This window comes from Procambarus clarkii, chromosome 91 (assembly GCF_040958095.1).
Source record: "Procambarus clarkii isolate CNS0578487 chromosome 91, FALCON_Pclarkii_2.0, whole genome shotgun sequence".
In the NCBI taxonomy this organism is placed as follows: Eukaryota; Metazoa; Arthropoda; class Malacostraca; order Decapoda; family Cambaridae; genus Procambarus; species Procambarus clarkii.
This window is the reverse complement of record NC_091240.1, coordinates 13,365,398-13,426,631: the sequence shown is the minus strand read 5'-3', so window position 1 is coordinate 13,426,631 and position 61,234 is coordinate 13,365,398. Positions and strand designations below refer to the sequence as shown.

Genomic DNA, 61,234 nt, shown 5'->3' with positions numbered 1-61,234 from the left:
CCTATGTATCTTTGAGATATCAGTGCTAAAAAATCACTGGCTTAACTAATCCTGGCGGCACAAACATTAGAGAGAATTTATATGTGATTTTAGTAGAGTTGAGGCTTGTCAGTAAATAATAGTACAGGTGTGAACAGCAAGAATTGTTCATATAAATTAAGTAAATGGATCATTGAGAGATGGTCAACAGCCAGGACAGTATAAAAGTATGTGCATGCTAAAGGGATGAGTGGAGTATAAATAAAAGGCACCCAGATGGGAAGACTATGTAGCAACAGCATGAGAGGAATGGATCGGGTTAGAAAGCTATATTTTGACAATCTGGTGCCCATTAAAATTAAGCACACTGCATCTTGACAATTTTTGTAATCAATTAACACTACTATATTGCTATTCTGATATTTTTCCAATGAAGTGTTTTCCTGTGAATGTGTTGCATTATACCATTTTCTTGCTTTAATATATACTTAATAGCTAGAAATTAATCAATAAAACATGGTCTAAATTTAATTGTGATTCTTTAGTCTTTTGTATCTTCACTTCATATATCTACATCTCCATTGACATGGGCTCTAGGAGACTCCAACCGTGGACCCCACACGTGAGGCTTATCTACATCTCCTTTTTAAATACAGTACTTTATTTTTTCATAGTAATAAAGTATGTCAGGCCAGGAACACTCATAACAATAACTTTGTGACTAAGGTAACCCTTTAACTGTGCAATAAAGTATGTCAGGCCAGGAACACTCATAACAATAACTTTGTGACTAAGGTAACCCTTTAACTGCGCAACGCGCCTGTAGGCCCAGGCTTCGGGTGCGCAACGCGCCTCCGGGTGTTTTTGTTTTTCACGTTCCATTCAAAACTCTCGTGGCTACATGGGGTTCACATCAGCTTCCTCAGGGCTCTTGTAAACAGATGCCATCTTTAAAGTAATCATGGTCCACATTGCCGGGTATGAGAGCCTCGGTAGTGAGTGAGCAACCAAGGCTGGGGCTCGCAGCATGAACGCATAGCTCTGCTGTTCAGCGTGTGACCACAGCATCGCCTAATAATGTCAAAATATATATATAACCTGTATTATTTAGCCATGATAGTATTATAGAAGAGCCTGAGTGATAATGACTGGGTACAATGTTCAAATCAGTGATTCAATGCTGTTCACGATGTTCACAGCGCTAGCCACAGCATTATTTCGTCCATCTAGGAATCTTCAAATGACTTTTAGGTTCCTTTTCAAAATAAACATGTGGTCAATTATTCATTTACAGGAATTAGTGACCAGGATTGTGGTTATAATTAGCATTGTGGAAGGAGGAATTTTGGTGAGGGAGGGAGGGAGGGAGAGAATTGAGGTAGCCTCACTGTGTGGCAGCCACTCTTGTTTTGCTCACCATACTAGCTTCGTGGTTCGCTATGAGGTACACACATGTACATGGGTATATACAGTGTGTGTGTATATAATGTAATAACAGCAACAGGAGTATGTTGAGTGGAGCTATTTTGATGAGGGAGGTGACGTCGTAATCGTAGCGTCGTCTGCTGTGTGATTTCTCATGCAGTGTATGGTGGCCACTGTACTGTTTGGACAAATACCGGCTTACTTGCATAGTTCTGGTGAATAAAACATGTAGATAGGTATATATAACATGTGTAAATAGTGTAATAAAAACAATAACAGTATGGTGGCAGGAGCAATGTTGGTGAGTAAGATGGAGTGAGGGAGGGCCTGTGTGGGTGTGGCTGCTCACACTCGCGATGTTCTGAATGTATATAGTGTGTGACTGTATAGTCTGTAAATAGATTGTATATATACATAAATTAGCATGATACATGGTAAATATGTGCAACATGTGTGTACACAAGTGTCATGCATGTAACAGTGTCCTTGGACAGTACGGATGTTTTACTGCCATAATATAGTGTGCCTCTCACAGCTACTTGAGCACTACGACAAAGTCACTGAGGCATTAGAAGAGAAACAGAATGCTGATGTGATATACACGGACTTCGCAAAGGCTTTCGATAAATGTGACCATGGCGTGATAGCACACAAAATGAAGTCAATGGGAATAACCGGCAAAGTAGGACGCTGGATACTCAGTTTTCTGTCAAACAGGACTCGGCGAGTAACTGTCAACCATATAAAATCTAGTCCAAGTGCAGTGAAAAGCTCTGTACCTCAGGGTACAGTCCTTGCACCGCTGCTTTTCCTTATTCTCATATCAGATATAGACAAAAATACAAGTCACAGCTTCGTATCATCCTTTGCAGATGACACAAAAATCAGTATGAAAATTACCTCGGCTGAGGACATTGAAAAACTTCAAGCTGATATTAATAAAGTTTTCGACTGGGCATCAGAAAATAACATGATGTTTAGCAGTGATAAATTCCAGGTACTCAGGTACGGTAAAAATGAGGACCTTAAACATAATACAGAGTACAAAACAATCAAATGTACCCATAGTAGGAAAACAGCATGTAAAGTATTTGGGAATAATAATGTCTGACGACCTAACGTTTAAGGAGCATAACCAAGCAAATATTGCGACAGCCAGAAAAATGATAGGATGGATTATGAGAACTTTTAAATCCAGGGATCCCATCACAATGGTTGTACTCTTCAAGTCACTCTCGATAGAATTCTTGGTGACATACTTTTGATATCGTTCGCCTTATGCGTTTTTGTTCTCGTATTGGCATCCTTGGTGATATTTAGCGCCCTCTGATTATTTTGCGTATTTGATGGTGCTACATAGCCTTCCCGGTTTGGTGCCTTCTTTTGATAATTACTTGCTTACTCTTCAAGTCACTTGTGTTGTCCCATCTTGAGTACTGCTCAGTACTCACTTCCCCCTTCAGAACAGGAGAGATTGCTGAAATAGAGGGAATACAGAGAACATATACGGCATGCAATAAAGCACCTAAATTATTGGGATAGTCTCGAAACCCTCCAAATGTACTCACTAGAAAGAAGACGAGAGAGATATCAAATAATATACACCTGGAAGATACTGGAGGGCCAAGTACCAAATCTACACAGTAAAATAACAACGTACTGGAGTAAACGATATGGAAGAAAATGTAGAATAGAACCAGTGAAGAGCAGAGGTGCCATAGGCACAATCAGAGAACACTGTATAAACATCAGAGGTCCGCGGTTGTTCAACGTCCTCCCAGCAAGCATAAGAAATATTGCCGGAACTACCGTGGACATTTTCAAGAGGAAACTAATTTATTCCTCCAAGGAGTGCCGGACCAACCGGGCTGTGGTGGGTATGTGGGCCTGCGGGCCACTCCAAGCAACAGCCTGGTGGACCAAACTCTCACAAGTCAAGCCTGACCTAGGGCCGGGCTTGGGGAGTAGAACTCCCAGAACCCCATCAACCAGTGTACGTGTTCATTATACATAGGATTAGCACGTAAAAACAAATAAAATGTATTTGGAACTGCGCATAAAATGAACAAATATATATTCGCGGCAACTCTCGCGCCCCACGGCCCCGGGAGCTTACGACATGGGCGCACGGGGAGTGATTACGTCACTTGCCACCTTACGGACCCCATAGCAGCCAAAGTACAATTTCGAAATTCCATTGCTCTACCCATATACAGGGAGGGATTTTTGTCACTTTCAGAACAAAAAAGAACTTGTTCAAGAATTTATTTCTTGCGCACTGGGGTGTTATCATATTTATAGGCCACACAGTTAAAGGGTTAAAGCTCTCTCCCGGGCACTGCCTTAGTATGGCAAGGGGGACACTTGTGCTTCATTTCTGGTCATTGATGGTGGCTTCTACTTTCCTCTTTGGCCTTTTGTGACAATGGGCAACCAAGTGTGCCCACAGTTCATAGTCTTACAATTCCTGTTTGGGTCACTTTCAGCGGACAGCCTGAGCAGTCCGCGTTCCCCAAGAGGAAGAGCAAGGAATAGAGCAGAGGGCAGCATCGAAGACTGTCATAAAGGGCAGGCGGGCGCGGCAGAATGGAGAGGTCGAAGACAGCAGCACGGAGGGTAAAGAGGGGCCCCAGTCAGCCTCAGCAAACCGCCACATAGGGAAGGAGAGGGTGAAAAGAGAAAAAGGAAACAAGGATGGGAAAATGGTCACTGCCATGGAGGTCAAGAACCTGCCACTCAAAATTCAAGTACAGTAAAGGGAAGACAAGCAAAGAAAGATCAAGACAGAAAAGGGCGAGTGTGTGTGTAAATGAGTGGGCAGGAAAAGACAGCCAGCAAAATTGGTGAAGACAGCAGCAGGAGCACAAGGCTTCAAAAGAACAGTAGTCCCATGGAGCATCGGACTCTGGCAGCCGCCCACCAAGCCCCCTCACGACTACAATGGGCCGGAAAGGGAGGGGAGAACTGAGAAACATCAAAATTGCGAGACCATTATATTCACGGCAACTACAGCCCCCACTGGGTGGCAGGGCCTAGTGACCTTGAGCGCTCCATCGCTCACCGCCCATAATAAGGGCAACTTCTCTGCTCCATCACCGCTAAGGTACGTCCCATACAATATTTCTGGTTTCCCGTGATCAGGGATTGCATTTTAACAAGAGAAATGCTTGAATATACTTTTGCCGCACCACAGGGATGTCATTTTAATGCAGTGCAGTGGTAAAAGCACTATATTGCAGCGGTTAAGTTTTTATAATCTCATTTTATAAATATTGTAAATTTAAAGTCCTGCTAATAGAGATATAGACTATTTCAACCCAACATTCCAGTATACCCCATTAATGGTAGGGACAATGCTTTGGTAAAAAAAAATATCAATTATTTTGCATTTTATTATCAAAATGATTATGATCACATACACCCATCCTAAAGCCAATGAATGACAGGAAAGTGTTACAGTTTAATTTAAAGCTGACATGATATATGGCAGTCACTGGCTTCAGATAATGAATTCCAATAAACTTAAATTGACTTGTCAAACTAACAAGTCAAATTGTTGTTCAATCATTCAAATCCCAATTGTATACAGTAATTTATTGAATTTACCCAAATTTAAGGAATCTTTCCAATGGCTAATTCTTATCTCAAACCTAGTGAGCTTAACATGATAATGAAATTGTCCACTTGACCTTCATGGCACCACTTAACTTGCTTTACAGTTACCTCTCCATCAATGATACCCAACTACCATTATTTGTACCCATGCTAAAGTCGCTATCCATTTACAGCTCGTCGTGCATCTCTTCCACTTCTCCAGCATCATCTTCCTCATCCTCATCTAGCAATTGTTCATCCTCATCTGGTTCATCTTCAAACTCTGGCTCTGCTTCCACCGGTTCATCCAAAGGAATTCCTAGCGATTGGCGCATCATTTCCTCTACGGACTTTGAGAAGTTCACCGTATCCTTCAGCATGTATCCCGATCTTAGTGTAGCTGTAAATAATAAATTTCCATGTAGCACAATTTTTTATATTAAACAAATAAAATTCAAAAACCATTAAAAGACACTCACCTGTATGGTACATCATAACTGCAATGTTCTTTGCTGTAACATCTGTGGGATCATCTCCAACCCGCTTTAAAAGTTCTTTAATCAGTGGGTGGCGAGGATTTATCTCTAGCGTCTTCTTTTGGCTTAGGTAGTAACTGAAAATAATGGCAAATTAATTGCAAGGTACTTAACATTTATGCCTTTGACACCGTTACACTAAGCACTACATTAAAGTTTCTATCTAAAGAACCGAACACGACAACAATACAAACAGAATCTTACATTACTTTCCAGAATCTTACATTCTAGTGAGATCATTTGCAGAACAAGATATTTAATAAAACATTGAATAAAATTTTACAACTGCACTGTCAATGCTTGCTTAAAACTTTTGGGCACTAAGCCTACCTCAGCACTAAAGAACCAAGGAGCAAAATGCACCTATACTTTAAATTATAGTTTATTAACCGAGAAAATCCATGGCTACACAGCACTGAATATCAAGTCTAGAAATTCATGAGAACTATAGTAGAGAACACTTTTATAAACATCAATTTTGGTTTAAGTACTTTTGTGATTTGTGGGGGCCAAAGAAATTTTAAGCCTAAAAAATCTGAATACCCATCTAGAATAGTACAACAACACTTTCCTTCCAACCATTATGGATCTGTCTTGCCATAAGTACTCTAGTTTGCTTTAAGGGTAGAGAATTTGCTCAAGCCCCATGAATGGCCAGTATATAGCTCTTGCATCTCCCTCCCACTATCACGTGACGAGGCCACACTACGTCAGTTTACTAGAATTAGTTGCACAGTGTAGCCAACTTTCCAATGGGTTCATATCGAGTAATCTAAAGAATGCATCAAGCCAGGATTTTTTTACCATCTGTTACAGGATAGTCAACTTCCAATATTAATGTACTGTATATAAATTAGCAAAATTTCTCTATTCCACACCAGGCAGTTTGCCCTCCAAAAAATTAAATTTAAAGCATTAGGTAGTAAATTACTAGTATACTGTACATTGTTAAAAGGAATCAAATACATTACTTACTCCCTTTGGACATCATTGCTCTTTGCATGAGTTTGCGAGGTCACAATACGTTGCATATTTGCCGTCCAACCGAACCTCGATGATACTAATGCACACGGCGACTCCGACAGCCTCTCTCCAACTTCTGCTTTCACAATCTACACAAGAACATTGAAGCTTACCTTACAATAATCCTTCCCATGCACTAGAGTTAGTCAGGAGCGACATCTCCCAGTACTGTATTTAGTACTGTAGAAAAGACTTGTGACCAGCTTTTAACAAAGTTGCACCAGCTATAAAACATGTTTACTGCTATAATCAGTCTTTAAATGCCTTGCAAATTTTATTAAAAATTAACTATGGCAAGGTTGCAGTTTAACCACTGAACTGCACCACTATACTTGCAGAAGGCAAAGCGCAGGCAAAGAAAAATCCCATTTAAAGATATCGTACGAATAAAAAAAAAACGCACAGTTGGTCATGTACAAAATGGACACCCAAGACCTTCAGTGAGGCGGCCATCTTTAAAAAAAAATCCCAGCATGCCCTAAGGGCTGCTGGCTGGATCAGTTTCAAGCGAGCAACCATGGGTGGCGCGCATGTGCATCTGTCTCAAACACCTGTGACAGTGTTGAAAGATTACTCTGTCTGAAATTCAGACATTTTGAAGAAAAGGATCATGATACTGATGCAGCTAGGCACAATAGGGACCTAACAAGGGTGAGATACAAGTGATACAGCAATGATGACAATACAGGGAGCATATCCAGTAAATGAGCACCACCCATGACGTCTCCAATTTTCATAGATACTATAGATAAATCATTTCTGGGTTCAGTGATGATGCATCCGATACAAGTAGCATAGATGAACAGTGTTTGCCAGTGGTGGTGGTTACAAGTAGCATAGATGAACGGTGTTAGCGGCTTCCATGGCGGTGGTTGTTACAGTGCAATGAGTATGGGTGAATTTGCAAGGGAGGACTTTTTTAACAATTTAAGCGATGTTGCACCCACTTTACCGTACACAGGTGAAGATACGAGTGATACCAGGACAATTGTCATCGATTTTGTCTTTACCTAGATTTTTTCAAGACTACCTTGCACTTCACAAGCTTTGCTACATACCACCTACAGGAACTAAAGCCAAGGGTGTACATGAGCACGTTGTTTGCAATTGCACAAAGAAACAGGAAGCGAAGTTGTGTGTTCCCTGTGCATCGAGTGAAATCACGCTGTGTACCATAGACTTATTACGCACTTCCGAAGTATTGGGTAATACAGTGTATGACTAAATAGTGTCTGTACATGGTGTACATTTAAGTGAAAGTAAGTAATATTGCAACAATGTGTTGACAGTGACACCTGTATCTCAGCTCCTTGGAACAATGTTCTACTGTGTACATATTGTAAATGGCAAGTGTGCATCAAACAATTAGAAAGCCCAGAAAATGTTTAAAAAATTAATGAAAATATATTTGTGACGGGTCTCGAGATCTCCCGCATGACCGCCTCTGGGAGCTTCATGCATGGGCGCACAGACTGATGACATTGCATCTTCATGTCACCAAATTTTTTTTTTTTAATTATCCCCCCCCCCCAACCACCACCATGTAATTGTCGAGGAAAGTGACTAAAAAAGAAAAAGGGGGAGGGGAATTTTTCAGCGGACCACCAGAATGTCTCAAAAGTGGTGTAGCACGGAGGTTAAAGCACTGCCAGTTACAGGTTTACAGTTTAGGTTTACTACCATTGATTGTTATTGGTGTCTGCATACAATTTTATGCATGCATGCATAATTTTATGCAAGTCATTCTTCACTTCTATAACAGTAAATTTGTGAGCTTCACTCTTGCATTAAATACCTGGATGCCACTCTTACCTTAAGAAGCTTTAAGGAAACAAGTTCTTAATACAAGTTCTTAATAAGCAAAGGTAAAGAACTTTGTTACAGGAAAGAAAACCATTACCCATGCCAAGTAAACTTACTCCCTATGAGAATCATGAGTCTTCTGATGTGCATTAGATATAGCCAGGCGTTCCATATTGCCAGTCCAGCCAAACATGCTTGCCACTAGAGCACATGGAGAGTCAGACAGACGCTCCGATACAATTGCCTTTGAAACCTGAGTGAAAAGTTCAAGCATAGGTAAAACCCAGTCAGTGCAGAAAGTCAATGCATATGGTTCCTCTAAATACCATTTTCCTAAATTAAAAGAATGTTGGAGTCTTAGACCAAAGCACCCAAAACTATTTACAGACTTCACATGCAGTTAAAAGCAGAAATCAAAGTTTAAAATGTTTATTAAATCAAATTTCAAGTTAATATTTAGGAGCCAATAGTAAAGTTCATACAATGGTTTTAATGCCCTTCATAAAAGGATAAAATACCAAGATCTACAAATTATAAATTCAGCACAAACAGGTTTACCATGACCTTTTTATCCATACACCATAACTTAAAATCCACATTAAATGTCAAACTTTTGTTTCACTTTCGCACAATTGATGCAGTGAAAAAAACTTGCCCCTTATGCGTGCGGCGTTTCGGGCGATTGAGCGGCAACACTGAAAGGTGTATACTTCACTGTCCTGACGTTAATTTTCGATGTACGCATTTCATTTTCGTACCAATGTGTTCACAATAGAATGTTCTAGAAAAACATAAGTATAAAATGTCACCAAAACACGAGTTACATCGGCACCAAATATAGAACTACGTCAATCACTAGCCGTCAGCGCCAGACAGCAATGAAATGTTTCTATTATCTTCAGGGTTGTCAACTCTGAACTTGTCCTACAACGTTAATTTTGGTATCACTGAAATCGCAATAAAATTCCCTACGTGGACATATGCATATAAATAGAGAATCAATGTCGCAGCCCACCCACAAGAGTGGGAAGTGGCCGAAGTGTTACCCGCAGCGGCATATCAGCGAAACCCGCATTGAAAAGTTTATATTCTTTTCACTGTCCTGACATTAATTTTCGATGTCTTTCATTTTTGTACCAATGTGTTCGCAATCGAATGTTCTAGAAGAACAAATGTAAAATGTCACAAGGATGCGTTAGACCGGCAACAAAAACTAAGTCTATTATACTCATCGTGTCAATAATACAATTGTTTTACCACAATGATTCAATGCCATGCCATTCTCCCAAATAATCTCTTCAGCTATTAGAGAAAACGTAAATTTCATGGCGAACATTTGTAAACTATCCAAGTAGATAGGACAAAAAATGGAATTTATACAAATGTTTTCTCGAGACTCCTGACGGAGTCCCTTACGCGGACACAAGAGAAAACTTGGTAACGATCAATGTCTGGCGCCACCCCTGCGTGAAAGTGTTAAGGAATTATTGAAAGCCATTACAATATTGATAGGAATAATAATTAAAAACCAGTTGTTATTAACCTCTACTTTTGGAAGATTCAATACTTAATCCCACAAAACTTCAAATTTACTTTAATAGTGCATTTATGCCTAGTTCATTCACAAGTAATTCATGGGGGAAGGATTACTTTTCTTCCCCATGTTTGCAGTCGTACCCGCTTTGAGTTCTACTCCCCAAGCCTGGCCCAAGGCTTGGGGAGTAGAACTCAAAGCAGGTACGACTGTTAGCAAACATGGGGGAAGGAAAGTAATCAGCAATGTTAGACCTGGGACCAGGCCAGAGCAAGATTAGTCAAAGATAGGTTGCAAGCTGCCGTTGCCGCTTTGTACAACTGATCACTGCGCATTTATTAGTAAAGCTCAAGTGCTTTAGCAATTTTGCAATGTATAACCACAGACTATCAAGGGTTTAGAGTACTATTATCACTGCCAATGTTTGCCCAACATGCACCATTCATTAATGCTACCTTTCCATAATTAGAATTTTATTGGTTTCTTTGGGCACTACCATTTCTAGGTCTTAATCTTTCATAAAACTGATTAAGCATATACTTTAGGAAAAACAAAACACTATAAAGAAAAAGTGATCAAGCTGTACATTACCCAAAATAATTTTCTAAAACTAGTTTAATGAAGCTAGAACCAAGGTCTAGGAATTTATTATATTTAAAGCAAATGACAAAGGCACTGTTGAAGAAGTTTGTATAAAATGCTAAGATTTTTTATAACCATTTATATCATGAGGCCAGGTTTTTCTATGCAATACTTTGCATTATTTCCATGTTTTGGAGTACATATTTAATTGCATTAACTAAAGCTTTTCCAAATTATTTACAAGTCCTATTTCTTACCTCCTCTTTAAGAGCCTCTTCAGAAAGCCATTTTGTTAGTGGCTCAAAAGCCGTCTTCAACTCTTCCATTCGTTCCTTTGCTCCCTCTCCTTCATCAATTGTTAAGCCTTCTTTGGCCACATTCTGGAACTTCTTTCCTTCAAATTCTGGTATGGCATTTATAGCATACTCGTCGATAGCTTCAGTCAGAAACAGCACCTCGTAGCCCTTCATTATTAGACGTTCAACAAATGGCGAATTTTCAACCTAAAAATATCAAAATTAGTTATGCGGCCAAAGTGATAAAGTTTTGCTTTAAATATTCCAAATGCTTTCCCACACCTACCATCCAGCCCACCACCTACCTCATCTCTTGAAGCACCAGCCATGTAATATATGTGGTCTTGTTTCTCCTTCATTCGCTCTACGTACTCTGACAACGAAGTCAGTTTATCCTTGCTCGCCGAAGAGAGGAAGCGCAACAGTTTGGCAAGACGAGTGCGGTTTGCAGAGTCTTCAATCGATCCCAACTTCATGCTGTAATGGTAAAACATTCAAATACAAAACTATGTTATATTTTATAAGTACTTTAAAAATTTAATCCAACATTAGCTCAACTAAAAATGGACTACACAAGTAGAGCAACGAGTGGATTCATTGCCTGGAGTGCACAAGATGCCTGTGCACCAGTTCTTCCATGGGGCCAGGACTACCATGTGGGGTATCATCTGATAGCCCCTATTGTGATTTATTGACACCATATGGCCACTGTAGGTAGTCATTCCAAGCTTCTAGAACCTGTAGTTAAGTGTGGGCACATGTACTCTGCTGTGGCTAGCCTGGCCTTAACTGACAGTTGGTGTAACTAGGGGGCTTTGATGGATGGGGCCCCTGCCCTCGCCTCCTGGGGGGGGGGGGGGGGCCCTGCCCTCACCTCCCAGGGGGAAGGGGGGCTGACCTCGCCTCCCTGGGAACTTTTTCAGGTCCCTTAAAACATTTGGGTGCAACACTTAATAAAAAGTTTACAACTTTAGTCCCAACAGAGGGTCATTAGATATAAAGGAAATGCTAGAAAATAGGTGTCTAGTGTAGAATATTAATGGAATAAGTAGACTTTGTAGACAGTTCTAGTAAAATTATTATTTAACTTACTTTGTAGAATATTCCTTCCAGAATTTATCATATTCTTCAGGTTCCATTTTCTTTATCATGTCAAGGGTCTTGCGTACCAATTTTTTCTTTATTACTTTTAGGAGTTTGTGTTGCTGAAGATTTTCACGAGATACATTCAGGGGCAAGTCGTCCGAATCTACCACACCTCTAATAAAGCTCAAGTAATTTGGCATCATGTCCTGTGTAGAAAAGGTAGTCTATTAATTGTCTAAACCAATAATACCAGATATAATTACACAATCCCACATTCTAAATGGTCTACAGCATCAGTTAAGTACTGTATTGTTAATATTTCAAGTGCCTACAACTGCATTATTCACAATGTGTCATTCCCAGATGGGACAAATGGTTGGGCACATTCTCGAGTAATGCCTCGTGCCACCTAGCAACAAGTGGGTTCCCGATGGCTAACTATTGCATTGCTTCTTCCTGGGAAGAGGTCTTCCCCAATTTAAGTGCTAACAAAACTACCGTAACCTCACCTACAACCTATTAATTTGCAGGTTTCACACTAGTGCTACTGCAATATGTAGAAATATTTACTGCATTATGAACCTTTACATTTTTTACAAATGGGAAAACTAGAGATTACCAATTGTGAACATTATGATTTCAAGGAGACTAATATGACTTTCCACAAGGTTATTGACCAATTTAATTGGGTAACTTCATAGCCAAGACTGCTATGAGGCCTAGTTTATCCCCAATTTCAAAATTAGAGAAACTAAATGCAGACAGCAAGGTGACAATTTTTAACCAAAGTTCAATCTAGTATAACCACCATACAAGCAGGGTAAGTGATTTCGAATTCTGTTAAGACCAAAAACCCTTTGGACTAGTTTTGAATACTGTAACACTACTCCAATCAATTTCTTAGTTATTGCATGGTAATCAAATTTCAGGAGCCTGCAACTCTTAAGGAAAAGTTCTGCCCTTTCAGCAGCCAGTTTGACTATGCAAAACTAACTAATTTGTATAAAAAAGATTTAGAGGAAAGGAAGTGAGCAATATTAAGAACAAAGGAAACTGTAAAAAGGTATTAGTCCATACATAACCACTGTCCACCCAAATGCCATAGACTGCCTGCACTTCAAACACTACAGCAATTCAAAGTCGTGTGTTGTGCAATAAAATTTTTTTTTTTTTTTTTTTTTTGCATAAATTAACCACCTACAAACTTTTACTGTATTTATCTAGGTCTTTCCCAAGTCTCAACTTCCATACATGCAGGTCTTTTATGAATACCCAAATAAAAACTTGTCCAAACTCCGAGTCCCCTATCGTGCATCAATTCACTAACTGAACCTGCTCGGCTATTCCCAGTGGTATTACAATCAGCACAAACTATATAAAGAAATCTCGGCAGCCTACTAGTAGGCTGTCAAGATTTCTACGGAGACTTCGAGAAATCTCAAATTCTCCGAGATTACTACGGAGGGAAGGTAGGAAGGAAGTTGAGAGGCCTACGGAAGGTAGGCCAAGCATTCCCAGTGCACACACAACTATGTTAAACTCATTCACCCCACAATGTTCAAACTTAAGCCATTACAAAATTTGTGCACGACCCTTTTGCATCATCCCGCATGCTCAATATTTTGGTTTTATGACTGCTGCATTATGTAGCAAAAGTTAATTAGGAATTGAGCAGGCAACTAATTTTTTTTTTACAATTAAAGCAAGTACAATTTTACATAATTCTTACAAATTAAGCACATGTGCCAATATTAAAGGATTAATTTTTAACAGTTTAAGTGTAAACTAAAGTGTGCAGAGAGAACTCACCTGGAAATCGTCAGTAATAAACACGCGTCTAACGTAGAGCTTTATGTTATCCGTGCGAGTGCCATACTTATTGAAGGACTCGGAGGGTTGAACTTCTGGGACAAACAAAAGTGACTTAAACGTCACTTCACCTTCTGCTACAAAGTGCGTTTTGGCTAGAGGATCTTTGGAATCTTTGCTTAGAGTCTTGTAGAATTCATTATACTCTGAATCTTCAATATCAGCAGGCCTGTAAATTAATGCAGGAAAATTACATTTAGAACTATCAACTTAATCCATAATTACTATAAACTTATAAAGGGCTGCACATCTTTGAAAAAATTACAAGAGCCCAAGCAACCAGCAAATGCACAGTTCAAGATTTCACTATAACACCAATATCCAAGGCTGGTGCTAGGCCAAGTGTCACATGTTCCACACTGCTAGCATAGCTTTTGTGAAGTTCACATTTGGTACCAGAAGACTACAGAGAACATGCAAAGAAAAATTTGTATTACCATTGTGGGCAATACTAAATTAAAATTATAGCTCCCAACCTGATCATTTTTACATGAAATTTGGTAGGATATTTAACACACATTAAGTAGCACAAGTATGCTAAACCTTGACACTTTTTACACAGCAGGGTTACCAGTGATAAATTTAACATTCTTACAAGGTACAACAAAAATCACAACCACTTCTACCAACAAGGAAAAAATTCTAACGTGTATAGTGAAACCTCTTGCATCAAACATAAGGCCACTTCACACATCAGTGGTTTACTTCACCAGGGTTGCCAGTCTACTTCCATTTGCCACTAGTTTCACTTCTAGCTCAAAATTCTCTGCAGTTATCAAAAACTAATGTATGGATGGATGGATGGAGAACAGTTGGACAAAGTTCCAACTCTTGAAATTTAGCACTATTAATTTAGTTAAGATTTTCCATTTGACATCACTGCTTCATCTTCGTAGAACTGTGGGGCCAAGTGGTACAGGGGCCAAATAAAAACACATAGAACAAGTAATTTAAAATATATTTGTGGATACTCACAGTGCTCGAGACTGCTTCTGGGAGCTTCACACATGGGGCGACCAGCCCGTGATGCCCCCCCTTCTCCATATCCCCTCACCCAAAGTGAAGTTTTAGTTTTTACATGTACGTGTTCAAGGAAGGGAAATGATCATTTAACAGATCAAAATTTTGCGAACACTATCTTATGCGCACAGGGGAAATGTCCCAAACACGGCGCATTAGTGGTCAATTTGTTTTCCATTAAATCTTTAACATACAAATAAACTTTAGTATCTAGTATTACCCACTGAACTTTTAGATTAATATTTGGTCCAGAAGGTGGCGAGTGTGTCTGTGCAGGTCGGCATTCAATCCTCTATCCAAGTGGTTGGCCACCATTCTTTCTCCCGTCCCATCCCAGATCCTTATCCCTTCCAAGTGCTATATAGTTGTAATGGCTCTTCACTTTCTCCAGTAGAAAGTGGGAGGGGAAGGGATCAGACATACTAAGAATGACTAAAAAGATGGACAAGTTTAAGACATGCCAACAATTTTCCTTCATTAGCAAAATTAGGGTCAATATTGGCAATTTAATATGAAGCTTACTTTCTTGTCCAGATTGGCTTGGCGTCATTTAGAAGAGTCCAATCCCAAGTAGTCTTCGAGACCTTCTTTGTTTTGGGCTTGTCCTCTTTCTCCTCTTCCACCTTCCCTTCCTCGTCTTCCTCTTCAACCTGTGGACAATGTGTGTCAGTTTTCAATCTACACATTTAAACAGTATATACAAGTATTTAAAGAGACAAAGTTAAACAGTCCAAGTTGACCCTACGGGCTCCAACATACCTTATCCTCTTCTGCCTCATCTTCATCAAGAGGTTCTTCAACCTCTTCAGTTTTAGAATCCCACAAGTAGATTGGAAAATTTATGAACTGGGAATACTTCTTAACCAAGTTCTTCACAGTATCCACCTCAACAAAGTCATAAGCTTCTTCCTTCAAATGCAAAGACACCGTCGTCCCTGTCAAAGTTGACCATTTAGAAATGTGCAAATCTACTATACGAGGACAAGAAATTCATTAAAGTTTTAATGCCAATCAGTGAATTTTTTATTATCTACCAATGGTTGAAAGCAAATGTTACCAAAGTTTAATGCCTTTGGATCAGATTTATATATAGACATCAAATATAAAATATAGACATCAGGAATGACCAACATAACCAATGGTAGTCTACAGTTAAAAAAACTTGGCTAGTAATTTTTAAAAGTAGTCGTCCATTCTTCAGTTTTATCAACTATTCTGAAATAAAGGCATAAAGCTCAAGCACATCTAAATACCAAAAATCTTTGAGCAGTGGCCATGGCTCGTCAGGGGACCCTACAGAAATCCTCAGTCAAGTACCTATCTTTCAACTAATTATATCTAGAAAATTTACAATGCTTGCCAAAACACTTGGTAGATACATTAGTTCTCTTTACAGCAATGTACAAGAAAATGTGTACATTATCAGTTTGAAAATAAGCAATACCAAAATTTTAAACCTTTATATTCAATTGCTTATCAGGACTTTTGCATACACTACCAAATTCATTTGCAACCCATTTGATACCAAGATTTATCATTATAATCCTAAAAAACATTAGGATTCATTTTAAGAGTCCCAAGTGGGACCCCGAGACGGCCGGAATGTTTATGATTGGGCACGTGCCGACTGGGCACAACGCTAAAAAGTACCTTGGAGCCTCAACAGCGTAGTCCTTAAGATTTCACTGAAAGTACTTACAGCTATCAACTACATGAACTTACATTTGAATATACAACTGTAAATGACTTGCTTCTGGCCTCTTGCATAAACCATTCAAAATTTATAGTATAGTTGCAATGAACTAAAATCTTGCAGCTAAAGTAAAGTCTTCCCACCATGTGGCGTAACTACTTAATACAGTCTTCAGAACAAGTCAAAGCAGAAGCTCAAAAGGCAGCACATTCTTTAACTTTAGCTAAGAAAATTATGCTTTGGGCTAATCAAAGAATTTTGAATCTTCCAAATTTACAAAGTCTTGCTTTCTATGACAAGTTGTCTAATGTCTTTTTCCCCCCCTCCTCCCCAGTTGACTAATTTTGCTTAAATTGCTGTAAAGGAGCATCAAGTTTAAAGTGCAACCATTTAATTTTGGGGCAGTGCATTTCATCTAACAGTGTTTATGACTAGTTAAGTGTCAACAAATTAACTTGAAGTCTAAAGATAATCCAAAACAGTTTTGTTGGTCTAGTTCATCTATTACATACCCTATACCCAACCCGCAAGCAATGGTAGGAAAAGTCAAGAGGATCAGCTACTTCACCCCAAATTTCATTTAGCCAAGCTACAGTATTGGCTAGTGAAATGTATTATAACCGAGTTCAAGAATGACCACAAGTAGTGTCTTTAGACCAAGTAGCTTACATATGCTGAGAGCTAGTTTCATAATTTGCCAATTATACACCAACCCCATATCCAGTGGTGGAAAAGTTACAATCCCGCCACATTGACTACAGTTGGCAAACCGAGGACATTTGGCCAATCCAAAACTAGAACCTTCAGGTCAATTGACCATTTCTAGCCTTTATATTAAACCAGTGGCAATGTGCCAAAAGATTGCACATTACACTAGTACAGTACAACTTATTTCCATGTAGCAGTTAGGAAATTACATTTTAGCAGTTAACACAGTTCCCCTTACCATTCAAAGCATTATGGCTAACAGCCTAATTGAACAAAAAGCTAATTTAAGTAAATTTATTCATTTTGCTTTATTACTTTAAGAGACCTATTAACACTTTCCTTCTGACAATACTAAAAGTCATTGTCAGTGCTAAATTTTTGGTTCCATGTTCCCAAGCTATTCCATTTGCATCTGTCAGTAAAAACATGACAATTGCTGCAACCGTGTGGACAGAGCAATAGTGGACCCAACTAGCTTTCTGCTTGCCCATCAAGCTTTATAAACTTTTTTGCATTAATACTATCTAGTGTCAAATTTGTAGTCATGACCCAATAAGTAACTTTGAAAATGCAAAACTATTGTAAACATTATTGCCAAGTGGGGGGGTCCAGGTAGATTTGAACACTTAGTCAGGAACACAGGTCAGACTGCTGAAGTGTTAACAGTCTAGCATTTTATGCTACTTTTGCACCAATTTCTAATATCCATCTTTGTGAATTTTCAGTTTAAAGTATCTCTTCGCGGAGAGCGCGAAAGTGTTAAATTCATTCATCAAGGACAGGGAGCCTGTGTATGTATACACAGGTTCAGAGATGTTTCAGGGTTCCATAACCAGGGTTCAAACCCTGTTGTAGGGGCAAGGGTGCTAGCCATGTGCTGTTCCATTCACTCATGATTAATAGATTTGGAATTTAAACTTTAAGTTATCTAAATCTAGCATGCCCATTTTTAAACTAGACTACAAAATTGCTTAATATTCAGCAAATTAAAAAATTGCGTTCCTAGTTAAAATGTAAATACTGTACCGACAAACCAGTTCGGTATTGCCAGTTAAATTTCACCATCCCTTTAAAGTAGTCCTTACTAGGTGAAAAGTGCTCTGCAGCCAGCTTACCTCGCTTCAGCGTGTCTCCACGAGGATCATCAGCAACTGAGAACTCCGCAGAGTTAGATTCCCAAATGTGTTGCTTGTCTGAATTATGTTTACTAGTCACCACTACATTGTCTGCTACAAGGAATGCAGAGTAGAAACCAACACCAAATTGTCCAATCAAGTCACTAGCCTGTAAAGAAGTACATTTATATAGGCTTTGCACAATTACAAGGGTTTAACAATTCATAAATTCTTACTAGATTGGCTCGTGCCTACCTGATCAGTAGAATCAGATTCCTGAAGCTTTGAGAAGAATTCCGACGTACCCGACTTTGCAATGGTCCCCAAGTTATTGACGAGATCACTTCTACTCATACCAATGCCAGTGTCGGTGATGTGCAGCACATGATTATCCTGAAATTTAAAAAATATTCAAGCCTCTCAAAACAAATATTCAACAATTTCAGTTTCAAATCAATACATAATTGCACTTACTTTGTCGGCCTTAATTCTTATCACCAATTCTGGGTTTGTATCTAGTTGTTCTTTATCAGTCAAGGACAGGAGACGAATTTTGTCCAGGGCATCAGATGCATTGCTGATCAATTCTCGGAGGAAGATCTGCAAGAACAGGTTTTTATTAAAAATTATCCTATTCCCCTGATTAAAGGCAGTCTAGAACACCCAACATTATCAAACTGTTAGTGGGGGAACTAATTGCCTAGAATAAAATTAAAGTTCGGGTAAAATGTGCAACCATTTTAACAAAGTTAAAGTTCAAAATGTTTTAGGGACCAGATTCATTAAGCAGTTATGCAAGTACAGTACAGTACTTATGAATGTGTACATCTTTCCTCGATCTTTGACGGCTTTGGTTACATTTATTAATAAACAGTTTACAAGCATGAAAACTTCCCAATAAACTTATAAAGAGCCTCCTGGTGCTTCAGAGCTCATTAACCGTTTAATAATTGTAAACAAAGCCAACAAAGAATGAGAAGATGTACAGGTTCACAAGTGCTTGCGGAATTGCTTCGTGAATCTGGCCCCAGACAAGACAAATGGAAACTACCTTTGACCTTTGAGGGCAGATCTTTGGCCGGTAAGAAAATTACAAGTACTCCGCTCTGTAGATCAACATTCTACCCCCAGTGTAATCAAGAACCATCCTTATGTATTTAACACTGATAAAGTACATGGCAGGATTCCCAGGCCACAAACAAAAGGAAAGTGTCCTGTAGCATTAATCACTACTGCACACGGCAAAATATCATGGCCAAACTGGGTGCACACACCAGCATACATTTTAGTATATAAGGATTCAAACCTCCAATGGGTACACAGAGCTCACGACTATTAAACTGCTATCTTCACAAAAAATGTGTGCGCATCTCTCGTGGCTGCGAGCCCCTCTGTACTGCCAGGGTGACCAAGGCTGGCCCATGCATCTGGAGCTCTGCACAAGTTACAGGGTCATAGTACCACTATGATCATAACTAAAATGATTAACTGCAATTATTTTTTAATGACCGTCAGATCCTGACAAAAATTATGTACACATGGTTCAGGTATCAGTGAACACAATGCTAGTCATTATGTTCACAGCAGGAGGCTCACATTCACACCACACTGATAAGGTTTGTGAATCTATGCATCATGCAAAGTAACTTCATATTCTATTAGATAATCTTTCACAAAATTAGTTATTCATGATTTAGTAAATCCAATATTAGCAGTGTTCATTGTAATAATGTACATAGTACATTTTTCGGTATTTTGCTCAATCGGGTGCAAGTCATCTGCAGGTCACAGCATACAGTGCAATACTATGCCAAGATTTTATTACCACAGATTTATTTTGTTATGGCTTTTATACATTTTTATAACTATATATAGTTAATAGCAAAACCACTTATCTGAGATAATAGGTACAAGCATTTTCTTTTGCACATTAAAAAACAATTGAATCTTGCTAAAAAAATCAGCTTTATGTTAATTAGCATCCAGGAAGCAAAGATCCAAATGACTACCTCTTGTGATGTAGCTTAGTGGCCCAGAGTAGCTTTTTCAGTTAAAATGAGGTAGGTGCCACACGGGAATAACGGCCCACTCTCACCGTTTCTCACTTAATTCTAACAATTTGTATGTGTCAATATTGGAGTTCATTATGTACAACTCTAAGACACACATTTACAGATGTACAGTATATAAATTCACTGTATTCACATATATACAAACCTAAAGTTATTGCACAAAACACATTAGTAAAAATACTTTGTCCTAGAAAAAGCGACTCTCGCTGTTGAATAAATACAGGAGGCCCATGGAAGAATTGAGAGCCGTGTACATGCAAGTTGATTTTTTTGGTACTGTAAACTTAAAACCCACCATGGTTGTGATGCACAGTGCAGAGGTTAAAGTAATGTGCATTTACACTTTCAAACTATGTGATCTACTACAAGTATTTTGAAAATCTCGTGCTTGTCATTTAACACTGCACCCACCTTACCAGCCAGACTTCTGCCCTCAAAGTTATTCATATATTTTCAGGGGCCTAAATTGCTGTTTATTAACTTTCACAAACTGCTTCCAATACTATACACTACCCTTTCCCACTGTGCCATCAAACTAGTCAAATGTGCACTATATAGTTTCACTACTCTTACTGCATTTATATCTTAACCCTTCTTTCATATCTCTTCCCACCTTACAGGTATTCAAAACTAGCTCATTTCCTCCATTACTTATGTACAAGTTTCTACTAGCACAACTTGGTCACTATCTCTCAACCAATAAATTTATACAGTACCATAATGTTGGCACACCTACAGTAACATCAAATAGATTGAAACAAAGTACAGTATTAAATTAATGCTACTTACCTCTTTGTTCCTGTACAAGGAATTAATGATCAGCTTCATCATGCGGTTCACTTCTGCCTGAAAGACGTGCTTCTCCGCCTTCTCTCTCAACTCCTTTATCTGCAACAATCATTACCAACCATTTTACTATTTCATCATGCCTTAAATTCCAGTGTATGGCTGTGGCACAACAAGTGTCCAAAGTTTAATTCTCAAAGCAGGACATTTTATGAACTTAACTTTTCACTTTATTCACCTACCCAAGCAGTATGAAATTGTTAACAGTATGAAATGGTTGAAATCTTGGGAAAGGTTTAGTTTGCATGAGAAGATGGAGAAGGGGCAGGGGGGGGGGGGGACTAACCTTAAGCCTAACAAGATTCCTGTCCAATGACTTGAGCCAAATGCACACTTGTCAACCCTATGAACAACTTTTCAATAAAGGTGATTTCAATACAGAAAAAATTATAAAGATGCCTCATTTAGGCTTCATATTAATAAAGGAAATTATGTCAAGCCCACAAATTTTTAGTATTTAGTATTTTAGTATATTTAGTATTATAGTTTACTATTTTGTGTGTAGTAGTTGTACATCACATAAGCATTGTAGATAGCCATTTGCACAAAATAGAAGGTAATTTTCTTCGTCCATTTGTGAGTTTTCCTTATGAAGTGATAATATTTGATCATTTGGTCAAAGTGATCAACACCTTTCATGTTTGTATTGTAGTCACAGATTGCATTTGGCTTGTTGAGCAGTCCCCAAAAAATCTGATAAAAAAACAGATTTTTGGCAATTATTTTAGTGGACGACAGCATTGCGTCATCCCCGAGATTACCGACAGTAAACTGATAACGCAATGCTGCGTCATGCCCGGACTAAAGTGTTAATGCATCACTGTCCATTTGGACAAGACAACTAGCTGCATCAGAAAACCAAAGTAATAAGGGACCATCCAAAGATCACCTTTCTCAACTACACAACACTAAATTGTTTTGTCAGAGAATTTTCACCATCTTTTGCCAGTTACCTGCCAGAAGAGCACAACTAATATGTACACATTCCTACATTTTATTCACAGAAGCCTTATTGGCCCGTGACCAACACAGTACCATGTCGAAGGATTGATCAACCCAACAAGTAACGGTGACTGGTGGTAGCAAAGCAGACAAGCATAAACCCTCATGCAACCAACAGGTTTGACAGGGCAGTCAACGACTGGTCACTGGCTCGATAAGAAATTACCTGGGTCTAAAGGCAGCTAATCAAGCAGGACACCCAGGCACTACAGATGTTAGCGGGGAAAAGTAACCCCTGAACAGCCTACATAAAACGGTTACAAAGTGTGCTCGTAGCCTGCTATATAAACCTAGCCCATGCACCCTAATGCATCCCATAAAAAACCTCCCCTCTCTAATCACGAGGTTATGCTGAAGAATACAAGACTCGCAACCCCCAGTGGCTTTGTCACAGATCAACAAGCAAACACCAGAATGTAATCAACCACCACCAATGGTAGTAGACCTAGGCTCATGAAGCCCGAGTAAGCAATGCCCAGTTCACTTAAAGCAAAATGCCCAGTTCACTTAAAGCAAAATGCCCAAAACTAGGGATGACATGCTAGCAAAGAGTCACAGGATTAAATCCCAAGGATGGCCAGCAGTTTGTAGCAGCACTGGTATATACAAAGTATTTCATAATGAATTATTAATTCATGTAAAATTTAAGAAAAATTAAAAGAATATTTTACTGGGTGGAGGCACTCTGCAAGGCTGTGTGGTACTTTTCAACCCATGATGCTCTACTTTGCCTGACTTTTTTTTACCTTCTGAGGCTTCAGAAATTTATCTTTTTACAGTCACAAAGCTATTATATCCACTATTTCCATGGGCAAAACAAATTTTATAAATGACTACCACAAACCAAACTATCCTTTAACTGCCAACCTGTGCCACATTAAGTCCATCTAGTTTAATAGCCTCTTCTTCCCTGGCCACCACGTTGTCATCAGTGCGTGATCCCTCCATGCCCGAGCCCACATCCTGCTCCACAGTCCCCACATCTCCTCTTGCACTTCCTGAAACAAAATATATAAAACTTGAATTTCTTGTCAATGAGAATTATTACAGCATTACAAGTTTAGTGTGCATTACTTTGCTCAGTATTCATAGCCAGGTTTGTGTACCTTCCAAGGTGGTTATGTAACTACTGCACTTAAAACAATTTACTAAATTTATGCTGTTGAATTTCTATATGTTGTACAATTTACAGAACCATTCCTTTAGTAAAGACTCCCAACATATTAGATTTTCATGGGAAGGGGTGACAACATTGCATCAAGTTAAACCATTTACTTTGGTACATTTACAAGGTACAGTACTACCCAATACAGGGATAATTACCCCCCCACCACCCAGTCTATGACCAATGCCTTGGTTATAGTGGGTCTGGCCACTCAGGCTCTTTTACAACACTGCTTTCAATCTGATTTATGAATCTTTTTCCCTAGATGATCTGGTATCCTTTGGAGGTGTATCAGTTTTCTTAGCACAGGTCAGCTAGTTGTGTATGTTTAGGGAGGTGTTGAAAAGTTTGTCCCTTAAACAATGGAATTTTCCTGGCATACATAGTGCATCTTTTTGTTCAATAGTCATTCATACTGTGCCTCCTGTTAAGAGGCTTTTATCTGCAAGTTTGGAACAGGTCCCTCCAACACTTTTCCAAGTTTAAATTATGCAACTTTCCTCTAACAATTATGAATTTCATGCACATTCCCAACAAGTTAAATATATTTTCTATCGCCTAACCACTTCAGCTGGATAGTAATCACTTGCTTCATGCAGGTCGGTGTTCAATTACTATCCGTTGAAGTTGTTGAAGTGATTATCTATAGTGTATAGGTACAATGCCATATAGTGTGTAGGTACAGTGCTAGAGTCAATGGATTACCACCATCCCCTTACCAATAACTGACAATGTATTCCAACAGCAAAAGACCTCTTGTACACTACTAGGCTAAGAGTAGGGCTGTAAGTGTGCAACAGAATGAACTAACATCTTAAATTACCTTCACTAGACTGGCATCTTTTGAAATTTGCATTATCCAGTTTGTCATTTTCTTTTATAGTTTTGAGTGGCATTTTATTTAGTTTCCTAAAAGGAAAAGCCAAGAGGACTACTACCAATTCTTCCACAATGTTTCCCCCTTTTCGAGCGAATGACTTGTTCCTTGTGGTCCCTGCCCGACTTGTTCCTACCACAGCATAGAAGCCCGAACCTTTGTTAAATGCCATGCCATCCACCCCTCCCTCATGGCCCAATGGAAGACAACGCGTCAGTTTAGAGATCTGCCGTTACTTCCAAAATTAATTTAGCCCTAACAAGCACTGTCAGAAAGTGGAGGGAGATAGTACAGTGGACGTTATAGTTTATAATTTCAGTCAGGAGGATCACAGCCTTTCGTTACTAAACTTACAAGGAAATTAAGTTTGGTAACATTTACAATTCAGCTAATCAAACTGTGCAGATAGTCAATATTACAGCTACCAAATTCCTATGTTAATGGAGAGCCACTGTACTACTATAATGCTCCCAACAGTTTCCCAGCCCACATTTCCCTGCTGGCTGATGCTTTGACATGTTCCTTTCCTCCACTGTGCTAGAGGAAACTTTACTTCCTGCATTGGAATTTCCCCATTTAAACCCGGTGCCAATACGTGTACTTGGTACACCACTAGAGTAGTGACGGCGACCCAACACTTGCACCCGCCCGCCTCTCCCTCAACCATTACCCTCATGTACTACATCAGCGGCCCCTCACAACCCGCCTCACCAGCCACCAGCAGCAGGAGACACGCCAGCAGCGACACACACCGGGAGCTGAGGTGTAACATGGTGTCAACACCCGTGGGACAGCTACACACACACACCGACGGCTCTATCACACGACTAAGCGCCACAGTTTTACTGTGTACACGACGGCTAGGAGCCTCCCTAAGTAGGCGTGGTCATGAAAATCCCCAATCAGCGCAGACCACGCGCGGCCATCAGCCAATGGCAACTCGGGGAGTGTGTGAGTGAGGGCAGAGTTGGCTGGCTCCTATTGGCTCCCGCGCCGCCCCGGCGTTCTTCCAAGCACACCAGCTGAATCTTTGTTCTTTTACGTAATAATGAATATCTCAATTTTTTCCAAAATGTGTATAATATACATGAATATATTTCCAACTAAAAACATACTATTATAATAAATAATATGGTATATGCTAAGATATATACATAAGCTTAATATTTTAATGACGATTATACTTTAGCTAGACATATAAATAATAAAAGCCAGCAAAGCCAAGGCAAAAGCTGGCCACCGATAATGGCTCCAAGGAAAGTTATTATATAACAAATTTTCTTCCAGAACTTTCCAGGGTTGAAGAAGTACTTATTGTTTGTGTATGTATGTATGAATGTGTACATGCATATTTTATATATAATTATAATAATATTATGTGTCGGTATAATAAAAATAATTATATTGATGACAATTCCAGGCTTGATGTACTTAAATAAATTGATCGAGGTCACCCCATAGGCCTAGCCGAACCACTGATCTTGCCATTGATGTAACCCACAATCACAATATTGCCATAACTCACGGGTGCCAATTAACCGCTATGTATGTGAACGCGCCCAAGCGTTTCCGTCCTCCGGCCCGGGATTGAAGATGGGTTCCTTGGCAATGTCAAAATTAAAAAAAAAATCAATATTTTTATTCAATTAAAAATACATACATAGAAGATGAGTTACAAAGATAATGATGGATTTATAGATAGAGCTAGTACATACACTACCTAATGCCTTGCGAAGCATGACCCTTGCGAAGCATGGCGTCGTTGGTCAAGAGTTTTCCTAGCTCTTCCTCACATGAAAAGAAGAGCACGATATATCATCACCTTCGTGACTAATGTGAGTGGGTGTGATGCCGGTAACGTCCTTCAGGACCTTAAGAATGTGGCTTCTCCGGAAAGCACGCCCGTCAAGAGGGAGTAGCTGTAACCTTTACAGACTTGGGTGGCATTGTGTCCACACCCTCCACAGGCAGCTGTGTGACTGAGGGAGACAGTAGGCCGGGGACATTGGATTTATCACACTCTTAACCTTATGGAGATTAAAATATGGAAATACCTTATGGAAATACAAAACCCCCTTATATCACACTTCATAGGAAACCTAGGTTGACAGGGCTGATCAAAATTTATTTAAATACTGAACAATTTGAACGATATTACTCCATACTACTTGTTGAAAAGGTCAGATGTAATATGAACAAAAATATGAGGAAAACAGGAGATGCTTTTTCACCCGTAGAGTTATAACCCCATGGAACCGTCCTTCTGCCAAGCCGTAAATGGCAAAACACGGCTGATTTTTAATATCCATTTCAACAAAATCATCAGGACAAATGGGGGGGAACCTTCGACAAGTCTCCGGCTTCCTGTCCTCGTTGAGGCTACTAGAAATAGTGGCCCTCAGGTAAATTCAGGTAATAAGAACCCATCCTACTTAAAGAAGGGCATGGTGGTTGACCCCATTCCCCTATGACGATCTGCACTCCCAAATCATTATGAAAAATTGCACGAGGCTAAATATAAGTATCTGGCCTCGAACCTCTGATGGAGACATTCTCTTATATATATACTAGGAGAGGGAGGGACATCTTACTGCACCCAAGTCTCTCTCTATCCTTTTCCACTCCCTCACCTCCTCTCTCCACCTTTCTCCCTCAATATCTATCTTCTCCGCTCTCACACCTCTCCTCCAATCTCCCTTTCTCCTCCAAATTTCTCATCTCCCTTCTCTACCTATCTCAACTTTCTCTTTCCCTCAAACATCGCCCTAATCCTTCCCTCTCCCTAAACACCTAAACTCCGAGCTATCCCCCATCTCTCTCAGAGTATATAATACTGAATTTATGTTCATAATTTTCTATTAAAGAACTCTAGGGACTCAACCAGCCACGTTTCACTGTGTCATGGTGTGGGATAGTATGTATGAGCCCGACCCTTCTTAATTAATAGGACGAATAGGACCAACCACGACCAACCTATATCCATCCTGTACTCCAGACCATCCACCCTACAGAGTTGGGTGAGGGTAGCCCCAAGCGTCTGGCCTCTAACCTCATACAGACATTCTTATATATACTTCGGGGCTACCCAGTTGGTCCCTTTCCCTCCTTCTCCTTCCCTCTCTTCAAACGTCGCTCCCTTCTCTCTCTTCTATCTCAGAAAGTGTACTACAGTACCTGTACTAAATTGACTCTCATCGTTTTTTATTGAAGAAATCTAGGGACTCGACCAGCCGCCTTTCACTAATTATAACCCTTATCTTGAGATGATTTCGGGGCTTTAGTGTCCCCGCGGCCCGGTCCTCGACCAGGCCTCCACCCCCAGGAAGCAGCCCGTAACAGCTGACTTAACTCCCAGGTACCTATTTACTGCTAGGTAACAGGGGCATTCAGGGTGAAAGAAACCTTGCCCATTTGTTTCTGCCTCGCGTGGGAATCGAACCCGCGCCTCAGAATTACGAGTTCTGCGCGCTATTCACCAGGCGACGAGGCCCCCTCCATGAACTATGAACCATCTGAACCATGTTCAGATTTTCAATAGGTGCAGGGAGGGATCACATAAATTTAGACATAACTGTTAATACCTTCAAAGATATCAGTAGAAACTTTATCCCATACTGTACAAGTAATTTTTTTAGTTCAGAATGCAGGGTTTTTGCTCACTTATCACGTGGAGGCTGGCAAGTATCAAAAGAAGGCACCAGGCCACGAAGACTATTTAGCTAATCATGTGGAAGATTGGTGCACATATGTTTGACCTTAAGTTTTATAATCATACTGTACTCCTGTACTTTTAATAATGTAAGGAAAATTAAAACTAATAGTAATGGGTCATTCTGTTTAACAGCAGCCACAATTACTTTGCTTCATTTAAAATTTTAATGTTTGTATGATGAAGGCACAAAAATAAACACAAAACCAAAACCACAAGGCATCGAGATACCTAATTACTGTAATTAGCAATATCTTTAGCAAATACCTTTCAAGAAATCATTGCATTCGGCCCCAAAAAATTCTTTATATTCTAAACAGCTCCAGTAATTTAGATATGAGGATACTGAAACACGTTTCAAGCTTTGTATTTATTTTTGGAAAGCACTGAACAATATACAAACAAAGATTCCCTCTATTGAAGGGTCACAAAACTTCATAATGCAACTATTATCAGCAAAAAAAATATACGAACATGATTTCCAGTTTGACCCATAAAGAGGGAGGAGTTGGTCACTTCAAAACTTAATGAGGGGCATCAACAAAAAACCATAATGATATGAAAAGGAGGAATGCCCTGGTATTCATACAAATGATTATACATTAAAAATATAAATATTTATATTGTGATGTACATATATATAAATATATACGTACAGGTACACTGTGTACCATGTGAATGCACATGCACACATGTGCACACCAATGTGCACTAATGTGAAGTCTTATACTCATCATGTCTTCTTTATCAAGAATCATTATCTCAAGAACAAGATAAGGCAGTTACGAGAATAACCATCAAATTCACTCTGCCTCAAAAACACCTTAGTATCACACACCATAACTTTTTCATAGCTAAATCACAATGAAAGGAACTTACAAGTTAGAGTTAAACAAATAAAACTAAAGGTACAACATCAGTCCTCTTAAGCATGCATTACTTGAAGCCACATAAGAATAAAAACCATTGCCTCAATTCCATAACATATACAGAATTAAACATAATGATTTATGCCATTTGAGAGAGGAAAAAATATATAAACTGAGAGAATGATGATTTGTGTGGAAGGAGAAGAGGAGGAAAGGGCGAGTAAAGTTAGGAGGGAGAAAACAAATGGTAGAAGAAAGTGAGACAGAATTGGTAATAGTGTGGGGGGAATGAGGTAGATGGGGTGATGGAGTGGTGGTGGTGGGAGGGGTGATGGTAGGAGGGGTGTTGGTGGTGGGAGGGGTGAGGAAGGTGTTGGTGGTGGGAGGGGTGAGGAAGGTGGTGGTGGTGGGAGGGGTGAGGAAGGTGTTGGTGGTGGGAGGGGTGAGGAAGGTGTTGGTGGTGGGAGGGGTGAGGAAGGTGTTGGTGGTGGGAGGGGTGAGGAAGGTGTTGGTGGTGGGAGGGGTGAGGAAGGTGTTGGTGGTGGGAGGGGTGAGGAAGGTGTTGGTGGTGGGAGGGGTGAGGAAGGTGTTGGTGGTGGGAGGGGTGAGGAAGGTGTTGGTGGTGGGAGGGGTGAGGGAAGTGACTGTGGGAGGGGTGATGGTGGGAGGGGTGAGGGATGGGTTAAGAAAGGGGGTAAGAATAAAGAATGGCTTGAGATTATAGTCTATCACTTCACAGAAGGCAATATTTAACATAAATGTTGAATATAGCTATGAATGCTTCAGAGAGACTCAAGATGACAATTTAAACTTGACAGGTCAATTTACAAGGGCATTTATCAAAAAATGCAATATAACGAACTGGTACTGGATTCTAATAAGTGTATGTGCTAAAAAGCAATGACTTTCACCGCTACATGCTCTTAATTCCCGGTGCATGAACATCAAGGTGGACAAGATGGATGTCTAGTGTCATCTGGTAACTCTTGAACAATTCAGCAATATTCACCTAACCCTGTGTGCAACCACATTTAAATGGGCATCAAGAACAGTGCTTCCGCAGGCAAAGACAATTGGCCTGCCAAATCAGCTTTTGAAAACCTAGCACTCTAGAGAGAAAAAAAATCCTGAGCCTTTTCATGCATACTTAACCTATGTGAAAATTTTCTATATACACTCTTCATTTAGTCCTTACGAGTTCATTTCTAGCAGCCTCGACACATTTATAATCGCAGTGATGGCCAAACAGTATAATGTACAAGGAAATACCAAATGCAGCTAGCTAGGAAACACCCACATCCAGAAGATACAAATGTAAATGTGTTGGACATAGGAAGAAACAATCCCACACCACTGCATCACTGGCCATTACATATCAAGTAATGCGGAATTTGAACTGACAAAGTACATGACAATGATGACATGAATTTGAAAGAGCAGTATCACATACAAGTTTCATTACATCACACTGTCTCACTCCTTTATTGGCAAATGCACCAATTCAATTTTATAACTTTTCAGTTGTGCAATACAATATTAGATACACCACAGATAATCACCAGTAGCTGAATGTTAATTAGTTCTGGATTTTGTTCTCTCTATATATCAGCACTAATTTATTAAATGGATTAATTACCACTCGGTAATGTGGTCTGCCTTTTCACCTGAAGAATGTTTATCCCACATCCTCTTGAAAAGACGTTCAAGGTTCCGGGCGTAAGTCTTGCAGTCAAACAGTGGAGACTCCATACGTGCCTTCCACACTTTAGCACGTGTTGCTTTCAAGCTGTTGACAGAAGTTATATATATAGTAAGATGCTAAAAAAATAAAGATCTGTAAAATACATTATTTTTGTAAATTGACCTAATGATTAAAAAAATATATATAATATATAGTAGGCATCTGTCAATAAATAGTTATTGTAGTCTAGTTGGATGCAGCGCCTGCTGTGGCTGTGAAGGCCAACCAGAGAATGACAGTTCCGACTGCAGCGAGCGCAGATAAACGCAGATAAACTTCCATGCGTGTGACCTGTCTTAGTCATCGCATGCATCTCTGCTTCAGGCAAGTAAACATTGAAGGGATGCCTGTTCTTGAGTACTGTGTTGTTGGTGAAGTGGTCTTTCCACATGATGTCAAGGATGCGTCTCAGGTTCCGCATGTGAAAGGTATTGAGCCGTCTCTCTTGGCGAGAGCGCAGGGTTCAAGATTCTGAGCCGTAGAGAAGTGTACTCACCACACATGCCATGTAGACTTGTGCTTTGATGTGTACTGTCAGTTTGGCATTTTCCTAAACGCGCTTTGTGAGCCTGGCCAGTGTTGTTGCAGCCTTCCCAATACGCCTGTTGAGCTCAGTGTCCAGGGAAAGGGTGTCTGAGATAGTGAGGCCCAGGTACACAATCTCGTGAACTGCCTGCTTAGCACATAGTCTGCTAATTTTATACAGGGTTGCTTATTGACGTCTTGTCCCATCACCTGTCTTCTTTAGGCCGATTGTCAGGCCAAATGCAGAACAGGCTGCAGCAAAACGGTCGAGTAGTTGCTGCAGGCCTTCTGCTGTGTGTGGTGATTGCTGCGTCGTCGGCGAAGAGGAACTCACTGAAGATTCGCATCTTTGCTCGGAGTCTGGATAGATTATAGAGCTTTCCATCAGATCTTGTACGCATATAGATGCCCTCTGTGGTTGTTCCAAAGGCATACTTGACGAGAATCGCAAAGATAATGCCGAACAGGGTTGGAGCAAGAACGCACCCCATGTTTAACACCACTGTTGATGTTGAATGGTTCAGAAGTTGAGCCGTCGTACACGACTGTTCCCTTCATGTCCTTGAGGAACGATTGTATCATGCTGAGTAGGTTATCTTGAGGTTATCTTGAGATGATTTCGGGGCTTTTTAGTGTTCCCGCGGCCCGGTCCTCGACCAGGCCTCCACCCCCAGGAAGCAGCCTGTTAAGCTGACTAATACCCAGGTACCTATTTTACTGCTAGGTAACAAGGGCATAGGGTGAAAGAAAGACTTATCTCCCATGTGATAAGTCTCCAAATGAGCTAGGACATGAAGCAACAACTGGACTGGGAGGAAGTAGTGCAGGTAACCCCACCTCGACCAGTCCTGCCGAAAGGTGTCCACCACGACGGCTCTGCAGTCGGGAAAGGAAGCCACATATCGAGGCCATCGAGACCACGCCGATGTGAAGAGGTTCAACTCAGGAAGGCCAACAGGCAGGGCCAACTGAAGGAGTCGGCATCAACCGTCCATTCTGTGGACATAGGAATGAATTGGGACAGTATCCACCAGGACGTTGGATACTCCCCAAAAATACTCCTCTGCGGTTCAGACAATGAACCACCAGATTGCAGTTCGATTGGAGCTGGATCATTGAACCCTGAGTAACCCAAACCCTTTGAACCACTGAGAACTCTCGCACCATGCTGTGAGATCGATGGACGGATGGTCCCATGGCCGGCATGGCGAGCACTGGTCACAAAATCGCAGTTCAGAGACGACGCATCTGTGAACACATCGAGGGGGGGGCTCAAAGAGGTGCCAAAGCACTGAACCCTGAAAAACCTGAAAAGGAAGCCGGCGACACAAGGCCCATGGGGGCCAAACTCAACAATGGCGAGAGAGAAAGAAAGGGCGTTCCTGAAGGAGCCAGAACAGATGCCAAAACCAAACCCGACTCGGCGGGTAAACTAGCACGGCAAAGTTAAGACTTGTGCACAACTGCTCGAGCAACTGCCGTGTGACCAGGGAGCCCCTCAAAAACAGGCTAAGGCGGGAACGCAGTCTCTCCAGAGGAAGAGACAAGGAAGCTGTCCGAGTATCCCACACAAGTCTCGGCCCAGACTGAACCTGAAAGGGAACCAGATGGGACTTCCTCCAGTTCACCAGCAACCCGAACCCAGCGAGCTGGAAAAGAACCACACCCCTGGTGAGCAGACAAGCAGACCGGCTGGGAGCCCACACCAATCAGTCGTCAAGGTAGGCCAGAACCCGAACCCCTAGCAGATGCAGACTGGCCACCACAACCCAAATAAGACACGTGAATACACAAGGTGCCAGATTCAAGCTAAAGGCAGGCAATGAAAGTGGTAAGCATGCCACCCCACCACAAAACCTAACCAGTCCCTGAACCTCAGATGAATAGGAATGTAGCAATATGCGTCCCGAAGGTCCAGATGCACCATCCTAGCACCCGGCTCAAACAGGAGCCAGACCTGAGACAGAGTGGTCATCCAAAAAGACGGCCAAGTATTCCAGGAGTTCAGACGGGACAAGTCCAGAATGAACCGCATATCAGCACACAGGATTGGAAACGGGCGGGAAACCCATATGAGGGAAAGGGTCGTTTTGACCCTGTCCAAGCACACCCACTCTGTGTTTGGGCAGAGATGACCTAAAGGAGAGCAGGGAAAGAAACCTGCCCGAAAGGGGTGGAACCGCCCAACGCGACCATAGGCCGAAGGAGAAAACCAGAGACGCCCATGAATCGTGGGACCAGACACGAGAATCCTTCCCCATCACCCCGTCAATGGGACGACCTGTGAAAGGACCGATGCTCCATACGAGAAGCCGGCTGACGATCAGAGTGAACATCGCGCTTACAAATACCTTCACTACAATTGCATACAAAATATCTTATAATCATGAACAGCACTTACTATCCTCTTTCATTTCCTAGTTTAGAAGCAATATCTTCATATTCTTGACGTGTGGTGGCCACAAGTTCCGGAGTCCCCAGACAATGAAGTTGCGAGGCTGCAACACGGGATGCTAGTGTCTCGCCTGATAATGTTATCATGGGAGTTCCTGCCCATAATACATCCATACCTGTTGATACAAATTATTGATCATTCTTAATTTTGAATTTCAAACATATACAAATATTACAAGTAAATCATCATTAACCCTTAGACTGCGCATATTACCGCAAATCTAGGGGGCATAATAGCGAAAAATGTTCAAATTATGTAAAAATAGCTTAAAAATGTTAAACAAATCTCCAACATATTGGCTTCAGTGTTTTATTGATAAGGAGAAGAGCTGCTAATAACTGTAACTGAAGGATTATGCAGTAATAGAGGATGCAAGCACCTGTCTGATGCATAAAGAACAACAATAGTAGTAAGAAGTGTCCACAAAGTGGATATACAGCTGGTGCCTTTATAACATTGCTGAGTAATACATAATAACACAAATAATAATGAGTAACTATGATAATATGATCTATTTTGTTATATATCATATAAATACATTGTTCAATGTTAATATACGTTACTTTCATCAAAGTCCAAAAAATATTTTTTTTTAGGGGATTTTTTTTTTTAAGATTTAAGTTTTTTTTTCCCTTTGCTTATTATCTGATTTTGTTGTAACCTTTACATCCTGGAGAATGCATATGTGTCCCTAACTATGTGAAGAGAGAATGAAATTGGTCAACAAATAAATCAGTCACTACTCTCAAAACTTGGGACATATATATATATTTTTTTAGCTGATTTTTTCTCTGATTTCAAACTATTTTCTTTTAAATCAAACTCAATTTTCTTCGTCTCTTTGTTGTTTTGATGATTAGGATCCATATCAGGGCTGTTTCACTTATATAAAGAATACCCTAAATATATCCCCTAAATCATTATATTTATTATAATTATCCCTATATTTTGTATTTTTGGGGGTTAATTTTTCTTGACTTCATTTCAACACACACACATTGACCTACAACTTTCACATATTCGAGTACAAATGCCGAACAATATTTATTAAAACATACAATTAAGTTAAAGAATTAAAACTACCTTTATTCATTGTTGATAACTTCAACTTCAGTTCTCTCTGAAACCAGAGTTTCAACTTTGAGTGGCTTCTAATATTCCAGTCATTAACCAATTCTCACTATTTTGACATTGTGTGTTCAACTGTCTGTTCTACAATCCCATCAGAATGGAATTTTCATAAACTATACATTTGGAGTTATAATTTTTTTTGGGGTCTAAATTTAATGCATATTTCAAATGCCCTATTGACTATTTTTTTTACAGTAAGCTATACTGAAAACCTATATTCTAATTTGATGATAATCAAGATCATATGCTATTCTTGGAGAATAATAACATTAAATGAACAATTAATGATAGTTCATATTTTTTATTTTGAATTAAAAATCTGAAGTTTTCAATATTCAATTTTAAAATTAATTTTGATTCTCTTGTTTTTCAAGTTACAGTGTAATCATTTAAGCAAAGTTGGGGTATTTGCCTAGTTGATTATGAAAAAAAAAAAAAAAAAGCAAGCAAGCTTTACAAACACGTTAAATTATTTTTTTGTCAAATCATATATGTATGTATTATGCGGAATAAGGGTTAAAATATTCTTTAACTATTTATAGAATATATTCTGATAACTTTTGCCAGAACGACAACATTTCTTCAGCGACTTCAAACAATCAGGTGTTGCTTCTGGCAATTTGCTATCTATTCTACTCATACTCCGATCTGCTTACATTTTGTAAACATACTGGGAGCTCTTTATCTAGGTCCTTGCACATTTTCTTGTACTCTAAATGAGTACACCCTTCTCAACTCCTCAGTCTGATTATAGGATTCAATGTCATATCACATGCAAGTGCAAACAATAATGCATAGCCACAGAGCAAACGATTACACAATGCTCATGATGACAGCCAGCAGGCCACTGGCTGTTATTGTGGTCGCTCCCGAGACCTCATAAATGCCATAACGTCATGTAGCGGCAACATACATCTGTCAAAAATGTATGTTACACCGTGGTTGTGGTACCCACATATTTTTCATGAGCACTCTAGTTTATCATGAGAGCAGTAAAGACACATTGGCACAGTAATTGCCACTGCACAACGCGCCTTGAGGCTCTCAACGGGAGGTGCACAACGTGCCTCAGGGCTCTTATAGGTATAGCGTAGCATTCAAAACACCCGTGGCTATACGGGGTTCAGGTTAGCTTCCTCAGGGCTCTCGTAAAGAGACATCCTCTTTTTTTTTTTTTAAATTGTGGGCAACATTCGCAGGAGTGAAGGCCTCGGTACTGAGTGAGTAACCAAGGCTGGCGAACGCAGCACAAGCTAACAGCATTGCTGTTAGGCTTGTGACCACAGCATCATCTAAAAATGCCAAAATATATGTGTATCTGGTATTATTTAGCCATGATAGTATTACAGAAGAGCCTGACTGTGATAAAGACTGTGTACAATGTTCATATCAGTGAATCAATACTGTTCAAGATGTTCACAGCGCTAGATACACCATACTGCTATTATTTCGTACATCTAAGATTCTTCAAACACCTTCTCATGTTCCTTTACAAAATATACTTGTGGAAAATTATTCATTTACATGATTTAGTGACCAGGATTCTGATAATATCATGACTGTAGTGAGAATTAGCAATGTGGGAGCAGGAGTATTGTTGGTGAGGGGGGAAGGTAGATAGCATTATCTGGTGGCTAGCAACATGTTATTGTCTGGAATCACCATACCAGTTTAGTGGTTCGTTAAGGTGAACACAAATGTAGATACTTATATATAACATGTGTATAGTGTAATAACAGCAAAAGGAGTATGTTGGGAAAAGCTATTTTGGTGAGGGAGATGTGGTGAGGCAGGGAGGGAGTGAGACTTTTGTCTGCTGGCTGTGTGACTTGTCATGGAGTGTTTTGTTGCCACCATGTTGTTTGGACACCATACTTAGTTGTACAGTTACGGTGAACAAAATGTGTAAATACTTATATATAACATGTGTACATAGTGTAACAAAAGCACGAACAGTGTTGTGGAAGTAGGAATGTTGGGGATTTAGGTGTTGAAGGAGTGAGGGAGGGCTGGCTGGGTGTGCAGTCCCACTCTTGTTGTTTTGGGCTCACTATACCAACTAAGTGGGTCGTTATGGTGAACACATATGTAGATAAGTATATACAATGTGTGTGTATATAGTGTAATAATGGCAAAACACCGTTTGATTGATCATAGAATATAATATACATGTCACATATATGAGCCCCATAATTTTGAGCATAGTGATGTTCCACACATTGAACTATATAAATTCCACAAATTAAACATTTGAATAATATTACAGCAAAACGAAATTGAAGAAACGAATGAGAAACATCAAAATAATTGAGAAACATTATATTTGCGGCAACTGCCGCCCCATGGGGTGACGGGGCCTAGTGACCTTGAGTCCTCATCGCCCATAATATGCTCAACATCCCAGCTTCATCACAGCTAAAGTATGTCACATCTTGAGGTTATCTCGAGATGATTTCGGGGCTTTAGTGTCCCCGTGGCCCGGTCCTTGACCGGGCCTCCACCCCCAGGAAGCAGCCTGTGACAGCTGACTAACACCCAGGTACCTGTTTTACTGCTAGGTAACAGGGGCATAGAGTAAAAAAAACTCTACCCATTGTTTCTCACCGGTGCCTGGGATCAAACCCAGGACCACAGGATCACAAGTCCAGCATGCTGTCCGCTCAGCCGACCGGCTCACATACTGTACAATATTTTTAAGTTTCCAGTGATCAGAGATTGCATTTTAACAATGCAATTAGAGAAAATAATATTTTGGAAAGAATTTATTTTCGGCACACTACGGGTGTGTAGTATTTTAATGCAGAGCAGTGCAGTAGTTAAAGGAAAAGTTTGTTTTCAAAACCTGGATGAGGAGAATTGTGCTGTGCTTTGACCATACAGTTTCAAATGTGGATATGATAAAGCTCCAGAAGCTCGGGAATCTGTACACCAGTAGATTGACGGTCGAGAAGCGGGACCAGAGAGCCAAAGCTCAACCTCCACAAGCACAACTAGGTGGGTACAGGTGGAACCTCTTTTTTTCCATAACCTTCCCCTTTCCTGCAAAGGTGGCTCATTTTCAATATTCTCTCTTAGTAATAATACACATTGGCAATGTCTTCCCTCATGTTATACATTTCCCCCGCCTTGTGAAAATTCACAAACGCCGCCACCACACACAGGTGGTTCTTCACGTCAATGTTCGTCAGAGGGCTCAAATTCATGACTAGTTCCTGATAAATGTTTCTCATTACTAAGAAACACCTCGTCCAGCTCAACAATAATTCTGGCAGGGGAGACAGATAGGTTTGAGCTGATAACATATCCTTAGAACTGGCAGGACTTTTGAATATGATGCTGTACCTTAAATCACTAAGTGATTGGAGCATATGGGACACTTGATTTCAAGTAAATGGAGCAGCGTGAGGGGGTAAGTGAACATCGTGACACGATGCCCTTAAATATGAGAGACAAGCATATTAGGATAAGTGGCTAGAAAATATCTAACACATTTAAAACTAGAACATGTATAGCAAATCAGCAGTAGCTAAATACCTGTAGTGTGCCCATTACATAACGGCGTGTCTAAGCAAACATCTGCTAATTGTCCTCGACGGACATGCTCTTCTTTGGCGGCTACATTAGAAAAAATTATTCTCCCTGGTCCAACTCCTAGGTGTTGTGCCTGGGCAAGAATGTTTGCTTCTCCATGAGCGGGAAACCGTAACAGCCATACAACTGCCTTCGGCACACGCTTTAAAATCTGACGATGACAAAACCAAATTATTTTCCAATATAAAGTAGGAATGGTAAATTGTATAAGAATATTATATCCATTAGTTTAATATTTCAGGATAACTTTCTTACATTGCACCACATTTGTAGAGTTGAAGGATCAATTTTGTACAACTGGTTGAAATTACAATAGATGACAGCATCATCTGGTAAATTATACTGTTTGCGTGTAGTAATGAGAATATTTTTGGGAGGTTCCTCTCCAGTAGCAGCTTTGTTGTTGATTTGCGTTGTGGCTAAACCATTTTGCACAACTAGTCCATTTATAGTAGCTTGAGCCAAACCAGTTTGAATCATCGACTGCAAGGCAAAAATAAATTTACAAAATTACGACATGAAAGTTACCACTAGTAACTGCATCCTAATGCAAATTAACTAAATTTGTAATATTTAATTGGTTAATATTGTTCAACCTTACATGCATTTACTTTCACAGCCATATATTTTCCAGGACCTAAGGTGAAAGGCAAAGATGATATATATAATTTAAGCAACGTGTAGATCACATGCTACAACCCACATGTGTTGTAAAGCACGAACCTCAATAGGTGCAGTTGTAGGAAGTTGAGCGACTGTAACTGCTACTTCAACAGAATCTTTGGTGGTAGCAGGTTTCACCACCTCTTTGACGGTGAGCACCTCGGCATTTTCAATTACAGTGTTGAGGTCGGTGGTGTTTATTAATGCTATATTGTCCTTGATGCAATCCTTGTTTAATAATTTAGGGTTGTCCTGCAAAGAATAAATAAGAGTTTATACACGCTTAACAAAACTGAGTTTTATTGCAATCAAAGTGATGAAACAAAAGAATGACATTATTAAACTTGCATTATTTAGGGTGATTTATAAAAGGAAACTATTTCTAAGTCAGGGGGTGGTGCATTTGTGTGGTTCAATTGCAAAAACCAGTCCAGTTATATCATCTTTTACAGTAGCACCAGCAAAAGGAAGCAAGTAACAAGATTGATATACTATGAAATGTAAAAAAATGAAATAACAAGGTGAAAATAAATGAAAAGGAGGCAAACAGATTCCAGGTGGAGGTCACCAAGACCTTCAATTCTGGGTCCCTAAAGACAAGAGGGGCCAACTCCAGGGCAATCAGCTGATAGATATGCCACAAATGCCTAACATGGACAAACCTAGCCTATAAAGTCTTGGACAAACCTAGCCTATAAAGTAACACCTGCCTGAAAAGCTTAAAACTGGGGAAGGGGCAGAATCTATAATGAAGACTCCCTATGTGTCGTCAGCTGTGCATCTTAAAATAGTTCTAAGATAAGCATGCTGCATAAACGAGGAAATTCCCTTGCATCACAAACATACTTTAGTGATAAAATGTTTAAAGATGATATATACATGTGAAGGCATTCTCTACAAATAATACAAAAATGATCGAAATACAATAGAATCTTCTGAAAACAACATGGCATCACTACGAGGTGCATAATTAGCTACATTATTTAGTAAATTTATCACATATTAAAGAAATGAACATCATAAGCTTATCAAATAAATACAAATTACAAATATGCAACGAGAAACTTACAATAGAGTCAAGAAGAACCCGTTCTGAAAGATGAGGGAACATGTTTTTGTGATCACCAACAAAGAAGGTATCAGGCATATATGCAAGCTTCTCACTGTACTGTGATGCCACTCTTAGAGGAGACGTAATACGATCGGTGATAAGGTAGTCCATGAATGGAGCTCCACTTGTGCCTGGGTACCCCAACCACATCACCTGGGAAAACAAAAAATATTATCTAAATATTACCAGAAGTAATATAATATAATGTAGGGAAAATCTAGCGTTGAAAGTAATGAAACGCAATTTTCAGGGTGAGCCCCTACGGCTCCCTGGAGCTTATCGAGCTAAAGTATGTTATATTAAACCGGGACATTAGCTATGGAGTTCAGACCTACCAGGGACCATGAGCCAGAACCTAGCCCGTTCAGAGAGGTTGCAGGAAGCAATGGTCCAGGAAACACCCCCTCCCCCCAGAGGCCAACGCAAACAAAATAGGACCTTTAAAAACCATCTTGAACCAAAGGGGCTACCACAAACTGAGGAGAGGAATGATAAGAGAGCACCCTGACCAAGGACGAGGACAGTTCAGGCAGCACATGAGCAGGCTGAAGGTGAAACAAAGCCCGAGAAAGTGTACGAAACGGGGCAGATGTTACAGCCACCCATAACACAAGCTGGAGCGGCTCCGCCAGCGCCGCATAATACGTGGTGAAAGTAAGAAGCATCAAAGAACGGTCCCGAAAAACCAAGAAAGGACAAGAAACCCGATGCAAAAGAGAAGACAACCTACGAAAAAAAAGAAAATGGTGAAAAGAAACGCCAGGAAACTTCATACTGTCGCCGAGACGAAGCTCGCAATGAAGCCACCTGATCACCATAGAGATGGTGATACACCCTCATCAAAGATCAGACGCGAAGAGCCGAGGAGAAGGCCGAACCAGCCACGTACCGGACTGGTCCAACCTGCTGAAAGAGGCGGAGCTGCTGGAAAAACCCGGGTTCGGACACCGATCAAGCAGCGTCTGAAAACAAAGCTGGGCCGGCCACCAAGGGGCCACGAGGACTACTCTCTTTGGGAAGGACTCCAACTGAGCCAGACCCCGAAGCAACAGCTGGACCGTGGGAAGAGGTACAGGTACAGCCTCCACATCACTGCACTAGGCTGTGATGTGGTGGAGGCTGACTCCATACACAGTTTCAAATGTATATATAATAGAGCCCAGTAGGCTCAGGAATCTGTACATCAGCTGACTGCCAGTGGAGAGGTGGGACCAAGAGCCAGAGCTCAACCCCCGCAAGCACAATTAGGCGAGTCCAATTAGGTGAGGTAACTCCACCTCGACCTGGCATGCACGCTGCAAACTTAGAGGTCATGCTCGCAGCGTGCGGGAGAGCGTTCGGCGACATCGAAATGTGTATACTCGTTTCAGTTTTCTCAACTTAATTCTCGTGCTACATCGTTCGTTTTGGTATCATTGTGTTCACAATAGAAATCCCTACAGGTGTATATGCATATAATGTACAAAAAGCCTGGCGTGACTCCCCACAGCAAAGCCTAAAGTTTCCCGTGAATGAGCACCAATTTGCACACAGCGGCCTAATGTGTATACTCGTTCAGTTTGATAACATCAATATTCGTCTAACGTCTTTCATTTTGGTATCAAATTGTTCGCAATATAAAGGCGCATATTTTAAAACTAGTCTCATAATAATAGAGCAATAACTGGAATTTTAAATATTTTTTAAATTTGGACGCTCATAATCACAAAAATATTTATATCTTTCCAGGGTTCTGACATAAATTTTCATGTTACATCTTTCATTTGGTATCAAATTGAGTGGAATTTAAAAGCGCTCATTTTGAAGTTATCCCAAAGTCGATCGGAAAAAAAATTAATTTTATACAAATATTTTATTGATGGACTCAAATAATGTCACAAGAAAAATTGGCAACACAAAGTGTCACGAGATAGGGTACTGGCGACACATTAAGTGTCACGAGATCGGGCAAGTGTTAAAATAGCAGGGACTCCACTTGCTGATCTCGCACCCTTACTACCACCTAAATAAGATAAGATGAATTATCCTTCAATTCTGTGACTTGGCCTTCCTCTATAAGACAACTGTGTGACTGCACGCACGTGCACAATAAAATCCATGGATTATTTTCAATATCTTTATTGTCTGTATTTTCTTACTGATAATTCACTAAACCAAGACCTTCTACTCACCTGGATTGGTGCAGGACGAAGGGCAAAGATTTCATTCCGAGCTCCTTTTGTGTAACCATTCATGTTCACAAGAATGTGTATTCCATCTTGATTTATGCGATCAGCAGCTTTGCCATTGCAAGGAATTTGCGAGAGATCGATAAAATGTTCAGCTTCTCTATTTATTTTATTCCTAGAAAAAGAAATAAATTTATTAAAATTTCTAATTCCTGGGGATCATGTTTAATAATAAAACTAAGAAAAGCGCTAAACAGCAATTGAGACGACAGTAGACTCCTTACTCCAATTACACATTTGTTCATCGACAATTTCATGAAATGTACTGGGCTAGAGTATTCAACCTGTTTGGTGTACAAACAAACTCATGAACCACACAACTAAATGATCATGTATATATATACCAGGGCCTCAGTGCTGTCATCGAGAGAGGAAATGCCTGCTGCATCCAAGGCACACGCCCTCCCTCTGAGGGGCTGCAGGAAGTTTTGAAAATGTAATTGTTGATACAAACATTCATGCACATACAGTACACATACATACATGTACATACATGCAAACATTCTTATGCTTTTCTTGGGTCAAACTTGCCAATTATAAAATCTAATTAGCAGGGCCAGTTCTGATTTTTTACTTATCAAAATTTACATTTTACTAAAATGTAGCAATGAATATACCACAACGAAAACTATTTTTAAGATATCCTCAGTAGCTCCCTGATGCAGTGACTCTGTATGGTACCACAGTCATCAAATAATGCTACCAGGGCCCTAGACTTGCGACAACACACACTTGCATACCATGAAAGTTGATGGAGACTACTTTGTGGAAAAAGCTAGTGGACCATCTGGAGCAAAAGAACTTTGTAACACAACATCAACATGGGTTCAGGGATGGCAGGTCATGCCTCACAGGATTAATTTAATTCTATGACCAGGGAACAAAAATCAGGCAAGAGAGGGGTGGGCAGACTACATATTTTTGGATTGCCAGAAAACCTTTGACACAGTACCACATAAAAAACTAGTGGCACAAGCTGGAGATGCAGGCGTGAGTGAAAATGAAGGTACTCCACTAGATAAGGGAGTAATTAAGCAACAGAAGACAGTGAGTCACTGCGAGGGGTGAAGTATGAGATTGGCGAGATGTCACCAGTCGAGTCCCGCAGGGATCAGTCCTTTGACCTATACTGTTTCTGATATATGTAAATGATCTCCCAGAGTGAATAGACTTGTCCCTCTCATTGTTTGCTGATGATACAACAATTAAGAGGAGGATTAAGACAGAGGAAGATAGTATGAGGCTACAAGATGACCTAGACAAACTGAATGAATGGGCCAACAAATGGCTACTAAAATTCAACCCAAGTAAATGTAAGGTATTGAAACTAGGCGGTGGAAATAGGAGGCCAGATACAGGATACCGAATGGCAGATAAAGCCCTTCATGAAAAGGACAGAGAGAAAGATCTAAGAGTTGATATCACGCCAAACTTGTCTCCTGAAGCCCACATCAAAAGAATAACATCAGCAGATATGCAAGCCTGGCTACCATCAGAACTGCCTTCAGGAACCTGTGTAAAGAATCCTTCATAACCTTGTATACCACACACATAAGACCAATCCTGGAGTATGCATATAAAATATATATATAAAATGCTCAAAATCCCGGCGTAACACCCCGCAGCAAAGGCTAAAGTTACCCCGTGAACGAGTACCAATTTACACACCACAGCCAAATGTATATACTTGTTAAGTTTCAGTTCAACATCAATTTTTGTGTTACGTCTTTCATTTTGGTATCAAATTGGTCACAATATAAAGGTGCGTATTTTAAAACAAGTCCTATAATAATAGATCTATAACTGGAATTTTAACAAATTTTAATTTTGGACGCTCATCATCACAAAATTTAGATCTTTCAAATGTTGACATAAATTTTCGTGTTACATCTTTCATTTTGCTATCAAATTGTTCGCAATCTAAATGCGCGCATTTTAAAACTAGTCCCATAATAATTGCACAAATAGAATTTTAACAAATATTTTGAAATTTTGACCAAAAACATATTTATACTCTTTCAAGTGTTCCGACATAAATTTTTGTGTCGCATCTTTCATTTTGGTATCAAATTGTGCGCACTCTAAATGCGCTCATTTTAAAATTATCCCGAAGTCGATCAGATAATAAATGAATTTTATACAAATATTTTTTTATTGGATGCCAGCACAGTCCGATGCTCGGATTCGAGAGAAAAAAAATCGGATGCCAGGGACGTTCGAAGAGTGCGATAGTGTTAAACACATATTCATAGCATAGTATAATTCCAATATCATTAAACATAAAAATGAAAAAAAATAAATAAATAGATTGCAAAATTTTACACGGTATCATTGCAAGTAGGACTAGTACACACACACACTACATCAGGGCATAAATGATAAAATATTTGGAGCAACTAGGTCTACTCATTTTTTTAATTATCATTGCTAAACCCCGCCCCCTCACACACAGGGATCTTCTTTGTACCATTATTTACAAATCTAAAGCTTTAAACTGACTTGCAATAGCAATCTCTCAGTAAAAATGTTGGCCTTTGGGAAATTCTCCCCGTAAAAAGTGTCACGAAAATACTTAAAAATAATTACCTAAATGTTGTGGTATCATCTGAACTTACCTAAATGCTGTGCTATCATCTGGACTGAGAGCATAACAGAATATCTCCACCCGAGACCTGTCATGCAAGCCAGGGATGCTCTGCATAAGGTGCGAGGTGGGATGGTTGCCAAAGTCGGACGATACGTAGCCCACTCGAACACGTCCTTCAGGTGTTAACTCGGATGGATACTTGTAGGGTTGCTTGTGTAGCACATTAATCTGTAGAAATATGTATGATTGTCATAAACCTTATTAAGGTCTATCTTTCCGTGACATGAAGGGTACTCTCTAATGAATATTTAATAATGTTCACGAACCTTGAAGACATCTTCCTAAGACGTGCAGACCGATGTTCCTGCGATGGCATGTCATCACTGTTCCCCTTAGGAAATGCGATCAATACTTCTCAAGTTGAACGGGCTGCACCAAACAATTAATTTATTACCTGAATTTTGGTGGCCTGCTTCCTTTCAAGCAATGAACTGAGCAATGGTTTCTTCGCTTAGTTCTTTGGTAGGTGCCATAACAATGTAATACCAACAACACCACTATTAACTATGATAACAGACTGCGAGGTGCCATAGCAAGAAGTGCAAACATAACCACTCGCTATGAATGCCCAGGGCTTAATGAGCCTCCCAGTTGTGTGTCTCCGGGAAGTCGGGAAACCCCCTGACGTCGTGTACTCGGCACTGAATTCTCTCTCCCATATTCCACCCCACACAACTATCATTCTTTTTATGGAATAAATATGCACCGCCTCGAGCAGGGTGGCCCAAACGTTTTTCGAGTACTCTAGATTCAACATTGTAAAGAACAAAAAGATTGAGAAAAGTTCAGATATTTAAAAGTAGGACACGTGGGTGAAATGAACAAATCCACAAGGGCCGTGACGAGGATTCGAACCTGTGTCCAAGAGCATCCCAGACGCTACCTTAATCGACTGAGCGATGACATGGTCAAAGAGAGTTGAAACTGAAGTTCTACTGAACTTACTGGATCCTGCAGCCTCTGGATCCTAAGTTCAATAGAACTTCGGTTTCAACTCTTTAGACCATGTCAAAGCTCAGTCGATTAAGGCAGCGTCTGGGATGCTCTCAGACGCAAGTTCGAATCTTCGTCACGGCCCTTATGGATTTGTTTATTTGATGCATCACGTTATTGTGATTTCTGTGTGACATGTGTGAAAGGCTGGACATGCAAAGCAAGCAGAGAAGTATGACAAAGTGGGATGCACTGAAAAGAATAGTGGACATTAACTGCACCTACAGTTTAAAAATAAGTAGAATGTCAAAAATTTAAACAAACCAACAACAAACAGCTAGGAGGTGAGACATCACTCCAAACAAACCATTAGTTAATTACAAATACCAGGCTCCTTACAAGCACAGATTTTTATTATAGGGTGTTGAAATGTTATTACTTTAAAAATATCACATTATAGTTATAATAAGGTAAGAAAGTTGTTCACCTGTGGAAAATTTTGGAACAATCATATTTCTGATTTCAACATTAGAGCGCATGAAAAAATTGTGCACGTTTTACACATCTTGCTCGTTAAATGAGACAAGCCAAATCCTCACTCAAGGACAATCAAAGTAATATACAGTATCTACAATCACTACAAAATCTACAGTATCTACAATCACTACAAAAAAAAAAGTAAATCACTAGTTTACCTTTTCCATACAGAGGTTGGCATGCCTATTGGCAATAGCCTTTCGATATTCATGGGACAATGGGTACAGCATTGAATGGTGAGGATGAACGGATGGAAGACGGTTGCGCTCCAACTGCTCACCAACAATGGCAACCAGTTTCTTCATACGAGCATCATAATCGGTCCAATCACACACAATTTGTAGGCAATGGGCAAGATTACAATAAGCATCTGGAAAGTCTGGCTTCAGTTTCAGTGCTGTCCGGTACGACTAGAAGAAAAGAACGAAAACAAGAAAGTGAATTATAATTTAGAGACTTCCCTATCTTTAAAATGCAGACAATAAAGAGAAGTATTATTAAAGAAGTAATAAATTGCACCTTTCTGTACAATGACCTAAGTGTAATTACAAGATTAGAGCTATGTTTGTTGTGCCTTCTCAATACTCTCTCATATAACACATTGGACTCGACAGCCTACTAGCTGCTCGGACAAAATAAGTACATGGAGCACCACGTGGCAAATGGAATTTAATGTGCATAAATGCTATGTTGTGGAATAAGAGAACATAGACCCCACACAACCTATGAGGAAAATCATTTAGAGACTTTTGATAAAGAGAGAGATCTAGGGGTGGTTATAGATAGAAAACTATCTCCTGAGGACCACATAAAGAACAGTGTACGAGGAGCCAATGCTACATTTTCTAACTTCAGAATTGCTTTTAAATACATGGATGGAGAAATACTGAAGAAATTGTTCACGACTTTTGCTAGACCAAAGCTGGAATATACAGCGGTTGTATGGTGCTCATATCTTAACACTATCGGTCACCGGACAGGTGCGCGGTCAACTTACGGGTCATGCACCCGACGTGCGGGCGAGTGTGCGGGTAAGCGCACGGTGACACCTAAATGTCAATACTCGTTCCAGCCTTCTCACCTTAATTCTCGTGCTATGTCACTCGTTTTGGTATCATTATGTTCACAATTAAATTCCCTGCAGGTGTATAAATATAATGTCCAAAAGCCTAGTGTGACTCCCAACAGCAAAGCCTAAAGTCGGCAAAAGTTACCCGTGAGCGCACTTAGGTAATTACAAAATCAGTAAAATGTGCATACTCGTTCCGTTTTTCTCACCTTAATTCTTGTGCTACGTCGCTTATTTTGGTATCGTTGTGTTCGCAATTAAATTCCCTACAGATGTGTATGAATATAATGTACAAAAATTTGGAGTGCCTCCCCGCAGAAAAGCCTAAAGTTACCCGTAAACGAGCACCAATTTGTACACTGCAACCTAATGTGTATACTCGTTCAGTTTAATAGCATCAATTTTCGTATTAGGTCTTTCATTTTGGTATCAAATTGTTCGCAATAAAAAGGCGCGTATTTTAAAACTAGTCCCATAATAATAGAGCAATAACTAGAATTTTAACAAATATTTTATTTCTGGAAGCTAATCATCACAAAATTATTTATATATTTCCAGTGTTCTGACATAAATTTTTGTGTTACATCTTTCATTTTGGTATCAAATTGTTCACAACGTAAAGGCGCGCATTTTAAAACTAGTCTCAACCTATTAGCACAATAAATAGAATTTTAACAAATATTTTAAAATTTTGACCAAAAAACCTATTTATAATCATACAAGTGTTCGGACATCAAGTTTCATGTTACATCTTTCATTTTGGTATCAAATTGTGTGCATTCTAAAGGTGCTTATTTTGATACTATCCCGAGGTCGATTGGATAAAAAAATGAATTTTATACAAATATTTTTGTAGTGGATGCAAGTCCGGTCCAAGGTCAGGACTCGGGAGAAAAATAATGGACGCAAGTCCGGTCCAAGGTCAGGACTCGGGAGAAAAATAATGGATGAAAGTCCGGTCCAAGGTCAGGACTCGGGAGAAAAATAATGGACGCAAGTCCGGTCCAAAGTTACCGATAGTGTCAAGAAGCACATCAACAAACTGGAAAAGGTGCAAAGACCAGCCCATCCTCCGAATAGACAGTTCGTTTTAATACTAAATATAATAAGTACAATCCTGACTATCGGCATAGTACATAAACACACTTAATCACCAGCACTGCACCAAAATATTGTGAATATTAGAGTTTACCTAAAAAGCTGTGTAGAAAACCACAACCTAACCTAACCTTGGGAGTGTAGGAGAACAAGCATGTAAATAACATTTATTGCTCCTTAATTACAATTAGTACTTAACATATAGCTATATTGATATTACAATTTTATAAAACTAATAAAATATTATATATATATATATATATATATATATATATATATATATATATATATATATATATTTTATTTATATATATATATATATATATATATATATATATATATATATATATATATATATATATATATATATATATATATATATATATATATATATATATATATATATATATATATATATATATATATATATAAATAAATAAATCTTATGCATTCAGAGGAGGGAAGGGGGGGGGGATGTCAGCTATAATAGAATGGGGTCGTAGCCCAGGGGTTAAAAGACGTAAAATATATAAATTTTCCAGCTTACTTGTATAGCCTCTGGGATGTTACCAGAGTCTTTGTGGATGGAGGCCAAGTTGGAATGAGCATCAGCGAAGGCCGGGTTGATTTGGATGGCACGTGTGTAACACTGAAGAGCACCTTGAATATCTTGCATTTCCTTAAGTGTGTTGCCCATATTACTGTGAAGAAATACATCAATATATTATGTGCAACAAAATTTATAGGTGGGTCCTTTGTATCTCCTTTGTTCTTGCTACCTGGCAAGTTCCACCCAATTCAATTCACACATGGCTCTTACAAGTCTTACATTAGCATATACTGTATAAGTTTACTGGGTACCAGTGGCCAAAACCTGGCCCACTCTAAAGAGGTGCAATCAGGAAAGAATTGAAGATCACCCTAAACAAGAAAAGGCCACCGGAAAGGCGAGTGAACCAAAAATACAAAGAGCGATTAAAAAAAAAAAAGCATAGAAAATGGGTCGGTGAAACCCAGAGATTCATAAACGAAGCTGTGGAGAAACGGTTCTCATATTTGTTTCTTCTGTGCACCACCGGGAAACTGTGCACCATCCTCCTCTATCTAACATTCTTAAACCCTCAGTCTTATAGCCATAAAGATGGAAAACTGATGCCATTGAATGAGAAATTGAGGGTCCCAAGGAGCTCCCCCAAAAAAGGCATTTCATTGCATTCAATTCTGGTTATCTAAGAAGGCTCATAATGGTAGCTCCTTTCTGTTATGTCACAATGGAAAAAAACAAAAAGGATCACTCATTAGGAGGCAAAGGGGAGCTGCAGAAAATACCCCCAGGCAGAGGAAGCTAGCGACAATGGTCACACACAAGCCCAGGGCAAACTAACACCTTTGAGGTTCGTCAAAACCACTGAGCCCATATATTTACAAGCAGACAGGCCACAAGGCTGAAGCTCAACTCAGACTTGTGCACAGCCAAAAGTGTAACAGCCTTCCAACAGGAAACAGACAACGGCTCGACGACAGATGACGTCATACTAGTTTGCTCATTTTTGTTTGGGAAGTTCTGTCCACTCGTTCGGCTTTTGGTTGCAATTTTCACCAGAATAGGGGTTTGTTTTGGGATACCTACCATTCTGGGGTGCCTAACCCGGTCGATGGCAGACATTCCCCCTTGCCTCTAGAGGGGGGCCAGGTTCTGACTCGTGGTCCATAAGAACTCCATACACATGACTGATGCCAAAGTCTGACATTAGCGTATCAGCCTAGTAAGCTCGGGGAGCCGTAGGGGCTCTCCCCAGAAAAGGGTGTCAGTTTACAGGAGCCTTGAGGAAGCCGATGCGAACCCCGTGTAGCCGTGGAACTTTTAAATCTTGCGTGGCACTCGCACCAATAGCTGTGGTGCGTAATTCCGTTACTGTTATCCACCACAGCTATTGACATGTTGCGCAGTTTGAGGATCTGAAGCACAAGATGTGAGATGAGAGGCCAAATGCCACACGTTAATTAAAAAAGTTGAAGAAAGATGTTCGGTGTTGGAATTAAATCAAAATCTTTATTCACTACCAAAGTAGATTTTAAATCTGCAAGGCATAACAATAAATGAGGCCTAACAAAGACAAAAATCCCCATTACTTTTTCATCAATAGCAGTCTGGCTAGATAACCAAGTCCCAAGCTCTATCGAGACATCGGGACAGCTTGAGAAAATATCACAATGGAAACCATACACAAGACGCATTCAAATCACAGTCTAGAAAATAAAGGCAACATAAAAGATTTGTGAATAATCATGTCAGAAGATCTTACTTTCAAAGAACACAATAAGTAACTATTACAACTGCATGAAAAATGAGAGGCTGGATAACAAGATCCTATCAAACAAGAGATGCAAAACCAATAATGGGAATTTTCATGTGTTTTCTAGGGTGGAATATTGTTGCACTTTAACAGCCTCATTCAAAATTACTATCTGAATCTATTAAATAAATTACAGTACCTAAATTATTGGGAACATTTAAGATTCCTCAATTATTCTCTTAAGTGCAGGCAAGAGATATACATAATACAGTAATTTACACTTGGACATATCAGCGGGACTGGTTCCAAATCCGGATCCTTATGAGGCATGGTAGAAGTTCAAAATAACCCCATTGAAAAGCAGAAGTGCAAAAGGTACACTAAGAGAGAATTCCATTCTTATCAAGGCCCAAGACTTTTAAACACTCTTCCTCTAAACATAAGGGACACAACTAGTCGACCTTTCAAGGTCTTTATCGTATTTGATAATCATCTCCATAGGGGGTGTTGAGACCAGGCTGCGAGCAGCTTCATCCAACAACCTGGTTGACCAGACGACCAACCGGGAGGCCTGGTCTGAGACCGGGCTGCAGGCTGTTGATATCCGGAAGCTACAAAAGGTAATCACAAGGTAGGTAGGATACATGATCAAGTGAGCTATGATTCATACATCAGACTAAGCAGTGGGGTCTAACAGCTTGGATGACAAGACCATTAAGTGGAGGCCTTGTCAAAGACCACGCTGGGTGACGTTGGTCCTTGCAATCAACACAAGGTAAACAGTAGGCAAGATGAGAAGCTCTAGAAAAAAAGGACATTCAACCCTATCAGAGATGATCAGTTTGAGAATCCACGGCCAATGACAGAGTGAAATCACAAAATATATATATATAAGAGTGAATTGAGGAAAATCTTATTCATGGACTCTGTAAATACAAGCCTTAACACTTGCCTGTAAGCATCAGCAAAAGTTGGCTGGATACGAATGGCTTCCTTGTAATGCATGAGGGCTTCATTAAGTTTGCCCTGCTGCTGAAGAATGGAAGCCAGGTTGGAGTGTGCTGCTGCAAACTCTGGAAACACCTCCAGAGCCTTAAGGTAGAGGCGCGTAGCATCCTCAGTGTGGCCCTGCAAAAATAGCAAACTGGTTACAATATATCTATTTCAAACATTGCTTGGTTTTCTCATTCAAACCACTAGAAGAACTAGGTATCTTGACCGTGTTCCGGCACCGTGTTGTTCCAAAACCAGTGTTCTAATAGCTCTTTATTATCCTAATTAAACTAAACTAAATAAAACCAAAAAATATACTGTAATATGATACACATCTGCTATTTGAGAAATTATTCATGTTATTAGCACAACAACTCCAGAGCGAGTGGACGAGTCTAATCCGTGTGCACACCACCCAGCACGAGCACAGCCGTAGCCAGCACGAGCACAGAAGCAGCTGAAGCCAACACAGCAGCAGCGAACACCAGCAAACCTGATGCAAACATCTAAGAACATAGTGTGTGTGGAGTGTACAGTTAGAACATGTGTTCAATTTAAGTACATAGTGTTAAAGTTTTAAGAATAAATTAAGGTTTGCAGTAATTTTAGTGTACAATAGTTTTCATAAACTGTCTCAAATTACAGCACAGTACGCATTTCCTGTACAGTACTTACAACTCCATGAGAATTCAAGATGGACAACAATAACAACAATAAGGTAAATAAAAACTGAAACAGTATTTTTAGTAGAGTAGCAATATATAAGTACAGTGTATAATATGACAATGCATTTTTATTGTTTACAAGAAAACAAAAGAAGACTGACACAAACGCCTCCTGAAGGTCGTCACCTGCAACGAATTCAACCCTGCAAAGCAACGGGGTTGATCCCAAATAGTGCGTTGAATGGAGGTTGTTCTATACCAGAGCCCTGCATTTAATGACTTAGGTACAGCCCCATAAAGGCTGTCAAATCCAGTTGATACTTATTATTAAGTATAAACATTGTGAGTGAGAGTTTAACATTGGGTTGTGTGTTCCCCTCCTCCCCTGATGCAACAAAGAATATAGGTGCCAACAGGCGCAGCGTTCACTGGTTTAGGTTAGTAGTAGGGTTGACACCTTAGCGGCGCCATCGGTTTTTAGGGAATGGCCCTGCAGAGTTCTTAAAGGTTTCTTATGGGGATATTGGAGGCAAAGGCGCTGCTGTGTCCCACCAGTTTGAACGAACTTTTAGAATGGCGCCGCAAAGTTCTTAAAGAGTTCTAATGTGAGAGAGTCGAAACAAAAGGGCCCGATTTGGACTTAAAGATTTCTTATAGAGGAAATTAAAAAATATATCAGAATTCAGTTTTATAAAAATATTTTCAGAGTTCATATAAACATAGTTTAAGAAATTGTTATAGAAAAACTCATGGACAAAGTCCGCTCCGGTGTTTTTGAAAATAAACTCGTCAAAAAGGTCAAAATGATATTTTAAACTGTAGGCTTTAAAGTATATTCTTATATAGAAAATATAACATATAATATAAAAATTATTAATTTATGCCACCATGAAGGAAGACATTCAAAATAAACTAGTCAAAACAAACCACAGTCGACTGCTTCCAAGACTTTCACACTCGAAAACAGCCAAAGAACTCCCCCAAACTAAGCGAACAAATGATAGAAAATGTTACATAATTAGCGCCTGCTCATTCGCCCCACCCACCCCTTCCCCTGTTTAAGGGAAGGGGTGCGTGTTAAATACTTGAACACGCAGTTTAACCACTGCACTGCCCAAAGCACCTTTAGGCACTCTGAGAGGTGCTATTTTTCTAACCTTTTTTAATGTTTTCATTACTCTGTTTTAAAATGGAAACAGTTGAGTTTGGAAACATTTTGATATTAACTTTACTTGAACATTTATAAAAACAACAAAAATATGTCCTTGACAATTGCACCAAATCATTTTTGCAGAAACCATGTGCACGGTGAAGTGGTTAAGGGTTAAAATAAGTCCCATATTATTCGAACAATAAGTTGAATTTTTTACAAATTCTTAAATGAATGACACCATTTGCGTCATCACACACACTGCGTGTTTTAGTCTTATGCCGCATATTGCGGCATCAGGCAGCGAAAGTGTTAAATACCAGCTTATTTTATTTCTTGTAATAACAAAAGTAAATAACTTACCTGTTCCCTCTTGATATTGGCAAGGTTATTAAGGGAATCCGCATGAGTAGGGCAGAGACGAAGGGCAGTGTTATAGCATTCCTCTGCTTCATTAACCTAAAAAAAAAAATTATACTCACATGAATGAATGACGAAACTTTTTACATCTAGGCCTAGTTTAGACTGAGCTAGCTCATGGTTGTATGCTTTAATACTTATGCCCAATATGCAAACCAAAAAGGCCCTTTCAAAATTCGTACTCAGTATATGGCTAAAGGTCTACATCCACTATAAAGATCCTAATTTCCAACTACTCTTGTCATATTTCTAATATGAAGCCATCTTCCAATCTCTCTTGGCATGCCCATTCAAAGTGAAAATCTAAACTCTCTAGAGCACACATCAACAAATCTTAACTGTATAGTGACCCTGATATTTGTAATAGGCAAAAATTTAATTACAGTCAAAGGATGACTTAGCAAGAGTAGGTAAGGATGGTGATGCAGGCATTTCAGGAATTTCTACGCCAACACTGTTTAACTCATGATGTTTTTATATAGATTCTACAGAATCTATATTTAAAACTTACATTGTAAATTTATAGAATATATCTCCAAGCTTCCATGTTATTTGGGAAGAGATGGCACAGATACATTTATATGGGCCAGAAATCATGGTTATCGAAGGTAGCATCCAACACGCCGTCACTTGTTAAATAGGGCTTGTGCATATTTGTATGTTATTTATACTTCCCGACAAAACATCATACATTGATTATACTTTTTACTTTACATACATAAAAATTTTACATAAACAAAGGGAGGCAAATGTCATTTGCAGGTGCTGGATCGCAGTCACCTCCCCCCACTCTGAGGATATGTAGCTGAAAATCTTACACAAATTTAACATTTATATGTTGCAGTGGTTCTATAATACCTTTAAGGATCATCTGCTTCTTAACCACTGTGCTGCGCCGACGTTATAGTTAAAATTTGAAGAAAATCAGCAGGCAGCACAGCCATAATATCAGTGATGCAATATGAATTTACATGGCAAAGAAAAACCAATGCATCATTACATATTCTGAAATACAGTACAATTAAAATAACATGCAAACACTGAATTCTAAACAAACAAATCAACTGCATTCTTTTTACAAACCTGTCCTTTCTCCTTGAGGGCATTTGCCAAATTGCAGTATGCATCTGGGAAGTTGGGCTGAAGTTCAATTGCACGCCGGTATGTGTCAATTGCAAGGTCAATAAGTCTGTATAAAAGTTAAAACACAACATTAGTGACAACAGCAAACAAAATCATTAATACATTTAATTTTTTTTAAATCATTTAATTAAATCTTTTAAATTTAAGTCAAATATATCCCAATTTATAATTATGAATTATTTTTCTCTGGACATCGTTCCCGATTGAGTTAGTCACAACAGGGAAAATTCCCAGGTAGTATAATTTAAACAAGGTTTTAGATTGTTCTAATACTTTTATGCTATCACAGGACATAGATGCAGAAAGTATGAAGTGCAGACAATGATGCATAATACCTTGTATTTAAATATCAGCTTATTGGTCAGCACTTTTATATTTTTATTTTTGCAGGGATATTGCTGTACAAGCCCTTGCTGAACATGAGTAACTCTTAGTAAGCCTCTGGTTGGCTCACTACAGTTATTCAATTCTGTCTTAGGCATTGGATGAGCATTCATGACTTGTAATGTAATGTTGCCTTCCGTAAGATAATGTCCAATGTGTTTAAAACCTTCTATGCTGTAAAATCTCGGTTGAAATCTTATTCGGGTTTTACCTCTGCACTGTGTTAGATGACACACACAAATCACAATAGCGTGATACATCAAATGAACAAATCCACAAGGGCCGTGACGAGGATTCGAACCTGCGTCCGAGATCATCCCAGACTCTGCCTTAATCGACTGAGCTACGACATGGTAAAAAAATTGCAACCAGAAATTCTACTGAATTTACTTGGATCCAGCAGCCACAAACCAGGATTTTACACAATTCTCCCCATGCACTCGAGCTATGTCAATAGGCCATTCTACCTCTTCGCCCTTACTTCTTTACACACAGAAATCACAATAGTGTGATGCATCAAATGAACAAATCCATAAGGGCTGTGACGAGGATTCAACAAATCCTTGTGGATTTGTTCGTGTGTTGGATAATGTTCTTGTCGTCTGTCTGGCACAGTCATATATATTGACTGGACATACAGGTTCAAAGTGAATGTTAATAGAGAAATGTTGAATATTACTATGAAAGGTATTAGGTATAAACCACAATACACATGGCAAGGTTCCATTACAGGATATATTACATTACAGGCACAAGGCTGCCGACTAGAAACTAGCACTCTTTGTGGTCCTCTCACTTAGCACACATCACATTGTATATTCCCCCACCTAACTATTTTTATAATATCTTGGAAAGTATTACATCTATACAGGATTCAAATGACAGTTTATTGTTCAGTGCCACATGATAAAAAACATATCATGGGTGTTTAAGCAAATGTATTATATATTATTTATAAATCAGATATGAAGACAGTATTCTACATCACACTGCATGATACTGAAGACTAACTTCACCCCACGGCTCATTTTGTACTATATTGTTGTATGTACTGCAATGTCATTTTCTGGGCGAGAGCCCTAAGGCTCCCCCGAGCTATACCAGGCTGGTGTGTATATATTAGACTGTGGCAACAGTCAATCGAAGGAGTTCTAGGCCTACTGGGAACCAGAGTCAGTAGCTGGTCCCCTCAAAAGAGGCACTAGGAGCAATGGGCCATAGACACCCCATGTAGTTGGAAGTAGTCTATATCATCTACCAGGTCAGGCATCCAGAAAGGTAGGATGTAATTACCTAAGTGTAGTTACAGGATGAGAGCTACGCTCGTGGTGTCCCATCTTCCCAGCACTCTTTGTCATAAAACGCTTTGAAACTACTGATGGTCTTTGCCTCCACCACCTTCTCCCCTAACTTGTTCCAACCGTCTACCACTCTGTTTGCGAAAGTGAATTTTCTTATATTTCTTCGGCATCTGTGTTTAGCTAGTTTATATCTATGACCTCTTGTTCTTAAAGTTCCAGGTCTCAGGAAATCTTCCTTATCGATTTTATAAATTCCTGTTACTATTTTGTATGTAGTGATCATATCACCTCTTTCTTCTGTCTTCTAGTTTTGGCATATTTAATGCTTCTAACCTCTCCTCGGAGCTCTTGCCCTTCAGTTCTGGGAGCCACTTAGTAGCATGTCTTTGCACCTTTTCCAGTTTGTTGATGTGCTTCTTAAGATATGGGCACCACACAACTGCTGCATATTCTAGCTTTGGCCTAACAAAAGTCGTAAACAATTTCTTTAGTATATCGCCATCCATGTATTTAAAAGCAATTCTGAAGTTAGAAAGTGTGGCATAGGCTCCTCACACAATATTCTTTGTGGTCCTCAGGTGATAGTTTTCTATCTAGAACCACCCCTAGATCTCTTTCTAAATAAGAATTCTTTAAAGATTTCTCACATAATATATAGGTTGTGTGGGGTCTATGTTCTCCTATTCCACATTCCATAACATGGCATTTATTAACATTAAATTCCATTGCCAAGTGGCGCTCCATGTACTTATTTTGTCCAGGTCTTCTTGAAGGGCATGACAATCATCTAAGTTTCTTATCCTTCCTATCCTTCAATAGGTGGTTGGGTCCCGAGCCCTATGGTCAACACCCCCCCCCCTTCTGCCCAGTATAATAGAACAGGGAAATAAAGATTGATGCTACAATGAAATTGTGCACTGATGCCACATTGTGGTAGCCTCACCACAGCCATAAAACCTATATAAAACATTTAAAAACAATAAATATTCAAAGGATTTTTAAATCATTATAATAATAACCCACAAATATCCATAATTACTAACTACAATGCTAAACTCAAATAAACTTCTTAAATAAGAAAGAATAAACACATAGTAAATCCACCTTGCCTTCCAACAATTCAAAAGAACATTAAAGTTGTGCTACTACTAACCCTTGCTCATAGTATACACAAGCCAAATTTCCATGAACCACTGCATGATTTGGAGAAAGGTTCAGTGCTCTGAGGTATGCTGCAACAGCCCTGGAAAAAAAATAATTAGAATTTTGAAAACCACGAAACATGTCAATAAAAACAGTATTCATAACGCATTTGGATTCAAGCTTACAAATTATTACAGGGCAGTCCACAAGGAACACACCCCTTGTTAATTGTAATAAATATAAATGTCCTACTCAGAGGAATGGAGTTACATTTAAAACTGGCAGTGCAGTAATAATTGTAAATCCTATTGAATAATAATGAATATAACCATCAATGCTTCAAGGCAAAGCTATACTGAGCTATAAAAAACATTTATCTAGGAATTATGGTAAACCCTCCAATTTAGGATTTTAACTCCAGAAAGACAAGCAAAATAAATAGTATGCATTAGTTTCATAATTCATTGGCATCATGTAGTTGGGATCCAACTAAAAAGCTGGATATGCTTTAACTGCACATAGGTGAACAACAATATCACCAAGCAGGTATAGCACATGTAACAATGAATGTGGCTTGGTGCGATGAATGTAGCCTAGTGTGATGGGGGCTACAGTGATGAATGTGGGCTAGAGTAATGAACATGGGTCGGTGTATTAAACATGGACTGAAGTAAGCTGCACGGGGGGGGGGGGAGACATCTCCCGTCACGCAGGGTGCAGTCGCACCTCCACAGATCTCCAGTATCGGATATTGATACTGGTAATGGCTCAAAAGGGCCACCACTTACGGGCTGGGCTATTCATGCCCGTGCCACCTTTAGGGTGGCTTAATCTTCATCAATCAATCGAAGTAAGCTGATTGTGGTAGCGAGTGCATGGGATAGAGAACAGTGGTCTTCATATGGGTGGTAAGAGGCTTAGAGCAGCCAAGCTTTAAAGTTGAGAGGCATATTGCTACAAAGGTCAAGAGGATGCAATTGGGTTAATATATTTTATCTCCCGGTAGTGTAATAAAGCTTCTAGATCAAAAACAATAGCTACCAGAGTTAAAGAGCAGAGTAAAGGCATTATGAATGAAAGCTGGAAATCCACCAGGGTGTCGAATGTGCTGCGACACTTGCTAGAGCCAAACTGGGAGGAGAGGAGTTAATGATTATGTTCTGAAAACCACATACAGCACGCATGGTTGAGAATTAAATGACATGATAAAGTGGATTGAGGATGTTTACCACATTAAGTTTATCTTTCTTGAATCAACTTCTATTGTTTTGTACAGTCAATGTAAGGATAATAAAGCTCTTATACAATCACATGGAAGACGAAGACACATATCATAAGGCATACCCTAGCAAAACTTCCTAATAGGCTTTGTGAACACTCACATTTTGAACTATTACAAGCTATTTCAGATGGAACATTTATATTTTTTGAATTACTGTATTATAATTTATGAAACTACTATTCAACAAAATTTTAAATGTTATTTGAAGAAATATTATACTGCCCAGCCCCTAATACACTGTCATGGAGGGTTTACCAAGTGTTAACACTGCCCCTAATACACTACGCAGTCCAACAGCTGTTGGAGTTTAACCTGAACAAAAAGTATTGAAGATAGGTGTAGGGAGCAGGAGGCCAGATACAAGGTATCATTTGGGAGATGAAATTCTTCAAGAATCGGAGAGAAAAACCTGGGGTTGATATCATGCTAGACCTGTCCCCCGAAGCCCACATCAAGAGGATATCGGCAGCGGCATATGCCGGGTTGGCCAACACAAGAACGGCCTTTAGAAATTTGTGTAGAGAATCATTCAGAACCTTGTATACCACATGTCAAACCAATCTTGGAGTATGCAGCTCCAACAAGGAATCCATATCACATCAAACACAAGACTATATTGGCGAAGGTTCATAGGGATGCCACCAGACTAGCACCCGAGCCAAGGAGTATGAGCTATGAGGACAAACTCTGGGGACCGAGCCTCACATTTCTGGAAGACAGAAGGGTTTGGGGAAACATGATCACCACATATAAGATTCTCTAAGGAATTGATAGGTAGATACAGTTTATTTAACACGGGGTGAACACACTGTGTGTGGACACAGGTGGAAATTGAATGCCCTTAGTCATAGACATTAGAAAGATTTTTTTTTTATTGTCAGGATAGTTAACAACTAGGATGAGGAAGCACTGTGGAGTTTCAAATGTAGATATGATAGAGCCCAATAGTTTTAGGAATCTGTACGCCGGTTCAACCCCCACAAGCACAACTGGGGAAGTACAGACATGGAGGGTTTACCAAATATAATGCAGGAATCTTGAAACTTCAATTGACCTTTAAGTAAGGGTATCAAGCTAAATTTTTACTGTCAATGAAAATTATGGTGCAAGTATAGGGCATAGTATGGAAAATATAACGTTACCGCTATAAGTGCCACCACAAGACATGCTTAAAAATGCCTACAATATATAGTGTTAGGCACACATCACATTAACATTTATTAAGATTTTAAATGGGTCAAGTCCTACCAATTTAACAAGGTACTTCTTAATAAAAATAATCTATGAGCATATTGTATGCAAGAATAATGTGCCTATGATGCTAATGGAGAAATGGATTCATCTTATATCTCCTGCCACTTCCTGCAGTAGACAAAACACACACATTCAAGCAAGAGAATCAATACTCAGCTTTTTTATGAGGCTTGCAATGCACCCTAAACAGCCATTTTTCTGGGTAATTGTCCGTATATCTTCTGCAGGAGTAGCGATGTTCACGATGGTATAAACGATGACACATTGATAGTCCATCATAAAACACATCCCATCCCAGGGTTACATGACTAACAGTCTAACAATGTATCATGTGCGATAAAGTCTCAGTCTTGTAAGTGCACTCTTTAAACTGAATGTCATCGTCACTCCACTATTAGTCATCATTTTCATTTTCCCTGATTCTTTCTTAATAATAATTATTTAAAATGAATGTCATCTTTATTCCACCATTAGTCATTATTTAATTTTCAGTAAATTTTACTTATTTAATAATTATATATCTTAAAAAATTTAGAAAAACTAAATTAATATCACAATAATGCTCAATACTAAATCTAAACATTACCCAATATCATATATATTTTGACCATACAACTTCAATATACAGTAGTTTCAAAATTTATTCCATCAAAACACTGCCAATGTTGAT

At 39.5% G+C, this 61,234-nt stretch overlaps 2 protein-coding genes across 3 annotated transcripts; both read right to left on the bottom strand.

Annotated features, from left to right (window-relative positions):
* Positions 1–4,782: 4,782 nt before the first annotated feature.
* On the bottom strand, positions 4,783–25,182 carry Gp93 (heat shock protein 90 Gp93). Of its 2 annotated transcripts, none has more exons than XM_045768128.2 (15): positions 24,937–25,182; positions 23,051–23,181; positions 21,125–21,223; positions 18,738–18,863; positions 18,519–18,656; positions 18,264–18,432; positions 15,507–15,682; positions 15,270–15,397; positions 13,668–13,896; positions 11,865–12,064; positions 11,078–11,249; positions 10,734–10,979; positions 8,477–8,613; positions 5,478–5,611; positions 4,783–5,398 (listed from the first exon to the last, which is right to left on the bottom strand). In XM_045768128.2, the coding sequence occupies exons 1-15, from the start codon at positions 24,995–24,997 to the stop codon at positions 5,187–5,189; spliced, it is 2,358 nt and encodes a 785-aa protein (XP_045624084.1). In that variant the 5' UTR covers positions 24,998–25,182; the 3' UTR covers positions 4,783–5,186. The 2 variants fall into 2 exon arrangements, with proteins under 2 accessions (XP_045624084.1, XP_045624085.1); XM_045768129.2 differs by lacking the exon at positions 8,477–8,613 and adding an exon at positions 6,510–6,646 and having other exon boundaries at positions 24,937–25,095.
* Positions 25,183–28,289: 3,107 nt separating this feature from the next.
* On the bottom strand, positions 28,290–58,128 carry LOC138349830 (UDP-N-acetylglucosamine--peptide N-acetylglucosaminyltransferase 110 kDa subunit-like; the record flags this gene model as incomplete). The annotated part of the gene is given in 14 exon segments (XM_069318805.1): positions 28,290–30,589; positions 33,471–33,639; positions 38,190–38,397; positions 38,502–38,729; positions 38,970–39,161; positions 39,979–40,173; positions 42,192–42,363; positions 44,864–45,063; positions 46,524–46,775; positions 49,080–49,233; positions 51,782–51,957; positions 54,001–54,096; positions 55,141–55,246; positions 58,039–58,128. Coding segments are annotated over 11 exon segments (1,977 nt in total). The 3' UTR covers positions 28,290–30,435.
* Positions 58,129–61,234: the final 3,106 nt, after the last annotated feature.

Bases quoted from the DNA above. Each gene is read 5' to 3' on its own strand.
- Gp93 (XM_045768128.2), bottom strand. From the start codon at position 24,997: ATGTTACACCTCAGCTCCCGGTGTGTGTCGCTGCTGGCGTGTCTCCTG. The intron at 18,433-18,518 runs GTAGGCACGAGC...ACTTCTTTACAG, and splicing joins AATCTGATTCTACTGATCAG to GCTAGTGACTTGATTGGACA. The intron at 15,683-18,263 runs GTAAGCTGGCTG...CAACTTTGACAG, and splicing joins TGGAGACACGCTGAAGCGAG to GGACGACGGTGTCTTTGCAT.